Here is a 60,948-nt window from a genome sequence, read left to right as displayed (position 1 = left end):
AAATTACGTGATATTTTCAACAAAAATTCTGTTTTTTGCATCTTTTGTAGTAAAACCAGTCAAGTTTGTGGGAAAAAAATGTTAAAATTTCACCGAGGAATTTTGTTGACGCCGTGACGTCACGAGGCTTTATTGCATGGGTAGCCATACAATACAGCCTCAGTCGGCATGAGTATATTGCCCTAGACCAGCCAGTATTACACCTGTAGGTATGAAAGAAAATGTGTTTATATACCATGTTATCATTCTTACGATACTTTTTTGTGGAAAAATAACTTTTTCCCCCTTTAAAAAAAGCAAACAAACAAACTAAACAAAAAATGACAAAACCATAAAAGCTAACAACTATTCTCTCTTTAGTGAAAAGGTTCACACTAGCAAACTGTCCAAAAATAGCTGACATTAATGTATACGCCCTTATTTATTGGCGCCCATAAGAAACTTTTGTAATATATAATGATATTGGACTTACTCAACAAATATAAACGCTAACACCTGGAGCCTCTTAGTCTAATTATCATTATAACTTCATTACATACTGTTATTCACATTTAATTAGTTGTTATATTTATAATCAATGCAAAAGCCAGAATGAAATGTTATTCAGTAATTAATTAAATAAATTCGAGTGTGCAAGAAACATCCAAATACGCTTTAAGCACGTTGGTTAGGAAACGTACGTACGAGCAGACTTCTCATTACAAACATATCCATTTTACAGCAATAATTTTTGGGATGTGGCCGTTTAGATTCGGAAAATGAATGAAACTATATTTATTTCATTATTCGTACTGTATAATTTCGTGAGTTTTCTCTTTTACTAGTTTGTGAATTGTTCGTGCATTGTTGATTTCTTACAGTTCTACTTGGCCATACATTTCTTTTGGTCATTTCTTCCATACCTGATTTTGAAAATCCTTAATAATTCTAATAGAGATTGTCCTAACAATATTTTGTAAAAATCCTAAAATTTCCTAAGATTTTTTAACCAATCTGAAACATTGTCAGGATATGGTAACGGTTTCCCGGTATTACTCGTGTATAGCCTACGGTAAATATGTCAAGCTCTATACAAGTAACAATCTAGTAAGATGTGGGAGATTGGTGTTGTGCGAGTGTTAACCAACATGGCGGCCAGTAATGTCGGAAGTGGCGTCGATAATGGCTAAAAACATGACAAAATCACCCGGATGTCTGTCCTAATACCTGAGCGTCCATGTCTGCTAATCAAGAGAATATGGGAGAGGTCATGCTTAATAGGCCAATTACGAGACGCTTCTGTACAATTTGATTTGTACAAACAACGAGAGACGTTCCACTTAACAGTAGTCAAATCGCCGTAGTTATGGTAAAACGTGGAATTCCCGTGGCGCTAACAGGGATAGAGAAGACAAAAGAGTGGTAATTCATTTCGATTTAAACAATTAAAAAAACCACTCAACGTGACACACTTAAGGATAATAAAAAGACACATTATTGCAATTAATAAAATTAATTTTGCTCAAGGCAAATGCTAACTCATGCAAAAAAAACATTGAAATCGTGAACGGAAGTAGTCGTTGAAGTAATGTAATATTCATCACAAATTGAAGCTTAAAGAATGGAAAATGTCGGGCTACTCTCAAAGTAAATGAAACACAAAAGAAACTGGTGAAATTCAACAGAAAGTATCTAAATCAGTTGAAGTGTTATTTATAATGAAATTGTCGTTAATGTGTAATAGATGTAAAATCTAAATGATTATAAATATTATTAAGATTTTATCAGACGAACAGAATTTAAAATACCATCACATATACATTAAAGGACATTGTCGTTATTGTTGTGAGGTCAAACCTCGAGGCAATTTTAGCCTTTTGATGCGCGATCGATTCAAAACCTTTTACCTACTCTTTATATAATTTAAACTTATTTATTGTGGAATACTGTTACGGAATGTCCATACATGTTTAATGATGAGACCCTAGAATTACAAACTACTTTCATAACACAAACTAATATTATTCTCAGACCACAGCCAAGAACAGAAAGAACATTTCTTTAGGCAACCATTAAGCTATTTGTATAAGCATCAAATAACAATTTAGGGCTTAAAATACACATGGTAGGGTAAAAATAGTTATTTGAGACAATGGACGTCACGGATACCGACATAAAACATTGATGTAGGCGGATTTTATGGCACCGTAACCATTTATATATTACACCTACACATGTCTGGTGCTCACTCTGAGGTCCGAGCGTAATTGTCATCTCGTAATGTCATGTTGAGTTATGGGAGTGTGACAAAGTATAAATGATAGTATTTCAACGCCGTGCGTTATGACATATTAATGTAACAATATCTACTCTTTAATTTGGTGAATCTTGAGATATGAATACTCATCCATCTTGCAATTCGTGTTGGTCACCTATCTACAATTTTAAATTGTATTGTTTAGCCTTGATTGTACAATACTAATGGCCACTGTTTCTCCGATAATAGATATACATTGTTATTAATATTGTCACGACATTGTTTTCGGGTTTTTTTTATCGGTAAAGCTATCAAACTGTTCAAGCCTAAAACACTTGCTTTCACCTCCTTTCAGTAAAAGGTAATGGTTTTGGCGTGCTTGTTTCCATATAAGCTGAAGTGGACTTTGTAGTCAACCTTGCGATTGAAAAGAGCATTATATATCGTTTTGCCCCTCCACACTTATCAAGAATAACTAAACATTTATAAGAAAATGAAATGACTATCCACCCAAAAAGGTGATATGTATTACTAAAAATCCAATCCACAATGTGAATTTAAAAAAATGAAATCATGATCGCCAATGTACAATAATAACAATCATAATTGCGACCATACAGTATTAGCAACCACAAATCACAAAAAAATATATAATAAAAACTTCAATAAAATAAACTAGCCTAAGTGGAGTTTCAAATTTTTGAACTTCATTAGAAACGTATTGTTATTTTTGATATTGAAGTGTCTAAAACTACAGTAACCGTCCTGTCATCCGTCACGATAACCTGTGCATACCTTTCAGTCCACAAACGGTACTAAGGTCCTAACATATATAGCCCACTATTGATTATTTTAAAGCTGGTCTCAGAGAGCAGTCTTTTGAGGCCGGAAAACAAGTCATTTAACCGTTCCCAGAGGCGATCTGTCCCTCTCGCTAGTGCTGGGGGTCTCACACAAATGTCATAGTGTCATCATGTAAAAGTAAACTCACTCACCCCTTATAGTCTTTTCTCAAACTTGCATTACACCATTAATAAGAGGCTTATTTATACATTGGTAATTGTTTGAGCAATCTAAATTGTTGCACAGAAAATGTCCATGGTGATGTCACAAAGCCACACAAATCACAGAAAACAAAAATTCCTTAATTGCAGTTTGTACATTGCTTTAGTGTTATATAGAAACGAATAGTGATTTTACTCCTGATATATTGTCGTAATGGATTTGTAATTGTAGTAAAGACGTAAAGTTAATGTTTATCTCGTTGGTGATTTTTAAATGAATATGGACCACTGTCAGTCTGCGATAGATATCAGATAATCCCCGGTAAGTGAGGCGCTGGTGTATCCGAAGGATAAACAATATTTATTTTAGTTATACCATTTACGTAATTCTTTTCTCCGCGTCTAACTAACAGCAAATCTGATAATGTTGGCTTCATCGCCCCAGTAATCCTAGCCCACGTAAGGACCAAAATAAATAAACAAGTTCACAATGACATTAGCAGCATTGTTTCAAAGTATTTTGACATAACATATTCATTATGGTGAAGTAAGATGATAATGTCAACTGAACATTTATAAATACATTATTGAAGAAAAAATGAATGTGTTTGTCTCTCAATCCCACTCCCTCACTCACTCCCACTCCCTCACTAATTCCTATTCCCTCACTTATTCCTGTCCTCACTCCCTACCTAACTCTATCCCATCCCCTCGCTCACACACTTACTTCACTTCCTCACTCATAGTTTCGCTCATACCCTCGCTCTCACTCCCTCAATCACACTCACACTCACTCCCACCCTTACTCAAACTCTCACTCACTCCCACATCCTCATTCACTCACTCCCACTCCCTCATCCTCACTCACTCCCACTCACTCTCACTTCCACTCTCACTCACTCCCACTATCACTCACTCCCTACCTCTCACTCACTCACACTATCACTCACTCACTCACTCACTCACTCACTCACTCACTCACTCACTCACTCACTCACTCACTCACTCACTCACTCACTCACAAACTCACTCACTCACATCCCACTCACTCACTCACTCACTATCACTCACTCACTCACTCACTCACTCACTCACTCACTCACTCAATCACTCACTCACTCACTCACTCACTCACTCACTCACTCACTCACTCACTCACTCACTCACTCACTCACTCACTCACTCACTCACTCACTCACTCACTCACTCACTCACTCACTCACTCACACTCACTCACTCACTCACTCACTCCCATTCACTCACTCACTCCCTCACTCACTCACTCTCACACTCACTCACTCTATCACTCACTCCCCCCTCATTCATTCTCACTCTCCCTCACTCCAACCCTCACTCACTCTCACTCACTTCCACTCTCCCACTCTCAAGCACTCACTCCCACACTCACTCACTTCCACTCTTACTCACTCCTACTCTCACTCACTCCCACTCTCTCCAATACCCTAACACACACTCCCACTCCCTCACCCTCACTCACTCCCTCACCCTCACTCACTCCCACTCTCTCATTCACTCCCACATTCAATAATTCCCACTCACGCACTCCGTCTCTCTCACTTTTCACTCACTCCCACCCTCACTCACTCTCACTCTCACTCACTCTCAATCTCAATCACTCCCACCATCACTCACTCTCACTCTCACTCAGTCCCACTCTCACTCTCACACCCGAACTCACTCTCACTTTCACTCTCACTCACTCACTCCCACACTCACTCACTCACACTCACTACCACCCTCACTCACTCCCACCCTCACTTACTCTTACTCACTCCCACTCTCTCTCACTCACTCCCACAATCTCACTTCAAGCCTCACTCACTCCCACTCTTACTAACTCCTACTCCTACTCTTACTCACTCTCACCCAATCTCATACTTTCACTCACTCCCGCTCTCTCGTTCACTCCCACCATCACTCACTCTCACTCACACTCACTCACTCCCACTCTCACTCCCACACCCAACCTCATTTTCACTCTCACTCACTCACTCACTCACTCACTCACTCACTCACTCACTCACTCACTCACTCACTCACTCACTCACTCACTCACTCACTCACTCACTCACTCACTCACTCACTCACTCACTCACTCACTCACTCACTCACTCACTCACTCACATCCTCATTCACTCTCACTCACTCCCACTCTCACTCACTCACATTCACTACCACCCTCACTCACTCTCAGCCTCAACCACTCTCACTTACTCCCACTTTCACTCACTCCCACTTTCACTCACTCCCACTCTCACTCACTCCTACTCTCACTCACTCACTCACTCACTCCCACACTCTCACTCCCAGCCTCATTCACTCTCACTCACTCCCACTTTCACTCACTCACTCACTCCCACACTCTCACTCCCAGCCTCATTCACTCTCACTCACTCCCACTTTCACTCACTCCCACTTTCACTCACTCCCACTCTCACTCACTCCCACTCTCACTCACTCCCACTCTCACTCACTCACTCACTCCCACACTCTCACTCCCATCCTCATTCACTCTCACTCACTCCCACTCTCACTCACTCCCACTTTCACTCACTCACATTCACTACCACCTCACTCACTCTCATCCTCAACCACTCTCACTCACTCCCACTTTCACTCACTCCCACTCTCACTCACTCCCACTCTCACTCACTCACTCACTCCCACACTCTCACTCCCAGCCTCATTCACTCCCACTCTTATTCACTCCTACGTATACTCTCACTCACTCTGACTATCACTTCCACTCCTACTCTTCACCTACAATCATTGGGGGTATTTCCAAAGGAACAGCTACTACTGACAGACGCGTAACCTGCAACAGTAGAAATACATCTATCATAGTCGAAGTATCCAGAGGAAAGTTTGTAAAAAGTAGATTTAAGCATAGTATCAGTAAACCGTAACAATCTAAATGTGCACCGGGGTAATCCTACGGGAAGGCCAATCAGGGTTAGAGAGGAGCTTTAATTATGCGTTGGTACATCGTGCACCTGTGTTAGAAAAATGTGTACAACTTCGATTTTTTATATGATTATATGATAGAAACCATCAATTTTTCTGAAGTTTCCTATTTTCTATCGCTTTCCATCTGTTTCTGTTACACACTTAACGTTAACCATTTTGATAGTACGCATTTTCTGTAAAGTCTGTGAATTAAATAGACATTTTTTACCTCTGCCAAAAAATAAAAATGATTCACTTTTTTCTATTTGTTTCTCTGTAAATAAATGGTAGGTAACTCATACATTTGTACAATGTATACTAAGTAAGTATTCGGTTTGAGGAGACGAATGATCGGTAATCCCGTTATCGCAAAGTACTGCTCTGTGTTAATTATCTCTGTCGACAGCTGCAGTTGACTAACGGGTACATGTACGGGTACATTATCCGAACTGATACTAGTGTTCAAATGCTATATAAAGTATATCATTAGTTTATTGTTACTAGAATTAATTATTTATTCTTTCCTTCGTACGTTCATCGTTCTTTTTTCGGTCTTTCCTTCTTTCACCCGTTCTTTCGTTTGTTCAATTATCGAGTCAATCAATCAGTCGAACAATTCAACAGTCAGTACTTCAAAATATGTATTAATACTAAAATGTGACACAAATAACTATGTACAAGTATTTTTTAAGTCATTGATATAATATAAAGAGCAGAAAAGGATCAAACTTACATGTATGTACATGTATAGTGTCCAGTCAAAATGAGCTATTAAAGTAAATTACATGTACATTGCCACATTGTTCGATTCAGAACTTATACAAAAACATGTAACATGCAATACACGCATTGAAATCATCGTTTTCTGATATTACATGAAATATTAGGGCTGTGTGCTATTTTCTTGAATATTCACTTATTATACTCATAGATCACATATTACCAAATCCCTTTATAGATATACACCCTTCCCTACTAGATTATAACTACCTCAATAATTTACAGACAGACATACAGACAGACATACAGACAGACATGCAGACTGACAGACAGACAGACAGGTAGGCAGACAGATACACAATAACTGTAGATAGACAGACAGACAGACATACATTACAGCCATACCTTTTTGTGAAAAGTGGTCTATAAAGCAAAGTGATTTTATACACCGTAAGAAATTATGATGTAAAATAAATTACCATTTGGGACCACATGAAAGTGGTTTTGATATGCCGGTGGTCGTTATACAGAGGTGGTCGCAAAGATAGGTTTCATTGTAATGTGTTAATCAAATGGTGTCATATGTCATTGTAAAATTTTGCACATGCGAAGCTAACTCGCTTTTACTTTATGTATGAGTAACTGAAAAAACGATGATAACATTTTTTGAAGCCTTGATTTGTGTTTAATACTACTGAATTCAAAACATTTTACGTCTTTAAATTTCGATTATTCATAGAAAAGAACACTAAAATAGGTCCCAAATTAGGAGTATAGCCCAAAATCGATGAAAAATAGAAAGCATATACATTGCATTGTTTATATAGGCAACAGTAGTGTTTGGTTGTACATCGATTCAAGCTGAATTAGATAAAAATCCAGTTGAGTGCAGCTTTTATACCTGCTGCAGTTGTTTCATTATGTATAGAATGCGTTCCCCTGCACTTTTGGATATCGATTTCTCTGAATTGAAAATTTTTAATCCTATACCACGTACATCTGCATATGTTTTAATTTCTCATATGTATGTATCTTGATTCTACGGCGGCGTATTAGGGCCACTACAAACTTTTATTTATCTTGTACGTACAAGTTAGTATCTTGTACGTACAACTTAGTATCTTGTACGTACAAGTTACTATCTTGTACGTACAAGTTACTATCTTGAACGTACAAGTTACTATCTTGTACGTACAACTTAGTATCTTGTACGTACAAGATAGTATCTTGTACGTACAACTTAGTATCTTGTACGTACAAGTTAGTATCTTGTACGTACAACTTAGTATCTTGTACGTACAAGTTATTATCTTGTACGTACAAGTTAGTATCTTGAACGTACAACTTAGTATCTTGTATGTACAACTTAGTATCTTGTACGTACAACTTAGTATCTTGTACGTACAAGTTACCATCTTGTACTATAAGTTATTATCTTGTACGTACAAGTTACTATCTTATACGTACAACTTAGTATCTTGTACGTACAACTTAGTATCTAGTACGTACAAGATAGTATATTGTATGTACAACTTAGTATCTTGTACGTACAACTTAGTATCTTGTACGTACAAGTTAATATCTTGTACGTACAAGTTAATATCTTGTAAGTACAAGTTACTATCTTGTACGTACAAGTTACTATCTTGTACGTACAAGATAGTATAATGTTGAATCTCTAGGTATTAAAGGCTGTGACTGGTTTACTTTCACAATGGCATGGCATGAAGCTATACGTATATTACGTACCCTTTGTTTTAGCCAAATGGAAAAAAAAATACCTTGCTACATTTTGTGGAGTTGTGATGCTGTGATAAGTTTCCGAACATATACATGTAAATGTTTATAACGGAGTATTAACTATGATCATCATTTGGACAATAATTGATGTATGTATATATGTCTAATAAACACAAAAACACATATGAAATAATTTGTTTTGCTTTTGTTGTCAGTGCAATCAGTAACTCGTTCGAATTAGGGCATAATGCCTAGGATTTTTTTTCGGAGGCAGTTAATTATTTTCAATACTACTATTCTGAAGTAAAATAAATGCTTCAACATTTCCAATAATGGCACCAGTGTGAAGTATTTAACTTTAATTACTGAAGAAAATTACGAATTTGTTTTCTCCTCTTTTTAATAGATAAAACTTATCATTCATCGGAGATGTATCATATCCATTTTATCACTAAATATATCTTATCTATAAAACAAGCGACTATACAGTTTCCTCGAAAGGAACTATACAGTGTCAGTTTCAAAATAATGCAAGTGACTATACAGTTTCAACTCATAATCCGGCAATTTCAAATTACGATTGTGAAAAAGATATTGTCCTCATTAATATATATTTATATTTTTAATATTGTCAAATAAGTTAATAAACCTGTGATCGTGCTTGAAGCAATGCAAAGTAGACAGACTATCTTTAATTACGAAAAATATCAGGCGGGTGACTCAATTCTGCGGTGATGAACAGCAGTTCAACTCAACTTGTATGTACAAGATACTAAGTTGTACGTACAAGATACTAACTTGTACGTACAAGATAATAACTTGTTCGTACAAGATACTAACTTGTACGTATAAGATACTATCTTGTACGTACAAGATACTAAGTTGTACGTACAAGATACTATCTTGTACGTACAAGATAATATTTTGTACGTACAAGATAATAATTTGCACATACAAGATGCTAAGTTTTACGTACAAGATACTAACTTGTACGTACAAGATAAATTAAATTATATAGTGGCCCTAATACGCCGCCGTATGATTACATATCGGTGGGGTTCTTCTGAAATTCTCAGATGTGGTGCGTATACCCCCTCGCGAGGTCTAAAATAGCGCAAGGTCGAGAAAAAATAAATCAGTTAAAAGTCGAAACCGGTGTCAAATGTGAACCTCATATACCACTCAACGGATCCCATTGAAGAACGATACAGAGAATTCGAACCTTCGGCATTTGCCGTAAACGAGAAAATAGCAATTGCAACATTTCGGAATGTCCGAGGTGTTGCGATTGAGGATTTGTTTTTCTTTTTTTACAGAAGGTGCCGAATATTCTCGATCGATTGAAGAGATGTGCACTGATTCAATAGTAAGTTGGTAATTATAAACCTATGATGAATGTGAAACATCTGTGCAGTGTATATCGACAACATAAATACGCTATAAATTACAATTACCCGGAAAACTGACATAGATATGTACTGCATTGTTCTCCGCTGTTGATGGAATCAAATTAGTAAATTAACGATTCGCCATGGAATTTTCCAATCCATAACAGAAGATAATGGGAAAAAAAATGAAAAATGTATTACATGCGCATTTCTGTGGGTATATTTTATTTATTTTATTCAACTTTTTTTTTCTTCAGGTGTCCGCTTCTGCATACTAAATTCGACTGATGTTTGAATTTATCTGCGTTTTAGGTTTTTTGCTGCGACTTTAAGTACATGTAAATAGCTTTTTTCACTATGGTATTCACCACTGAATAATTAATTTCTAGTTGTTTTCATACTAAATCCAACTCTCTGATTGGCAGAATCTTTTTCTTCATAGACTATGAAGAAAAAATCCGAGAATGGCGCGAAAATCCAACGTAATCATGACGTCACAATAGAGATGTTGACGTTGCGTATTGATTTAGAAAAAGTAATCCATTGCAAAATCAAAAAATCGTACATTCAAATATACTTTACGTTATCAAGTAGTCTGAAAAATTAATTACATGTATAAGCATTAATGTAACTATTTTTTAACTTCATAGGGGTATGAAATAAATTCTGTTTGCAAACTGTGTGAATCCGCTTAGCATTCATTTATTGTAAAATATTTTAGTTTGGTTTTGAACTATCAATTACGGAACTTCGTTGAGGTCATCAGTATGGTGTTACGCCATCCTGGTAGAATAAATATTAACCGAAGGCGTAACCTAAGTTATTATTTTAGACATTGACAATATTACTATCTGATATGCATCTTAATTACAAGAAGAACGTTAGCCATAGAACGCCCCCCTGAATAACTCAATGTTTGTGTAATAAGCGTAGTTTCTAAAAATGGAAATATTTGGTACGTTATATATTTCAGTTTTAAGCAAAATTTCGTTCTGTATTAAAATAATGTACATATACTTGTATAACCATTGTTTCCTTATCCATAACGAATATTTAATGCGTTTAAATACATCTCTCTAGCTTTGTACCTGTTACACGGAATACGATACTTTTGTAGCGTATATCGATAGCATAAATAAGAAAAAATGGCACAAAATCAGATAAAAGATGAGATAAAAATAAAGGATTTTTTTATCAAGGAACAGCTGTTAATGAAATCAATAAGAGCAATTATTTCAAACAAACAAAATCGTTTCAATATCACAAATAGTACATGTACCATGGGTCATATTCCCTTATTGTCAAAAATATTTGATGACAAAGAAATATGGAGCATCAGTAACAATAGAAGTATATTTCAGGTATATGTCTTCCCGGATATGCTAAAAGAAGCACGTGTACAATATTGCACCACGTGTGGGCTATCAGGTGTTAGACCGAGCACTCTATACACGTGGTGCAGTATAAAGATTCTTATTTGTATATATATGCAACATTGAAGTAATTATACATAATTATAAAGTTTTCAAAGTTAATCAAAACGTTATCCTAATTATAGCTCTGATTGGTGCAGCGTCCTATTAACAGCCAGAATCATTTGATGAGTTAAGAAAATGACCTAAGAGGTTGAGAAAAGCCGGAGTTCCGAAAGAAAGACCACCGCCATACGTTCAGCACTCGGCAACTCCTCCCACATAGGATCTCAAAACTAGCGGATCCAGAGGTGGAAAAGCTTACGGTAAGATGTCGGGAGATCTTAATTGCCCTGCCTCTCCGGTCCCTTTATATTGATTTAATCATATTACAAATTGTTTGATCATAGTTAGAAGTATGGTATTGATTTCAAATGCACTATATCCACCGAAACATAAACAGCGGATTAAGTTTACCGCAGACGAATAACTCATGATATCAATAATGTTGTTTCTTCTTTTTTATCCAGTTTAAATCTCATTTCATGTCATTTTCATATTTTGATAAATTTCATTCAGACAATTTTATTTATTGATTGATAATGATGAGTCATGATTCCATATCATTTAACTAATTAAGTAAATATTGCATGCCAAATATAAAGTTTGCCGTTTTGTAACAGGTGATGTAACTATATAATTACAAATTCATTTTTTATATTTGTTTCCAGAGTTTCAAGAAATTCCATCAAACCCAGGTAGTGAAATTACATTTTCTGTGCTTTCGTTATTCAATAGCTGATTTTTTTTCTACGATAATTGGACAGTGTAATTAAGGAAACATTTTGAGATTCATCAAGGAAGGTTAAATGATGGATCAATAAACAGCTGCAATTGATATCTCCGACACCTCACACAATTTTTGGACTAGTTCCTATTTTTTTCAGAAAAGCTACCTTTGCTATCCAAAGCACTACATGATCAACGCAGTGGTTTAAACTTACACACAACTGTTTATTGTATATTGTTTATCACGATCATAAGTATTTCTCACATACTTGACATTGACCTGTGAAGTCGGACGGCATGTGATATAACTCTTTACCACGGACAGGGATATCCGCAATTTTACCGGAGTGAGATTAATAGGAATATCTCCTACCTTAAGGGTAGGACAGAAAAAAATCTCTCCTCCTAGGGTATATATTCTCTCCGTCATGCCCTCAAAGGATGATGCTTTTGTTTGCCCTTGTAATTTCCCCAAAAACTGTTAAAAGCTACACATACCGCGATTTCAAAAAAGACAATATTAACTAATTGTATCAACTGGGAAATTTTTCTTTGACTTTTTTTAAAAAACTTCATTAAACATATTGCACTGTGACAAACAAGAATCTAAATCGCTTTGAAATATTTGAAGCCAAAGTAATATCAACACATATTTTAGCAAAACCCTTTAAATAGTCTTTTTACTTGATAAACATCAACGAAATATATGGAAGCATGTGCACTTCCGATTGCGATGATCAATAGGTCAAAGTTTAGCACGCATGTGAAGCACGAGCTCGGTGTTAAAGGTTAGATGGATCGGCCAATAGGACTGCACAGGTTAATGTTTATTTGCATATGACGTTTTACAGCTTCCGGTTTATCACGCGAATATGTTCTACGCGTGCAGGCTGACTTGCCCTTGATAAGACAGAAATCGCACCCTCCTTGTCGTGAATATCATCTGAAGGTAGAGATTTCCCTGTCCTACTCTCTAGGTAGGGAATGATCCTTTTTCTGCCCCTGTAGTTTCCGAACAAAATATTAAAAACTTCAAAGAAGCGACTTCAAAGAAGCGAAAGCGGAGACAAATATTTATTAACGAACTGCATCAATCGGAGATTTTTATTTTTCTTTGTCAAATACTTTGTTAAACTCGTTACATCAACTAAAAGTATGAAGGCAAGTGGATTTCGCGATGATCATTAGCTAGGTCAAAGTTCAGCACGTGCGTGAAGCACGAGATCGATGTCAGGGGATATGGCTTGTCGAAATGAAATGCACAGGTTTATGTTTATTTGCATATGACGTTGTTCTACGCGAGCGAGCTAGGCTGTCGTGCCCTGGTTAAGGCAGATAAATCTTACCCTCACCAGAAGTGCAGATATATCTGCCCGTTGGGGTAGACTTTTCTATCTCAACCTAGGAAAAAGACAAGCTACACGAGATCTTTGCATGTACTCACAATAAAAGCTTAAGATCTTTTTGGGATGATACAGGAGATCTCAACCCTCAGGATAAGATTCTTAAGCTGTCAAACAATCGGCAAATCCTCTTGTATAATAACTTAATCTTACCCCTCGTGCTGCGATTCTCCTGTTTCACCTCAAAGGGGACGAAAGATTCAATTAGTCTTTTACCACGGTCAGAAAATGCGTTAGTCATTGACATGGATATGACGTCATCAATACATGCGGTCGTATGTGGTGTGTATTGATAACCTTCCTATGTAGAAGATGGAAGACGAGGTCTTGAAACGTCTTGTTAAAACAAACACAACATATGATATCACCAATACGTCAAGTGCAGAGCTATTTCCATGTTTCTTGATTCCATTGGCAGCCAGGAACTCGACTATTTGTTCTAATATGAATGAGCAATGTGAAGGTTTCCTCACTTCCGGGTTCTTGTAATTTTCTGTCACTATATGTCAGCACGTGGTTAATGTTGGCTTTTTGATATTTGGTTCATATCCAAATCCGTCATTTTGTATTTACATTGCAAGTCACGCAATATCCTACAAAATGTGGAAAAAATGATACGTCTGTTATAAGGTATGGCCAATCAGGACTTAATTTCCGGAACTGGAGAAACCAGGAAGCAATCCAGATGGATTTTAATAACATTTTCTCCTCTGATGTGATAGTCGATAATTTTTGAAGTTTTGACGTTTTTGTTGGGATCCTATTATTTGGACGAAAACTTTCAATTTTTATTCAAAATTGAAAACAGTTTGAATATGGTGTTATTGTCCCATCTTTTCAGTTTATAAGCAATTTTTGCCTTCCTTCAATTTTCTTTATCCTGTTTAATACATTAAAAACAATGTTCCGTTATCACTTTTGTCCTAGATTTGGTCTAAATAGATTTAAAACGAACCTGGATTTGACAATGGTACCATTTTATCAAATCTTTAAAATTCTCAGCATTCACGATATTACGGGACATGATCATCTAAAATTATAACATACCTTAACTGAAATAGTCAAATATTAGCGGCATATGTGACTTTTAAACTGAAACACGATTGACACTGGTTATTTATAAAACAATAAAGTCTTTACAATGCGCCAATATGGATACATCGTCCACTTTTTATACATCTGCGTTGTCATATTGTTCACAGATATTTTTTTTAAAATCAATACGGTTAGCATTTGGTTTTACACTGTAAACATTTTTACATTCCACAAGAAAATAGTCAATCATCTCCCTTTCATTATCTTCGATATTTCATGGGTTGCTATCACTGTCGTTATATCCACCACTGGACTATTTCATAGCAATCTTGAAGGCGTCGCTGTCTGTAATCTTCAAATGAAGTTTTTAGTGACATGTGATTGTTCAGTTTTTTCCTCCTAAACTGCTGTTTTACTATGAGATAATTCAGGGGTTGATATAATGACAGTGAAGGAAACCCCTGGAGTATCGAGAGTGCCCTTCAATAGACATGCATGGAAATAAAACATTACCTAATTTTCAATGTATTCTGGCATATATCACTAGTTCTCCTTCTCTAGGTTGTGAACTCGAAATTGACATGGCATAGTTTCCAGGCTACTCAGACTTTCCTCCGCCTTTTAAAACCTGGCACATCTTTGTAACTGTGGTGATTCTGATAAAAGATTAAACATGTTTGGTATTTGGACTTCACAAAGGATAGGAGAAAACGTTGGTTAGTATTTGAACGGTTTATCGTTTTGTCAAAAGGTGAATTCGGTACAACTAACCACCATAACATGTTTACACTTTGGATTTTGCATGACATGCAAACAACTGGAGGCCTAATCTATTTCAATGATTGACACTTTTAATTTCTTTGAAGTCGCTGTTACAACATGTTTACACTTTGGATTTTGCATGACATGCAAACAACTGGAGGCCTAATCTATTTCAATGATTGACACTTTTAATTTCTTTGAAGTCGCTGTTACAATATTGAAACATCAATCGATTTTCCGCCCTAAACAGATTAAATCTTTACATTGTTTTCGATTTTTCTAAATTTAGTCTCCCAGTACACCAAGCAGTATTTTGACAAACCAACACATATAACGTCGGATATCATCGGTGCAGTGGAATATCTGCGTCATCTTAAAAGTGTATTCATTGTTTGATCAAACGATTAGTTTTACAGGATTAGTTTTGTATTAATAAAGAATAAGATCAGAGTGATGTTTTATTGTTAAGGAAAAGAATTACGGACAGGAAATGGAGTACAATAAACCGAATGACATTTGACCTAACGGACATATATATCCCTTGGTGCTGATTGGCTGCTCGTCTATAAATGAAAGATCCTCATCGCCTACCAAACATTTTTGTCGATTCACGAAGCCATGAACGCTATGAACGCTGTAAACTAGCTGATTTTGTTTACCAAAGAAAATATTAATAACTCCATATGTTTACATTGTCTACAGACACATTTGATGAATATGCTAAGGAGGTCATAGTTCATTGATTAACAATATGATTCTGAGAGTGGAATGTACCTTCTGCAGTCACCAAAGTTGGTGACTTTATGTCCTGTAAACTTGTGCACTTGTTTTGACCCGACAATGTGAGTTCATATAGCGATTGGCTGAAATGGAACCGTCGCCGAATAATTATTAATACATGGTTATCTATAAAGAAGTGCAAGTTTTGGAACAATTTGGAACGAACTTGGAAGGATGGGTTCATTTAGATTTTTTTTTTACTAATACCACCATTAAATTATTTTTCATTTTTCATATTATTTTCTAAATAGTAGTGTGAATATCGAGTAATTGTAAAGCATACGGAATAATGCTTATTGATATTCTTTTCTGATTGCGAGTTATTACAGTTTGTCAATATAACATTTGACCCGATCAAATTGATATAATTTGTTTACTAAAACTTTTATCAAGAAATACATGTAAACTGTCATGTGGATTACAAATATCTTGATTGAAAAAAATTGTACATTTATTTATTTTAGAAATTCAAAATATATAAAACAATAGAGAGCGATCCTTTTCATCACTAGAATATCTTAAAATGTATTAAAGTCTAAGAATTCATCATTGTCCATGGTAGTTTGTTTTTTCATCCTTATTTTTGAATTTTAAAACAAACATGAACTATTGTGTGTTGTAGATTAATCCTTATTTTGTTCAATGACGTGACGAAGGTAATTATTTGTTTTTCATCGAGCAAAACAAAGCCGAAATTGCATCTGGAAAACGCTGCGCTTTTCTATTATCTTGAATCTGTAATCCAATTATTTCGACAAATATATGAATGCAAGACTATCTGTCTATTTGTCTTTCTTATTTGTGTTCTTAGTAAATGCACAACTTAACGAAAAATATATTAAGCATAAGGTACATTGTATCTATGGCACCGTTTTAATTAAGGAACGTTGGGAGGCACTATACATGGCATATATATCAATAAGAAATGAACTAAAAAAAGTTCATGCAAAAATGAAATATAAAGATCTTATTCGCGTTTCAACAAGTCAAGTATTGTATTATATGCGTGGTTTCAATAACGTTAAACCATCGATTCTTAACATGCATTGCTTGTATTCTCAGTGACGTTGTTGTTAATTTCCAAAAGTGGCAGCAAGGTCATTTCTATTTCCCCGCACACTGTACCACAGCACAATTTACATAGCAATCAAGTTGCGACTGTCCACAAATTGGGGTGCGACCGTTTTGCACTAAGATGCCGCTGTTGACAAGTCGAGGATATGAGCAAAATTCTTCCACAGTCTCGCAGTAAATGACAAACGGAATTACACTTAAGGGGTTTCTAGGCCTCTGAATTGATATGACGTGAATATAAACATAAAAACCACTTGATAATATTGATGTTATTGCTCTATTTCAACCTGTAAAGGAAATATTCAAGAAGTCGAAGACGAGCTATGACATTATGTATCAAAGGATGGGGTTTTAAAGATACTGCTCTGTGGTTTGAGACATAAACGATTATGGCGTTCACATCGATATGTTTTAAGATGTTTTGAATAAGTAGACGGTTTGAATAGAAATATAATGTCTTCAATGTTAAAAAAGCAAAACGCAATGTAATTCCCCTAGAATTACTCATATCTGCAATGAGACAACACATAGATGTCCACTTACATGTACCTATATATTCCTAGAACAGAATATTAAAAACATTGTAGCAACTTTAAATTATTTTTGGGTATTTCGTCTTTGCATCTTACAGAGTAAGCTCCTTGTAGGTAGGTATCCATTGTTACGCCATTATTTTGTGGGCGCAAATCACGTCGTTTTTCTCCGAAAAGTATGACGTTACGCTCGCAAGCACATGACGTCACAATCAATACCTACCCGCAAACGCAGATAACTGTATAGTATACTATATATAGCATTTTTATTTTTCCTTCAGTTAAAAACATTTTCAAAGACGTTTATTGGAAATCAAGGGTTGTTTAGTATAGTTGCGTTTCGTTATACATTTTGCGCTTAATAAATTTTATCTCTTTCTTGAAATAAAACGAACAATTGTATCTCTTACTCCGGACAGGGATATCCCCGATTCCATCAAAAAACAAAGAAAATCGACACATACTATAAAATACATGTATAATGAGATTTGCTCGTGAGACACACAAAGTGGTCACACAGTAAGAGAAAAAGAATAATTCATCCTCTTAGGGGTGAGATAGGAGATCTCAATAATAAGATTCTTAAGCTGTCAAATACTCGACAAAGCCTCGTTTTTGACAACTTCAAAATCTTACCCCTCGGGATGAGATTCTGTGTCTTACCTCTAAGAGGGTGAAATATTCTAGTAATCTTGCAAAAGTATAGTGATTTATTGTATAAGATGTCAAACTTCCTCACCACTACACCACTGTGGCACATGATGTCTGTAATAAATGATATACGTAAATACGTTTTCCTATACGAGCAGTAATATCAACTGTTGTATTTCAGTTACCACTGGATCCTTACATACATTATACTTCGACCTGTAGAATACCAATAAGTTTAAGATGTAAATATGAGACAAAAATATTTCTTAGCATTCCAATGGATTATTCACTACAATGTTTCATTAATTAATCTCATATATTCTTCTTTATCTTGTATTATCCACTGCACTGAAACCTGGAGTGTATTGAATTTTTAAACACCTCGATAGTTTCAAAGATTTCATTCATATCGTTCTTTGAATGTCAAATCTAAAAATCAATAGATTCTGCCTTCGGTTCTATTTACCAAAAGGTGTTATTGTGTTTGTCACATGTGTTTCTCTTGTTTTTTTTTGTTTTTTGTTTTTTTTTGTATTTTCTATTGTTAATTCTACATAATGCGTACGTATTTGTATTATATATTGCTTGCTAAAGCTGCGGGATGCCGTTAAAATTCGACAATATTTTTGTCCACTCTGTTGGACTTTTGGAATTCCTTCATTGGCCCATATATACATGATATAGGTTATATAGAAATACTACGTTCACCTCCAATAATCCAATTTGTATCAATTCCAATGCGACCACGGCGGTGTCCGTTAGTGAATGGGTTGGACAAATGGAATTATGGCCTGTTTAATTTGGATTGAATCAACGAAGCACACATATGAATGGTCAACAAATATGATTGATTGAATTGATAATGGACACGGTTTCATTGTTGCACTAATATTGCTGCGGATGCGATATGACCAATCGCTGCCACCATATATATGATGGATATCATTTTGCGGCGTAGGCATAACATTTGGTCGACGTTGTTTGCAATCAGCGTCAGGTTTCAATGAGAAGAAATATATATAATATTGCTATTGCGTCTGGGCGTATAGAAATTATCCTGCCGTTGACTATCAAAGACAGAATTTTGCTAACATTGCACTATGTCTATCATCAAGGCTATCTTTGTCATTCCTACCAGGAGAAAGGTTTAATCAGCGAAATGTCAACATCTTATTTGCAACATTGGGTGAGACATGTATTGCGTGGTAGTTATAAACTTAATCGAGTCAACAAGTGGAAATATAATTTCACATGACATTTTATTTCATTTTAAATTTGTTTTGTTTACGTTGGTTAGTAAATAGACCAACCTTATGTTATCGCGGTGCCATTCGTAAAAAAAAAACAATAAAAAAACATTACGTCCTTGCTCGTTTGTTAAAAAATCATCGATTCTGCTACCGTTGTGAGCTGTAACATTGAAGCTACAACAAAATTGGTTCAATCTCAGACAATCATCCTCCGGTGAAATTGAATTAAAATTAATTTACAGCCTATTACTTAATAACAAACACTTTCTTTTGTTCTAGGAAAAGTTGTTCTTAAAATATATAAAAAATGACAGAACAATGGGACGAATGTAGAAATTAAATTTCAGAATCATTTGGATAACAATACGTCTTCCTGTATCAAGAACAAGATAATGTCATTTTCATTTTAAAATTTTGCAGATTATTGGTTCAATTTTGTTTGTCACTGTGTCTGTTCGTTGAGAGGTAATTATTGTGTTTATTACGTTTGCCTTGTCTCCCTTTTTTAAGTATAAAATGCTGTTTTAATTGCTATTTCCGCATTGAGTTTATTACGTAATCTCATCGACAGATACATGTATCTTTAGCATTACTTTGTTTATTTATTTTATTGATTAGATTTTATTTTGTCGTAATTTTTATGTTGTTATTTCAAATTGATTTTTATGCTTATTTATTTTAGTATTTTATTGTTTATCAAAATATTCAGACAGCGGCTTAATTTAGTGTTTTGTCAGAAATAAAAGCATTACGCGGCGAGTCGTTTTTTGTCTCTTTTGTTGTATCGAGGGACTTGGATGATTCTGTGGAATTGTTAGGTGGAACTCTCCTGCTGTGGAGGTAATGATTTGTAATCTGAAGATGACAGGCACTTACTGAGGCTGTAGAGGAGGATGCTGTCGTCAAAGCAATTGTGTAAAAGGAAATTTTATTTCTAACAGCAGTATCATTGCATTCGCATTTTACTTAGATTTTGTAAAATATTCAATAATTACATTATGAATCCCATCGTACGCGACTTTAGAGACATTGGTCTTAGAGTACATAAAACAAAAATCATATTTAAATATTTCTTCTTCCTTTTTATGTAAAATATGCTCTGATATTTGCAAATATCTTCATCTAGGTTTAGAATGGCATATATAAAAACAAAAATATGAAGATGTAAACGAGAGTAATTCTCCTTATATATCCTTCACTAGGACACAGTTGAAATAACCAAACAAATTAGCTTTATCTACAATGCAATAAGCGATCTTTACAGATTTAAACATTTTTTTTCAAATCTGAAGTAAGACACGGTTATTACGAATTTACGGAGACCATGAACATCACTTCCTTATAAATAAAGTTCGTTATACGCATATTGCATATAAGATATAGGAACCTTGACAGGAAATGAAAATTATTAGTTATAAACATGAATTTGTTATGAACGTATTCGTTACAAACATATTTTAATGTATACCTCTCGTTAGAATTATCGATATACGATGTTTATGTTACTCTTCAGTGTATACAAACGCTTACAAAATATGACTTGTATGTCGTCTGCCCAGAGTCTTCTATAGCCTCGTTGACCTCGAGAAAAGTGGTATAACATGCTTACTCTGGTGATGTCTCTGTCGATGATGAATACGTTAATTCGGCTCTGATTGGCTAGAAAGACATTGACAGATATCCACGGGTAACTCGGTCCATCTCCCTACCTATTTGTTTCGTCTATCAGATATAACGCCACGCGATCAGGGAGCTAATTATCCCACTGGACCGTCGAGGACATTTGGCCTAAACATCTCCGCCATGTACATCATACAACGAACATTTACTTGTTTGGTGGTATGATGTGGTGGAAAGCGATTAGAAATATATTGCTTAGATCAAATTGGAGGTGTTAATTTGTTTCTCTTCTTTTTCTCCAAACTGTGTACTAAGTCAGCAAATTAACAGTTTTGTTTTGTTCCACGTCTATTAACAGTCATAATATTGTAAGGACGTGCCAGGTTTAATAGGTTCATTTAAGAGGAAAATCGGAGTGCCCGGAAAATAACCACCGACCAAAGATCGGTACATGGCAACTGTCCCAAATGGGATTCGAACTTGCGACCCAGAGGTGGAGGAAAAATTAGTCCAGCGGATAGATATGGTAGGTGGCTCTTTCCGATGTGTACATACCGACATCTGATAGTGAAATGGAAAAATAAGTATCCCCGTATTTCACTCGCCCGCCAATATATCGACATATAATCAAAGTACAAAGATGCACAGCCTGGAAATTGGTAACCACAAATGGTTTGAAAGCGAAAACTGATATCTCCTCGATACCTGCATTGTACCGTGAATCAACTTTCTTTCGCGTTTATTAAATTTCGCGTTTCTGATTTATCAATAGATATGACGTAATTCAAGTCGCGTTTCTGATTAATCAATAGATATGACGTAAATCATAATTCGCGAAGACAAACTTTTGCGAAAAATGCGACAGTAATTCGCACACAAAAGGAAGTGGTTTAACAGTATAACTTGATGTATAGGCAACACATCCTCTTCAGATTTTTTTCTTTCTGTATTGACTCGATAATCGACTCTACCACTATTTAATAATGTTCGATGCTTTTTCTCGGGATACTCATGTTTTTCCTGCCGTTCAACCAAAAACGCCCTGATAGGTATCTGTACAGCAAAAATACAATGTCAAAATCGACAAAATATAATTTCACGAATAATGTGTCAGTATGATTATGAACTTTGTTGAAATATACTGAGGTGGATACATTTATAATATCTGTGTCATTTCCTAATTTTGTTAATCCTAATGACAAATAATATCATTTCTTTTTTAAGATTAGACTTTGATTTAAATTTCTCTTGCCTTCTAGAACTTGTCAGAGCCAAGCGTGTTATATGAAATGTATATATATAAAGTACCCCGTTTACATAAACCGTTTACATCAAATTTAAAATATGTTGAGATAGGGATAAAAATTAAAAATCACTACTTTAGAATTGTTTAACAATCTCTTTCTTCTGTTTTTGCACTTTACAGATGAATCTTCTCTTGCGGTTATGTACTGAATGTTATGCCATGTTTAGCAGGGTTAATAAATGTAAAAGAGATCGGTATCTTATATGACCTTGCATGAGTCAACATGTGTTAGGCTCTTTAAATTACCATTAAATTAAGTTTAAAACAAAATTAAAAGGGTGTTCTTTGTTTAATGTTACATTCGTAAGTCTAGGGAGAAATTTAGAAATTTCCCAAATGTGTAGTGTGAGTATCGCCTTTTGACGAGCGTCTCTTGAGTAACCTAAATAGATTGCCCTCCTTTTGAAGCCCTCACTATGGAAGTATCTGTTACGTCCTTGCATACATGATAGTTACTACGTCCTGAAGGCTTCTGACACTAAATGTTACTTTGGTTGATGCTGAGACTTCAAATATGTTGTTTTACCTCGGAAACCTTGGTAAAAACACATTTTAAATACAAATACCAACATAATGTGGATATTTACTGAGGGCATGTATTGCGATTAGTCAACTTTGAATAAAATAAAAACAATGATACAGCGCTGTCAAGTGTGTTGTTTTTATTGTATGACAATAAAGTCCAAATCTGTATTTGTTTTGGATACTTTAGTTTTCATTGCCTAAATTACAAAGTTTCAACTATTTACAGTTTATTTTTCTTATCGAGCTTTCGATGTTTATTGTTTATTCAAAAACGTTAACCCTAAGTGGAGCAGTTGCAGCATCGAAAGCTTTGCCAAAAGTATTCAAACGGACTCAATCTACTCAATATGTAAATAACAATGCAAGTGAAATATTCCTACAAGAATCTTTTTTTTCAACTATACATGAATCAATTCATGTAATAATCGCAAATTTTATTTTATTGCTATCGTATTCGAAATTAAACATATGAATTCCATTGGCGTAATCTCTGATACAGTAGCAAGAACAATTTTAGAAACGAAAACGAGTACGACTGGAATAGACATATTGGTACTAAGTACACAGACATAGTATTATAAATAAGTATTAGCCTGCAACTTACCACGTGACGTCTGATCTACCATGTGACGGCTGATCACGTGCAGACTGCAACGCTTATACAATCGTCAAATCAAAATGAATCGCCTCTGTTTGATCCATTAGTCACTATAGAAATCCTTAAGGTATATTGTATATACTTAGCTTCGAACTACCACTTCTATCCTGCAACGTCGAGATGAGATATAAGTGAGGATATAGTCCCTCCAGTATCTTGCAGTTATGTATAGGCCTTCTTTATCTTCATAAGAGCTTCAAAATGTTTTCAAGACTGCTAGATATTGGTAACATTTATAAGTCAATGAAGTGTGGGTAACGTTAATAGAAAAAATCAACTACAGTTGCGAAATTTATTTGATTTTACCGAAAATGGGCATTGTTTAACATATCTTATAGATGTTACAGTGTACTATATGTATTTCGTAATATTTGTAACTTAAACAACGAAAAACCTGCTATTTGTGTGAGCGTAATAGTTGATGCTATTATTTCTTCAAAACATACTCAAAATTTGACAAGAGCTTAATGCTTACCAATGTCATAATTCAAAAAGTATTAGCAAAATGTTTCGTGGTTTTGTAAGTTTGGGATTCATAAAACACTCAGACATTGTTACGCCAACTCACTATGAACAGGTACGCACACTCATGTGGCATCAAAATATTTCGATGGTTTGAAAGGTTTTAAGTAAGCTTTTGTTGTGCGAGGTAAGACTTTCTTCATCAGACAAAGGGGAGTCGTTTGGTGTTGTATATATACCTTCAATGTTTTCTTAATACAACTGGTAATATGCAAACAAATATAAGCAAATTGATGTATATAAATGTAAGGTGGTTACTGTCATTACATCAGACGTCAACAGCACGTGAGAGCGTGCTTCACACGAGCCTCTGGGGTTTCTGATGGAAAACCTTGTTGCGACGGGAATCAAGATAAAGTAACAAATTCGCCGTACACACGAAACCAGAATTTCTGTATCATCCAGATCATGCTATTTTGAATAGTAATTGCGACACTGTTAACCGAATAGCCTTAACAATAGATCCACACAATACATGATAATAACCAAAAGAATATAATTTTGTATTAACATTCTCACACGACAAAATATCTACGGAGTCGTCATTATGTGTCGTGAACAGTATATCATGACCATTCTATTCCCAAATTATATTCATCTTGTATCTTTACACACTTACCTCTTTCCCCTGCAGACTCATTAAGATTTTTCTAGCTTAAAGCCTGGATTTTAATTTTGCGATTTCAGGGGTGAATGAGTTAAAAAAAAACTTACCTACAAGAGAAATTCTATGATTAGGTGTCTTAATATCAGATATAAGTTACTGATTTAGGCTGGTTTAAATATTTTGTAATTATAAGTTAAAACTTAAAGAAAATCATATTTTAGCACTTCTGGCACGATCTGGCTTCCTTGGTTCATAACATTCAGCCATTTTTTCAATATTTGGCGAATCAAATTTTCGCGACTATGTTCTGCGAAATGTATATTTTGCCCACGAAATTAACCGACAATACGGTACACCATGCCTGTATTTTCCTATCATTTCGGTTACATCATGAACAAATGAGTATCAGTACCAACACTTTTTTTGTCATAATGATCACTGATGGAAGCTCTTTCACGAGCAGTGGTAATTCAATTCGGTTGACGTGTAGAAGTCCCCTAGGTGGCGAAGTGTCGACCCTAGAGGGCGCTGGATTAAATAAGGTTGTTGTCTGTCATGAAAGCGAGTCACGTGATCGAATGACCTATAAGAAACCAAACCTTTTGGGAGAACAAGAACGTGGAATGTCAGCTTTTATCAAAGGCCACACGTTTTTATATGTCCAACGGTGCATTAAGGCTCCAACAGCTTAGCACGATATATACCAAGGCACATACAACGCCAGTATATATCCTGATATACTGTTAACTTCATCATTTTGCGAGATACTAATTTACGCGAAATTTTTCAGGAGAGCTTAAACTCGAATTCAAATGTTTTGCAAGTATGTCCTTAATAAACTGTTATATAACAATATACACTAAATGTACAAAAAAAATGTTATGTCTTAAAGCCCTTAATCGCGAATTGATATATCTATAAATCTTGTTAACATTATAGAAGACGTGAAATACAGTATTCGCGAAACAAAAGTGGTTTACTCTAGTAATTCGATATTTTAATGTTAATATGGTATACAAATATTGTTTTACAAATCAAATTTTAATTGAGATAAAGTTTATTATCAGATTCTGTTGTAATGTTATTTATGGAAAGCCAAATGCCAATGTACTCCCAAATGTTGCAAAAAAAAAAAAAATAGAAAGAAGGAAATTTTAAACGACATTTGAAATAATTTACGTAAGTAATCCCTACCTCAGATATAATTTTTAGCATTTTCACTCCATTGACCTTCTGTTATAAACGTACACACAACATCAATTTACTCCTTCCTGATTCTTTAAACGAGAATAAAAATAACAAGTAACATTGTACGTACTTTTTATCGACTATAGTGGATAGGCTTTACTCTCCCTCTTCGAAGTTTTCCACCATATTTAATACTAGATATTGATGTTGCAATACAGTGTCCTACTAGTTCTAATTTAAAATATAATAGTATGAAAAAAAGTATTTTAAGTTCAAAATAAACACCCTGAATGATAACTAAATATTTATTTCGACCATATTTACTCTTTGTCTTATCAAAGAAATATGATGATCAAGCAAACATTATCCTCATTTACACAATGGCGTTTTGTAGCACTTTCGATATAACTATAAACTTCACAAAAATATATTGTGTTTCTTTTCATAAATTACATCGATTTTTTTGATGATTTCACATAATTGCACGAACATTAGCATGTTGATAATAAATAAGTCAACACATCATTTGCACACATCTGAGGTCAAAACTGATAACTGCTTCCGGTACTGAAAAGGGATAGAATAGAAAATACAAAAAAGTCATTACGGTAGAATTTTCTACGACACAATTCTGAAATCAGATATGGCTTTTGAGTGCTTTCCCATTTGTTGCTGTATCAACTTCAGTGTGAATTGTCGTTATATGTAGTGGTTACATTCATGGGAGAAGATTTCCGTACACAGTTAAGCGATATTTGATTCAAAACATACCATAACACGCATGCCTACATTAAATACAATATTGACGTCCATTTGAGACAAATAACGAAGCATCAACGGCTTTTATTTTACTCCGGTTCTTGAACTATATTTCAAATAAAAATATCAATTTATTCATAATTTGATAAACTCATGGTAAACGTCATTGCTATGACATCCAACTTTAGGCATCGACGTCAATCCGCTATCATTAATGTTGTACCCTTCAAAATTGTTGACACAAACATAAGAACACTCAAACTTCCAGATAAATAAAACAATAAACCGTGTATTTTTAAATCAAAACATTTTTATAACACCTAAAGGTGTTAAAGTCTATCTGTCTTGTAAGTATGGTACCCTTCACGTTACTCCTCAACTATGTCCCCAATACTGAACACTCACCATTCGCTCTTGGACCTAGACTGGCCATTAGACCCTTAGTTGTTGATAATACTTTCTCAGTCTAACTTGGACCATGTGCTCAGAGTTTACAACTGTTGTTGCGGGTTCAAAACTACTCTGTCAGATCGTGAGAGAACAAAATATTTGTCTATTCGAGATCTTTTGTAGCGTGTTTACCTTGCATATACAGTGGGTCGTTAATATTTTACCTGCATATTGTCCTTAGTTGAAAGGCCCACTACCTTTCCAGAACAAAACATAAAGGTCTCCTAAAAAGATTAATAACATCAGAAAATATATACCGATGACCTAAGATGAGTTTACAACACCAGACATATGTAAGATTTCCTGCATAATATACGATAACAGTGGAGAGCCATTTCGCTCTTTTGCTGTCTGGCGCAGTGGTAGCCAACTACCGTGCGGTATTTAGGACGACGGCGGGAAATATTAGACGACCCCCGTTATGAAAATTTACATTTTGTTTATTTTAATCAAATTGTTCAGAAGGTGATGATACGTGTATTATTAACGATAAGTTTATTTTTTCGACTCTACAAAGTTATCGATCTCATTTTACATTTACATTTTAAAAATTAAAAGCTGTTTCGGAAAGGTAGTAAGGCTTTAATGATATCTGCAGGCGTATGAATGGGTTGCACTATGATATAGTGTAGGATGGAAAAGAAAAATATTGAGTATAAGTTGTCCGTGACACTAAGTTACCCGCAAACATATAATGTTGATATAAAGGGTTTAAAATAGTGAGTATTAATTTAAGCGTAGTCGCCCGAAAATATATTTTAAAGTTGTTTACACTTACTTTTTACAATTCATCAATGAAAAGATAACTCTGTCTTTTACCGGGGTAGAGAAAAGAAAGCTCACACGGGCTTGACAATGACGTCATCAATACATGAACAATTTTTATGTATCGAACACTGACTAGCGAATTTATTTCAAAATGTCGGAAATTAATGGTAGTAAAATATTGCAATAAAACGTCAAGGAATGAGAGAAACATACTTTCATGCGTGAATATGAAGGATAGGAATATTCTACCCGAGTGTCACAAAATGTTGTAGCAACCGAGGCTTTTGAAAGCGTCTTATATATACGTTTTATACAAAAAAATCGCGAAATATTTGAATTCGCCTTATTGGTCTTTCATTAAATTACGCGAAATTTTGTGAAAATCGCGAACTATTTGCGAAATTTTGTGATAATACAATGATTTACAGTATACTGGCAACGGTGAAATCTGAAATTAATGTTCTACGCACAAATCGTTCACAATAATCCGTACAACCCTCTCCGTTGCATATGAAATTGTCTTATACGATCAATTTGAAAAAGTTTCAAAAATAAAAAATAAAATTAAAAAAAAATATGATTTGTAGATTATGTCGCAGAAGAACAATCATGTTTCCATTTTTGACTCAAGGTCCGATACAAGAGCATTAAGATTGAAGACATCTATGAAAGCCATTTGTTACAAAGGGAAAACGAAAGTAAATCACATCTTTAGATGTATTATATATTGTTCAAATATTGGAAATACAAAAAAGAATCTTTCTAAACTGAGTTGTCTTTTTCCAGCATTTACGCATGACGAATCCTCAAAAGATATGAATATTTAATATTCTATAGCCCTGGAGTTTGTGTGCCTTCTGCAAAAATGATAAAGAGAAAGACATTTATCATGTATAGTCTTTATGGTATGATATACCAAACTGATCATACGACATAAAAAAAACCAATACAACCCCATCAAAGAAGCTGCATAGCCTACAGAGCATAACCGATACTCATCATTTTATCAATAACTGGTGTTTGTTTACTTATATAAATATATGTCTACAGCAAATAAAATATAATATAACTTAATTAGCTTCTGGTCGATGCGTAATAAGTATCTGATTCCATATGGGGCATAGTGCCATGGACTGTTTCGGGAAGCAATAACCTATTTTTGATACTTTTATCTTGCGGGTAATAAGAAGCTCAAACATTTTTATTCCAAACGTTATGCTGGTAATGGTGATGGTGTAAAGAAGGTAACTTTTGAAACTGAAGAACAATATTAATTCTTCAGCTCCTGTTTTTGATAGAGGAAAAATATCATTTGTCAGCGGCATCTTTAAGCAAACAGTTGAACATAATTATTAGATCGCTATATTATGCTTAAATTGTTACCAAAGCATGTTGGTCTACATTGTAACATGTTTTTAATTATATTTTGTCTGCAAAACATTAACATTTCATTTTCGATCATATTGAATTTGTTTTCAAGTTAGTCTTTCTTATAAATCTATATATTGCCAATGTGTGCCCTTCATTTGAAAATGAACGAGCACGGCAGCTTTGTAATAAAGTCGCCATGGTTATTTTAAAGCGTTTCCTATAAGCCTATTTAAATCGGACGAATCTGCCGCCATTACAACCAATAAACGTGTGTTTGCAATAATGTTTGTATATCATTGAAAACATGACAGCTAAATCTCTCGATCCACTATACCAGACATGGTTACATAAGCCTCTTATATCCTCGAGATGATTTTGTTTTATTTGTCAAACTTAAGACGCAGTTGTTGCTCATTGGCTTTGGCGTGAGCCCTTTTGCTTTCCCGGTAACATTTGTTGTTTTATTTTATTTGAAAGACATATTGCCCATCTGTTACATTATTCCTAGACAGTTCAGGTTGTCAGACGGACAAAAATTATGTTGTTATGACTCTCCCACATGCAATTCCAACATTGCTACAACATGCTGTTTTGAGAAAGGAAAACAGTCATTTTTATTACTACTGAAGAAATATAATGATATATCTATCTGACAAGGTACTTGCGTCTGTGATAACTGGCCTGCGTACATGATGTTTTGGTCACGGCATTACCCTGTTGTAAGCACACCCTAGGGGGTTAATGTCGGCAGGGCCGTTGCCGGCATGCATTTGTGTCATTGCTACAGCACTAATCACAAACAATACACACCTCAGTAATGTCCGGATATTAAGTCCGGCTTCGGTTTTCTGTTTAACGCTGGCTATGTCTGAGCGGAGCTTGGATACTGTATTCGACTTGATTCACATTTATTTAGCAAGACTAATTGAATATACATCCCCTTTTACTTAACGCGCAGCGGGCACGAACAATGGTCCACATGTCTGAATATTGGCATTTAACAAGGAGAGCCGTTTTATAGTATCATATTTCACATTTTATTTTTTTTCCACAGTTATGCTCGAATTATTATTTTCCATCTGGGAGAATCGTTAGTGTTTCATTTTACACATAAATATTTACACAGCATTGATTACTAATGCTTTCAGTAAATCACGGTTCGAATAATATGTCAGTTATGCAATTAAACAGCGTTCATAATGGACAAGCCTCGGATATGATATTTTTTCTGTTTTTAAAATAATGAACGACCTACATCTGAAATAGCAAATGGTTAAAACATTTCAAAGTGATCTGTGCGAATTTACAAATTAACATTAAAATAGAGAATTTAAACTGTATAATGAAGGAAGCATTACATCTCTATGCATGTATCGCTTTGTTTTCTCAAATTATCATGCAAAAATAAGTATATATATATATATGTAACAGGGAGCATAATTCATAATGAATTTAATACTGACAACGGTCAAAAACCACAAGTCCCACTTTTTTGTGTCAAGCTTGCTAATATAGCAGGAGAGGAATCTACCAATTTGCCCTAGCAAGTGGACAGAAACAAGCTGTCATCATGGGCGAGCATTCAGTCCAATATCACAAGCGATGAAATGTAATAAGGAGACATCGGGAAGAAATAAGAAGGCTAGAAAAAAATTAAATCTCACATTGAGTCGCTTATGGATTTGACTTTTTTTTCCAGTACGGATTTCGTTTCTTAATTTTCTTTTCCCAAACTTTACTTATTCTGCTATTTTCATAATGTGATTGTGAGTATGATAGACAATATTGTGTTTTTGCTATTTTTAGTTATTTGATTATTTTGTTTAATTATTTTCTTATCTTATTTTTTATATTGTTTTTATATGCATTTAAAGTTGAAAGAAGCTGATCGTTTGAACTTAGCGTACTGCCACAATCTTAGTCAGGAATGAATTGTTATTGGACATCGGTATTGTAGACCCGGGAATAGGTTTATTTAGTGTATTAACTGCTAAGTCTCGGAAAATAGGTCAGCTATATTGCCAGCAAAACTGTCTGAAATACCCTATTACAGAAAATCAGGCCAAAGGGGCGACTTCAGGATGCCTCCAAGTTATGGATAATACGACCTTAGAGCTTTTAGAAAAAAAATGGCCTCGCTCAAAGCAATTTGGTTTGGACAGTCAAGTCAACAACTCTTTGTATTCGATTAGACCATGTCCACGGTAGTATATTCGAGTGTTATAGGATAATAGATCTAGGTGACACGATATGAATGGCACTTTCCGATGGCCTGGATGTGGGTGGAATACGACAGTAGCTCTTCACAAGCTATGTGTCGACCGTTAACCGATATCCCAAGGGCACCAGTTAAAATCGACAGTTTGGAAACTTTCCAAAATGTATTATCTCAACAGTAAATGATAAAGTTGTATGATGTCGATGTAAAACATGGATGGATATTTTAGCAAAATATTATCAGTAATCGTCTGGTTGATTCAAGCAATATTCCGATTTTCATAAAATTAGTTAATCAAATAAATATGAATATCTCTTCTTTTGAAAATTATCGCCTTCTTGGTCATCCTCAGGCACACAGAATCAAAACCCAACTAAGTAAAACTAATCTTGAATTTGCTCTGATGTCATAGTAATATTACATTTCTCAGTATTGATTATCTTAGTCTTCAAGTTCTCAGAATCTACTAGTCTTTCGACGTATTTGATTGCATGAACTACCTGTCAGTTGAAGCGCACAAAAGGTTTTAAAAGTACTGTAAGTATAAGGGCGAATGCTGGTACCCGCAGTGGAAGTATCTTAACAATAACTAGAACAGGAAGTGCAACTTACAATTTAAGTGTCCACCAGGATGAGCTATATCCATGAATTATGATACGAAATTAGTAACGCCAGATTCCTGTTTAGTGGGAAACATAATGATGTTAATGTATATAATAATGCTGAGTAGAACTACTGAAAAGGAAGGTAGTTATATTAAAACAAGAGTACATAATATCATGCCTTGGTATTTTGTGTCTCAATAAATACACCAACTTCTTTATAAAACCATAAAGATACGAACACCGGCTTGGGGACAATACGTGTTTGAGATTATTTTAAATCTAGGTCAACGTCTAGAAGGTCATACATCGACAAAATCGCTTAAAATAAAATAAAATATCTGTTTGAACTTCACCAGGGCAAACTCACAGAAATCTCGGAAGCCAAACTCTCGAGGACAAGTGCCAAAATTATCTTGTTATCTTAGAAGCTTTTAGACTGTAACCAACTAATGCCATTAGGAAAATTTCTGTTGTAGGGGAGGTAACTCGTTCACGTCGCATTTTCATATTTTGATAAAATAACATTTACGTTTAGGCTTGACAATCATAAAATAAAACATTTTCGACAAGTCAATTACTCTATCAAATTACTGCATAAGGGATTCTTAAGATTCAATGAGACAAGAGACTCTTACTTAACTAATAGGTGTATAATGCTTAAAACAGCCGTTATAACTTAACAATTTGTAAGCTGATATATTATCCTTATATGAAATCAATCATATCAAAGAGCTGTTCACTGAGATAGGACATCCATACAAGTAAATAGTTATGTACAATGTGCTTGCAAGATTACTACTGTGAAATGCATAAAAAGAGTATAGAATGACTCTTAAATGTCGAACGCTAGCCTATAGGCCTACCCATTCAACAATACACTTAAAGCTGACAATGCAAGTTAAAAAAAACATTAGAGATAAAAAAAAAATTCAATATTTGTTTTTTTTTTTAAAATTCGAATTGTGAATAAAAAAAACCCACATGATTATTTTTTTAATCTCAAATGTATATTTTTAACTTGCATTGTCAGCTTGAAGCGTGTCTCTCTCAATCTCTATTACATGATCGAAATCATCTTCCCTCTTTCCATCTGACTTTATTCTCCATTTACATCGCATACATTTTGTCTCGAATTTGCCGCTGTGATGAAAGCTTTGTTTCTATCCCCTAGCCAAGACACGTAATAGTCTTTTTTTCATTTCAAAAATGTTATTGAAGAGATGTTATGTCTAAAGGATTGAATAACAGGCGAAGCCTATATACATTTTCTACCTTAGTGGATAAAGTGATAATATTTACACGTACTTTAAATGCATAATCTTATAACAACAAACACAGTGCAGCTAACTAATTATACTTAGGTCACATATGCATATTATATACTTGCATACACACACACACACACACACACACACACACACACATATACACATCATTACAAATATACAAACTAAATATATATGTAGCGATTATAATCTAAGATATCATATTAGATATAAAACATGAGGAATACGTATAACTTTTTGTGAAAATTAATAAACGGTTTGGTCAATTGACCATATGTCCATGTGCATCACAGATACACGAGTCGTAACCATCCTAATTGTTAATGTCTGAACTTAACTTTGTATAAATATTAACTAGTTGCATGTCAATTATATATAATTAATATGATTAATAGGTTGTTGATACAGTAGAAATGCTTGAAACAAAACACAAACTAATCAAATTGATATTGGTTAAAACGCTCTGACGTTCCAATGTAGAGATGAATATCATGAAGCACTTGTCTATTTATATTAACATCGCAGTTGTACCATCCATATAGAAAATGTATCAATACTAATATAAGTATGTGTATTATTGTACCTGTTGCTGTTTTGGAATATTTCACTGCAGAGAGGAATGTAGAGGGAACATTCAAGAAAAAATAACGAGAAACTGTTTCTAATGAAACAGAGTACCTACATGATGGGATATAAGTTAGGTAATCATGGTGTAAATCAGATTTTAAATCACTATAACTATTTGTCAGCTGACCAAGTATGATATCTGGCCTCCGTTTCCCTTCACATTTAAAGGTATCTACAGATATCATATCAGTAAAAGGTATCTACAGATATACAAATGTTTGAAACTTCCAAGATCCCAGGCATTAACTGTGCGGCACATGAAAGGAAAGAATATATATTATTATATAAAAAATAAAAGTCAACGACTTTCCTCTTGTACATTCACCATTTCATGATTTCGTTGACTTTATTTTTTATAACAAGAGGAAAGTCGTTGACTTTTATTTTTATATATTCAACTCCACATGGACACCTACTTTTTTCTTGGTATTATATAAGAATATAGAAATTATTAGTATTACATATTGGGGAAACACTTTCTAGTATAATAAAGAGAGTGGTGATTATCATCAGTATTAGTAGCAAAAGGAATTAGTAAATCTTGTGCGTACTGTGAGGATTTATTGTGCATTAATTTCACATCATGCTTTCTGTTTTATTTATATGCATGTGCCCATTTACTTATGTAAGTAAGGTCGGGTGTTAATTCTTATGCCGTTTGTGCAGGGTCATTGCCTATATTCACATAGAGGGAGGTGTCATCTGCAAAGAGCTTAATATTAGTAAAGATATTTTTAGTGATATCATTTATGAAAAGAAGAAAAACCAGTGGACCAAGCCAAACCTTTGAGATACCCCTGCATTACAATACTAATAGATTGGGAATAATAACCTTCTGTAATTACTCCTTTGCATTATATCCGAAAGATAATTTTGAAACCAATTAATCATATTTTCATTGATATCATATTGTTTTGATTGATATAGAAGACCTTGATGCCATGCTCTGTCAAATACTTTGCTAATATCACAAAAAAGTAAAACTCAACTTTTTACCTTGATTCATATTACTAACAAATGCATTATAAAATATGTAATTGTCTATGAATGTGGTAGTAGAAGGACTGATTTGCTTTTATTAGCCATTTTTTAAATGTGCTTCATCACGATAGTGCTATAAAATGAAAAATATATAGCTCTTGCCTTTTTATAGTGCTGACTCACTGAAGCAAGCTACCAAAGACACCGGATCGAACGCCCACACCGGTCATATTATACTGACAACGGGCACACCAGTTGTACCAAACCTTTCATAGACTAAGCTATGTCTCTACTATGTGACATAAACCAGACTATCTTAACAGGGGCTCAATTCATGGTTAAAAAATATGGCGATGTCAATGGAGGCATAAGAAAAAAGAAAGTTTGATAGGACTGAAGGAAAAGATTTCAAATGAACTTCCCTTTCACGATCATTCATTGGAGACAGCAGGGTTGGAATTCTACGTGAATGTCAATATCGACACATTTTATTTCATAGAAGAGGCAAGGAATTTGATAAGGTAATTTCAATAATTAAGATAGATTTCTTATTCATAATGTTAATTATTGGTTATGTTACGATAAAGCTTATTGTACCTAGCAGTATCAAACATAATTTTTTTTTAAATCGTACGAAAAAATTTTTTTTTCACATCTATATGTTTTGAATTCATAATTCTAATATACATACAGCTTCAGTTGCTTCATATTTTCATGAGAATTCATAATTGTTTTTGTTTTGTGAGAAAGTAATGATTATCCGTGTAAAAAATCAACATTTCATGTTATTTGTTTTTCAAATACATGTAGCCCTGATAGCATAGGGATACCGAGATAGGTTGTCATCTAAGAGTTGTTTCCCCTTATCAGTAACTCGCAATGATAGTAACAATTATTCCATTTATTTGCCTGTGTGACTGCAACGTTTTATTAGTTATTGTCCATTCGCTAAATTATATTATCGATTAAATATATTCTCAGGAAGATAATGGGATCGTCATTTGAAGCGAATCATCAGAATTATTGAGATATATTCACATTATACAGTACTGAAACTGGTATTTTGTCTCTATCAAAAACGGGAGCAGACGATTAAGCATTTTTCTTCAGTTACAAAAGTTACTTACTTTACACTATTACCACCATTGAAAAGTTTGAGCATCTAATTTTACTTCCAATTAAAAATATCAAAAATAATTTATAGCATCCGCAAAAAAACAGTGGCACTGTATCCTATACACGAGTAAACACCAATTATTGTTTAAATGATGAGTATCATTTATGAGCTGTCGGCGGTGGAGTATCTTTGAATTCATTGATTTAACGTTTTTGATGCTTAAAATAGTCGATATATAAATAAAACAAGCACTTTCAGAAAAATATCGCTCGGAACAACTGACATCAATGTCGTATATTTGTCATCGATGTAATAATTTTTCTCAATTTATTTTTGAGTAGAAAATAAAATATCGCTGTTTAGAGCTGTAATCAATGGACATGCACATGAACTTAGTCAAAACATAATAATAGGCACAAGATATAACAACGTGTGAAGCCATCTTATGATTAAGGTTTTTTATTTGACTATCAAAGCACTTTAATTCTATTCAGACAGAAATCTGATTAAAATAGAAGATTAATACCAAGATTACACTCAACAATATGAAAATAATGGGGCAGAGGTATACAATTAATGTGAATGCCATTACATATATCATACAGGATTGTTTCTCTTTTCGAAGCTTTGGTACTTGATTTGTTTGACATATTTTAATTATTTATTTGTACTCTTTAATTTTTATTGTGTGTGTTTGTAAAAATTTAATATGTGAAATCTGACGAAATTTATTATGATGTGGGAAGGTTAACTTTTGAAAATGTTGTATTGATAAGTAAGACAATTATTTCCTAGTGTACTTTAATAATAGTATTATTAACTTTAATAATAGTATTATTATGTTTAATATTCACTAACTTTTATCGGAATGGTCACTAGTTTTACACAAATTATCTTAAGTTTATATAAATACAACTTTAAGCTATAATAAAAGCTGTTCATTTTGTTTTCTCTGTAATGAGGTCCTTTATATTTTTACTCTTTAATGTAGCGAGACTATCGTGTTACATCACTTTGACAAGATCTCCTTGTGCAGTATCTAATGACATCATTAAATCATAACTTTTTGATTGACAGGGCGTGTTTTTTATCTTTATGTGGAGTTAATTAGGTAATATATACCCAATTAAACATAGAACATTGATTGACAGGTACCCACAACACATTTTTATTAAATAATGAAATGATACTCACATTGACAGTTAGTGTCAAAATCTTACAAAATATAATTACAACAAGCACAGTTCGCTGAAAAACCTCATCAGCAATAGCTATGGGCCAGTCACGTGAATGAATTTACCTGTCAGAAAAGCGAGTTCTACCTGTACAACTGTACTTTAAAATCATCTTTGGGGGTCATTTAGATAAAGTGTGTACGTGCAGCTTGCCAAATATATTTATATTATAGGGAATCTAATTATCATTTCATTTCATCTCACACGGGTATGATGATACTCCGGAACTCACTTTACGGATAGTTAACGTCAGGTGTTTGTTTGAAGGGGAGATGTAATTAAAATATATCATTTCTTTGTTGGGTTATATTTAAAAGCTGTTTCATTTAATTCCAAACTACTGGGGTAGATTTAACAAATTTGAGTGAGCGTGACACTTTAATTTGGCTTAAGAGGTGTGAAATTCAAAATAATATGTCTTGAAATTTAAAACTGAAAACACTCCCGAGCATACTTTGACGTGATATCAACTATCCGAAATTGTCACAATCGTTTCATGACGTGTGGTGTGGGGCATGGCCTTCAATTGTTAGACTAGCCAGTTATCTCTGAATGACGCGCATCACTCAGAATAATTTATATTCGCCAGTTGTGGTTTGTAAAAAAAGTATTAGATTATATTGCTCAGAAACTTTGTGACCAAACGGTGACCAAAATTGGAAACAAAATACGGAATGTTCGAGATAACATCTACATTAGTAGCATCTGCTGCCATTGAATCCACATCGACGATCTGCTGGGGGCTCTACAATATGTCAGCTTATCCAAGCATCATCGAACAAGCCGTGTAATACTGTCGGCCTACAGGGAGGGGTTAATGCTTAAGAGAGCGACATTACACAGGACCATTTTGTCGTGAATTAATTTCCTGCATTAGTGTGTCAATAATCTGTCTCATCTTCTCATCCCCGTGGTGTCAGGGTGGTGGGGTCAGATGCTCTGTTTTCACGATACAAATTGCCGGACATGTATCTTTAAAGAGCAGGTCCGGAATTTTGTTTGTTACTGGTCTCGACCCCTCCGGGCTAGGCCACCTTGAAGTCGTATGTACGAGCATGGGGACCACTGGTCAGTATTGTCCATAGGATGAATTGACCACTATCATATCACGTGTCCGATCTACGGCCACAGATGACCCGCGACACAAGTCTTTAACCGGCTTCATATTTAATAGGATAATTTGCAAATCCTATCTAGATGTTTCTATGGGGGTATTTTCTGGTAAAAGCTGCCATAACATACTTTTTTGTTTTCAAAATATAGAATGACCATTATTGCTCCGTGTCTGGAACACTTTGTAAAGAGATGTCCATGTCGTTGATGGGATGTCCAGCTTAAAAATGAACACTTAACTTGAATACTGTAATTTTAACACTATCTTCAGGGCATTTTGTCATTACAAATATGTGTAGTTGTTTTTAAGATATCTCTTTGTTTTCTGTCGACTTTTGGTAGCAATATTATAACCTTTTTACCCATTCTACCGCATTCATCTTATAAGTTGGTGTATTTGATTTTATAAGCACATATATCATAGAAAAATATTAACCATTATCATTTATTTGAAAACAATTCTCATTACAATTTCGATATTGAAAGATGATGTATTTTTCAAAGTAATTCATCAATAATGTCCATGTGACATTCATAAACAATGATGGATATTAAACATCACAATGCTAGTTTCATACAACGTAGATTTGTATCAGTTTTGATATTAATTATAATTTTTAATAGTATGCAACCAATATTCTTGGAAAAAAAGTTATATACAGAAAACATGTTCAAAATTATATTTCACCATGCATTAGAACAATAATGAGAGCACATAGGCGTATCTTCAAATTCATTTCAAAAAACAAATCATTTTACATTTTATAATTTGGTATTGATATCCTATTCTTTACAAAAGCGCATATTTACGTACATACAGTGGAATCTGGTAACATTGAAGTTATTGTGGAATGGGATATTTCTTTAAATTATCTATATTTCAATATAAAAAAATTATAAAGACTATAGATTAGTGTGATTAATAAATTAAATATAATTAATTACAAAAAGATGTAGATTAATCCTCATCTTTCCTACGCTAATTGATCTTCCATCATTTTTATATTGTAGAGTTACTTTCTAAATAAGTGAATTTGATATTTGTTCTTGCGATTTGAAATGTATTTGTATTGATAAATTAATCCCAATAGTGTTGTTTTTAATACTTAAAGTACATGAAGGTGAATAACCTCTCCGGAAGTCCACCAAGACTTCGTCTGCGGTGTATGCACAGCGGACAGCCGACATGGGACCTAATTGGTCATACCTGTGTTTCATCTTCCAGCATGTCTCTGCAGCATACACACGCACGTTTTACACGAATTCATTTAATTTTTAAAATTAAAATCGACCCGTCTAGTCATTTGACATCTACAATCACATCAGTGTGTCTGCATGTGCCATAGGCTATCGGCGGAGGAATAAAAAAAAATCACTGAATTTTATTTAATCAAAAATAATTCACATTAAAGTTAAGAGTTCCTTTTGGATGAGGTTTCACGCACGTGTAGGCATATGTGTATCATAGCGGGTGCGTCTCGATTAGAACTTAAATCAAGCTTTTCGTTTAAGTTATCAGGCATGCTTAAACGCAATTCGTCAATTAATGTCAAGAATCTGAAAGAAGATGACAACAACAAAATGAAAAGTACAGGTTACGATATTCTTCTTTAATTTTGAAACACATGTACAAATCGAGATGGCATAATTTTCATATTAAAGATAAAACATGAGATTTGCCGATAATTAGCCGCAGTTTGTGTTTGCGGTTACACTCTTTGAGACAGTGGATCTGATGCATCTTGTCTTCATAGACGCGGACGAGTCTGACGGGTTTGAAATTTGATCAGTATAAAATTGCTAGAGATAAGAATATAAAAGTGCTGATTTTGATTAAATAATTAACTTATTTTCTGTGTAATTACGTCATTCTCTAAGCATAGGTGAGTGACACTGTCTAACGAACATCATATAACTCAAATAAGGTACCAGGAATTACTCGGGTAATTAGCAGTGTGTTAAACTTGACTTTTGATATTCGAAATATCATTTCAATACCTGTAAAACTATACTATTCTAACACCTTCATAATATAAGCAGAATTTTACCTTAATAGCCATTTTCTTATTTCAAAAAAAAAATTGTTTGCTTCATTTTATACACAAAGATATGAGATCATACAGACACCTTACTTAAAGGGGTAACACAGTCAAAAGCCATGAAACTGATACATATTTTATTTGTGCTCTCATTGTTAAATCAAAGTCCACTGTCTAATTAGAAAGTCCTGTGAAATGTAAATATTTCTATGACATTCAGTTTATGACATTCAGGGCCCTGGCCAACCTCACACAAACATATTTTCACTTTATGATAATGATTATATAAAACGTACACTGTATACCAATCGAATAATGAGACGCTAAATTATAGTCTTTATAAACTAAATAATATGTTACACAATATGCTTTGCACGTCTCTTACATTAAACAATTGTACATGTAATAAGTTATTTATTTTTACAGTATGATAATCGATTTGTTTTTACAAATGAACTCAAAACGTTTGGAACAGATTTGCTATATTAACATCATATCATCAAATAATTAATTTATACTCATTTTTGTAACAGTTCAGAAGAAAATGTGGCGGCCAGACCTAGTCAACCCCGAAGCTGGGACCTCCGAACACTAGACGGATGAATCTGTCGATGGAGCTACATGATCGCCGATGATCGACCTTGTCCAATTCCACTAAATTGTAATATCAAACAATAAAAAAAAGTATTGTTTTATTATTTTACACAGAATTAACCATACGTTAAATATATGTGTCATTTTACTACTAGCCTTCTAATTCTGAAATTTGGCCTATGTCTGGAGGTGACCGGATACTGGTCAAGAGTCGATTTTTTTATAGTACTCCGGTTTTCCTCCACTTTTCATGTAGTATCCTCTTTGGTAATGGTGACTGTATAACTGATGTCGTAAACATTATCCAAACATAAACAAGCATTGAAATTTGATGTATTCCCTAATATAATACGTTACGATACTCAAAATATGCTCATAAAAACAACGTCTTTGTCATGTGTACTTTTGTATGATTATATCGATAATAAAACCTATAAACCTTAGATAAAAGTGTCTTGATCTATTGCTTTAAAGTTAGTTTTCATAACGTATAACTCGAAATATATGTTTATTAGATGAAGAATATTTTCATATCCTCGATCGATAATCCGTTAAATATATTATAAGATCTCATTGTTGATAAAGTGCTTTGCAAAATAAGAAATAAAAAACCTCTAGGTTACAATTTCTGAGCATTAGAATTTGTAGAGAATAAAACGTACAAGAATAGCATCTGACAAACAAAAGCTGTGGGCTTTAAATTCACGTCTATTGAAATTCCTGTGATTTAAGGATGCAATTTATTATGTAAATTAGCGCTACATCAATCACCCCGCAATCTGGTCCGGTGTTACGGGAACCCAGTGCATTACAAGGTGTACCACAAAAAAATACCGTTCACAAAATAGAACATACCACAATAACAGACTAAAGTCACTCACACATGAAAAGCTCGCGTAAAAAATGCAGATAATTTATCATGGAAACCACTAATTGTGATCTAATTGCACATGTAATTAGATCTACACAACAAATACAGAACAGAAATCAAAGGTGAACTGTGTTGCATTCAATCTGTTCAGCATACTTCATTTCTCGATTCATTAAAACAGTAGTCTTTTCCGTAAATCGTTTTGGTGTTTTTTTTTATTTGCATAGCATGAGAGTATATCATCGGATAATTGAAACACATTGACTGCACTTATTAGAATCTAAATAAGATAATTATGTCATTCTAATCGTCACTGAATAGTTTTTTTATTGTTCGGGCGCTTAGACGATAAGCGAAAAGGATAATATCAAGTATGAAATGTTAAAGGCCCACTACCTTTCCGAAACGACTTTTAAGGTTCAAATGGGAATGTAAAACGAGATCGATAATTTTGTAGAGTCACAAAAGTTGGTAACTTACCGTTAATACTACATGCCTCATCACCTTCTGAACGATTTCATTAAAATAAATAAAATGTTAATTTTCATAACGCGGGTCGTCTTATGTTTCCCGCCGTCGTCCTAAATACCGCGCTGTAGTTGACTATCACAGCGCCAGACGGCAAATCGACTCTCCATTGTTATCATATATTACGCAGGAATCATATGTTTGGTGCTGTAACCTCAACATAGGTCATCGATGTATAGTTTCTGATGTTGTTGATGGTGGTATTTTTAAGAACTTTTATGTTTTGCTTCGGAAAGGTAGTGGGCCTTCAATACATACATTTGGAGACACATTTGATTTGCTATAATAACATCAAATTCAAATCCACAAACGTGTCGAAATTATTTAAGATACAGCGATACAAAAGGCTAAAGACAAAACACAACAATTTAACATCATTTTAATTTGCACAAAACTACTTGTGTTTTTTATGATATGATAACTGATGCGGTAACCAGAATAAATCGTAGATATCCAGATCTAATTAAGAAAATGTAAGGGCAAGATAAAGGTATGAGGTCGTCGAACAAAATTGGAAAATATGTTGGTTTTTTTGTTGTTGTTTTTTTTTGTAAATAGTGTATCTGAAATCTATTTTTAAAAATCAATGTAACTTTATTCGATAAATCAGTGACGTGGCTAATATCAAGTGTGTTTTGATTCGGAAGCTCTTAGCAGTTTAAGCGTCAATCAAATATATTTCAGATCAATATAGAAACAACTTTTAAAACTGTTGAATTTGTTCATAATAAAATAAACAATGGACATATTGATTTATTGATTTTACAAACATGTTACAAAACATTAATACATTATGATCATGGGTATGACAAAAACGATAAAATACGCTGTAATCATCATAAATATATGAAAATATGTAAACCATTATTGTAATATAATCTGTTGCAAATTTATGAAAATGCAATATTATCATGAAATGTGTTACGAAGATATATAATAATAAACGTTATATGAAAACATATCATACCATTTTATTTGAAAATATAAATATTATTATCATGAATATGTTAAAAAAAATTCATAATACAATAAATATATAACAAAAATACATAGTAAAAAGAGCATCATTCAACATCATGTAAGCAGTAAAGCACAAACGAAGCTCAGAAAACATTCTTAAGGAAAGAGTATCATCGTCCTGTCTCAACATAACAATTAATAGAGAAAGTATGTGTCAGTGACGGGCCGTTAACTGCTAGGGGATGTATTATATAACAAAAGCGAGATTATGTCGAAGCCCTACGCTTTAGAGAGCACAGTCATTACAAGGACATGAAATCCCACTCTTAACAGACAAAACAACGCTTCTTTAATGTTACAGGAGGTCGGCGGAACCCATTAAAACCCATCTTGGTGAATACAATCGTGAGGAGATTCTCACAAAGTTCTAATGACAAACATACATCAAGATCCGACTTTCAACATTATTACGACTTCATGAATGACGACAGCATCGTGAGTTCATTTGAACGACTTTTGTTCATCGCAGTATGTCACAGGTTCCTCAAGGTATTCTTACGGCTTCGTAAGTCTGTTTATACTGTCCACTACAGGTCTTTTGCGTAAATTTTATATTAATTCTACACGATGTTTGAAATGAACACGAGTCGCGACGTTCAGAAATCATTTGTGACACACGTTTTGTATCTCTTGTTTCTGCTAATATCCATGAAGATGTACAAGTCAGATACTTAAAACCTGGCATAACGATCACTTAACGAGCGGGTTTTATGAAATCCTCGATGTGACACATTCTGGCTTAGAAATCATTTCAGCGAAATCTATCAAAATGTCATTAAAATTGGTTTGACCTATGGTCAAGTAATGTCAATTGATATGAACTGGACTAATGGTCCCAGACACAATGGTCAGTTTTGTGTTACTGGTAGGTGACAACAGTTCAGGTCCGCCCTATCAGTGCTGTGGACTGTTCTAGCATATTTATTGCAATCTTATAGCCCCGAAATGACCCGAGACGTCATTATTTACATTAAAATAATAATTTACGGTGTACACTACTTGAGATTGGATTGTTAAGAAAACGTCATGAATAAAACCTAAGTTTGTTGAATTTAATAGATATAACATATTTTTCAAACTTTTTTATGCCTCTTTTATTAAGCATTACTATACAAATTATGAAATATCAAAATTCGTTTTTCCATTTCAACATATTTTATGGACATGATGTTGTAGTCAAAAGGATCGGATAACAGACAAAGTCCATATAAATTCTCTCCTTTGGTGGATAATAAGTTAAATATTTGACATGAATATAATTATATAACAACAAATCATCACAATTCATTTCCTATGCTAGCAAAAGGTAGAAATTTTATTTAAGAACATATGTTAGTTATAAACATATCTATAAATAAAGAGATATCTTAAACGATCGCTTAAAATCATTTTAAAGAAATTTGAGTAAAAATAGTAACCATTTTTATACATCCTTAAAACTACCGCAAACTACTCCTTCATCCGTATATAATTGATAGTGAAACATTTTCCGTAAACAGGGGTTAATGTAGATTTGTCGTGTGCCATCTCCGGTGACAAGTAATTGACTGTGTTTTTTAGAATCCACCGGTTCATGCAATGTTATTCACGTATATTTAAATCACCTTATTTTGTCCTAAAGCTTGCCTCTTCCCTCAATTAACTCCGGCTACTTGACACCCAAAAGTGATCGTTATACTAGCTTTAGGCAGACTGTTCAGCAGTATATAACACCTCACACACGATAGTTTATTTCTGTTTTGAAAACAACAATAGTGGAAAACGATTTCATTCCGTTAAGTCAAAAGTCTTGGGTTCAAGTGAGGCTTCAATACGTAATTGGAGAAACACTAGATCCATTTATTAGTGGATGACAAGCTGATATTATTGAATTAATTATTTAAGATTTATCATACAATTTGTCATAAAAATAATACTTCTGATTATTATTGCACGTTTTGCTATTCAGAACCGGTTTCATGATTGACTAAACTTGTCAAACGAAACAAATTGTTTCGTCAATGGCTAGTACTTGTCCAGCCTCGTCAATCTTACAGGGGTTGCTTTAACGTCCTAAATTGTCGCGACCTGTTCTTTAAAAAATATCTTAGACACACGACTGGCACGTGAGACGCTGTCCTTGGAAGTCCAGCCGTTATTATACACAACAGACCTGCTAGTGACAGTTCCTGCTGGCCCTCGTGACCAAAGAAACGAAACTCAACCGTATATAAAAAGTCATCAACCCTAAACGTTATGAATACTGATTAACAAGCTATCGAGATCATGTCTAGCGTAAAATGAATATTTAACAAGAATTAGAGAAGTATTTTGCGTATGAAAAGAGTTGTATGGAGTCAAGTCGCTGATTGATCGGGGCGGGCACAAACGCTGAAGCAGTGACCACGTGGGAGAACAATAGTGAGCTTAGACTAGGGTATAAATGTCTTCCAGCCAATGAAGGGATGCTTACTTCAGAGACCCTTGCTAGGAAGTACGGTACACGTCTCACATCAGTCACATGCTCCGTTGAGTACTTAAATGGGTGTGCGTTAAATTGATGGGACAGATCATAGAGTAGAAAAATGTCTCGTTCATTTTACGTTGACTCTTTAATTGTGAAAAAGCCGGCCGTAACTTCACCCTTGTCTGTCAGTGAATCTATTGTGACGTCACATGCTTCGAACTTACATATGTCTAGTGGACTTCACGCTGTCCATCGTCATCATCATCCGCATCATCCATTGCATCACCAAGCTGATCACGCGTTATCCTGTTATCCACGCCATCCTGCGGACATTCTAAGTTACTGCTGTCCACTCTGTGTCCACACACCAACGTCACTCATACCCGAGGGTAGTGCTGTCCCTCACACAAAGCATGACACCAGTCCCGGGGGACACTCCCTTCATCCCGGGGGCTACAGTCTTCCACGGTATCACCACCAACATTTCCAGAGCAAACATCAGCCGACCTCACCCCTGAAGAGCCCGGGGCAACCTAAGACAGAGAATATTAAATTGAATAGATTATCAAGTATCGGTAAGATTGTGTTTTATAATTATTTTAATTGCTCTATATTCGTTTAAATTATTAAGACATTATTCAATTTTATTTTCATCCTTTTTTTTCCTTTTATTTTTTATCGAAAATTAGTCTTAAATCATTAATGTAGAAAAACAATGATACAATTATGTCATTGATAAAATATATTTCATTAGAATAGATTTTACTTAATGTACATTAGCACATCATTTAAAATCTTGATAATATTTCCATTGGCTAATCCTGGTCATCGCAATTTATAACTACAGTTCTGATAAAAAAAACATTTCTGTAACAAATATAAAAAAATAATTGTCACAAATAGTCAGAATATCATCAATATAACTTTTGTTATGTGCTTCGCTTGAGTTTCAATTTATATGCTTATCGAAGTAAATTAGGCAATATTGAAAAGAAAGTGATTAATTGTATTGGTTATAAAACAGTTTTTCATACAAAAGATAACTTGAACGAATATATATATTTTTTACAGTTAAGGTAAAAGCTATGCCCCAGTAATCGCGTTTTTGTACTCTGAATAAAATGATACTAGGAGTTTGTCAGTAGGGTAGCACGTTTGCATTATGAATTAAAGTTCACATATTTCTATCTCATTTATATTCATGACAGGTACTGTTAAGTCCATAAAAGAAGAAACATTTAATGCTATCATCATCGTATTTTAAATGACATTAAATTTGAATGAAGCTAATCTGCGTTTAAAAGGTTACCGTAAATGCATTATATCACGTTTAATGTGAAGTAATATACTTGCCATCCTATTTTCCTTTGAATGTTTTTGTCCCTTCTGATTTACAATAATGTGTTTATGAGCAAAAATTTTCCCACTATTATGTAAGGTTATCCAAAGGTTTTTGTAGATTTATTCAATTGAACATTAGAACATTATTGCATTTATACAAAATAAAGAGCTTCCAATTGTTTTGAAAGACAATGGAATATCGTGAAAATATTGTGATGCAAATATAATTTTAACTTAAATTATATTTACATTACTAATATTTACTATTTTGTATTATGTTCAATTTAAGTCAACGCATATTGTTATAAACATACAAAATATGACAGTAGGCTAAAAATCATTAGCACGAAAATAATTAACTTAACTTTTTTTAAAATCAGATATGTTTCACAATTTGAAATAATTATGCATATCATTTACAATTTCCCTTTGTCCGGTGTAGGTGTAACCAGCTCGACAGAGGACCTCAGCAGTAGCAGCAAACGAATCCGGACAGCATTCACCAGTACCCAACTATTAGAACTTGAAAGAGAATTCTCCTCCAGCATGTATTTGTCGCGGCTGAGAAGAATAGAAATTGCCACATACCTAAATTTGTCTGAGAAACAGGTGAAAATATGGTTTCAAAACCGCCGTGTAAAATACAAAAAAGAGGGAGTTTCTGACACTCGCGACTCATGTCGATGTTTGCGCACATGTACACAAAGAAGCGATAGACGCCGCTCTACGTCCGACAAATACGATTGTACCCTTGAGTCGGAATTCATTGATAGCGCAGAAGATTGTAAGAAATTACACACGCCACTGATGAAAGACCAAAGTGATAATGAGTTTGATATGGAATCGTCTCACATTCCAGTAGACTAGACTGTGTTTCAAGGGAGGATGCCAATCGACAAAAGTGCAATCCCTTTACTCGTGCAATATTATCTTTATGATTGACTTTGGAAGTGCCTTTGACTGATATCAAATTGACTTTTTTATTATATTTATTTATTGATTTATTTTGAATGAAATGTTTGATGTACACTTATTTTGATAGAGCTTTTTAAATTGAATAAAATACAATCTATTAAATAGACTTCATTTCTTTATTTCTTTTGTGAATTGATGAACGGGTTGAATAAACATACTGAATGAATCTAGCACTCGTTCGACCTGCGGCGATGTTCTTCAGTCTGAATCTAGTGCAAGAAAAAAAGTAAAAAGTTAAAACGGTGAATAGATATTAATTCTATACTACCAATGCAACACCATCGTATTTATATAGATTTCACATTGTTCAATATCACATTTTACTGATATTTAAGAATTTACACCAGCTATTGTGCATACATTGCAGATAATGAAATACATTCCATCCGAAGTAATACTTGTTATTTAAGCAGTGTATAAAGACAATAACATCGTATACGATTAATTTGCATTCATAATACTTTACATTTAATAACAATTGAAGTAATTTACACAAAAGTAGCGTACACCATCCTCATTTGATTAGTATATTAACACATTCATTCATATGGTAAAATTAAAATCGATATTTGAAGTTGATAACTTTTTCCAAAATTAAACATGAAATAAATATGAGAAATGGTGTATTAGAAAACAAAGGAAAAAATGTTTCTATGTCAAAATGTTGGATTCGCTACAAAAAAATGATAGTAATTAGTATTGAAGAAACACACGCTTTCTACTTTATGTCTCATCCTTTTACATTTTAAGAAAGATGGTTGATCACAGAAGGAAATAGACGCAACAAAGAAAATGGAGGGGGAAAAATGAAGAGAGGAAAGTAGAAAAAATAAAGCTACACCGGATTTAATACTTAAATTGTTAAATTGTTCGCCGTTTCCGAATTAATTATGATGATGACCTTGTTTTAAATTAACACTTAGCTGACAAATAATGAGAATGGGAAATCGAAAATCTCTGAAGAGCATTTAATGCGTAGCAGACAGAATGATTCTGATTGGCTGTTTCTGAAAAGTAATTATCGTTTGAAGAAAAGGATGATTAGTTAGTGTTCATCGCGGTTCAAGAGATGAATCACAAGGGAAGTGATTTTATTAGCATTACAAATTAATATTCTCTAAGAACAAATTGATAGTGTTGCATATTCATGAGATGCGGGCTGCTAATCGCTTTCACGTGACTAAATGATCCAATCACATTTTAAGAATGTGATGACGAAATTTAGATTAAATTGTCACAAGCAATCGATGGTTCAATTGGTGTTCAGTTTGTATTACGGAAACTGAAGCATCATGTCTCTTAATGTTATGGGACTCGTTCCATGAAGCCCGAAGCAGAAGCCTTATAAGGATATGAAATGATACATGGTATCAAAGTTATATCCTTTGTATATTTAAATGCCAAAATGCTAATTGATATGATTGTTTCAATGATTCTCTGTGTAAGTGAATATGTCTTATAACCAAAGCGTCGACATCGACTGTGAGCTCGTATCAAAGAGATGAACAATATCCATACGGACGAACAGGCGTACTTTATTATTCAAAATTAAAATTTAAGAAAGAACAAAATTAGTACGTGTGCTAGATTATTTAACATACGTCTTCAATATCGCCATTATCACTTGGCTAGCTAATCTCCGTTTGATATGTCTCCTACCAAAATACTATCCATTTTGATTTAAAACAATGATGTTTTATTCGCGCATAATTACATTATTAGTTCATATTCTGGTGCTCCGTATTTTGGTGAAATTCTCCTTTCAATATCTTCTTGCACTTTGCTAGATTATGAGTCTATATTTATTTTCGTTGTCGTGCGTCTAACCGTTCATATATTACACGATAAAACAGGTTATCATTTAATGGATGCCTTAAACATCTTAAAGGAGGCGATAAAACACTAACCTCAATTAGTTATAGCACACTTTTATACTTTTTAAGGGCGTTCTGAATGTCAATCTTAATATATATACACGTTTTTTATGTACTAAGAAACAGATTATATGCACAATACACAATGCACGACTTTTTGCGTTTGAATACTTGGCTATTCAGAATTACACAATCATAAATTCAAAACAATGATATCTATTGAAAGTATTTTCCAAATATATTAGGAATGTGTTTTGCAGCTTCTCTTTCTAGTTTCTTTTTTGTAATGAGTTTAATTGATTAATTATGAAGTATTCTCTGGCGAGTATTGAATGGATGAAGTAGCGTTTGGCTAAGGAAATATTAAAGTTCTAAATAAATATATATTGTCATTTACACAATCGATGGAAAAATAATTAAAGGGATATAAAATTATTAAACAGGTGATATTTATACGTTAATTGGAAAATTCAAGTTTCAAGAAAAATATTGTATTCTTTTTTAGATCAATTACTGTAAATCAATTATGATTTTGTTTGCGGTCGATAAAAATATTGCGAAAATATTTTTAAAAATAAATACTGGTAAAAAAAGAACTATATAAGTCTAGATTGTTACATGTAAAATAACATTGAAAAAGCGAAATAAAGTTACATTCGCTATGGCGTTAGTGAATGGTCTTAACTATACTATACGAGTCCATTGCAAAGTTTGTAACATTGTTGTATTAGATCTATTTGACCTCCTGATTTAGTTGGCGCTCATAGTGTCCACAACTGACCACTAGCTACACAGAAATAGAAAAGATGCAATCTGTTAAAACCTCTTTATTTTTACGAATTACATATTTTTACATATTTTTACAGATACGCATTTTCACGTAATTTTATCGATACTAATTTTCGCCTAATTTCACGTAAGATCTTAAGTACGACTTGCAATGTTTCGCGGATACTTCTGTAAATCGTTCTTACAAAAAAAAAAAAAAAACATTAATTTTTTTTAACATGTACATGAACTGATATATTCGGGAATAAATCAATGCATATGCGAATATGCTGAAATGAACGAAGAAACGAAATGCAGTATACGTGGAAATAAAGTTGTTTACATCATGATCGTGACATCCTAATGATTTGGAATGGGGATGCAGCCGCCAAAACCCCAAAGATTTGAATGAAATCAATTAAAAAATATAAACTTATAAAATCTACATTAGCATTTAGTCAATCTAATATGTAATTCATGAGCAGACAGTAATACGGCACACTTGGCGCTAAATGGACAATATTTATGTCAGAACGTCTCTCCCTCCATACATCATTCTATCAAATGTAACGATATCTGTCACAGCGTAACGGTTGTAGTGTTGGGAAATAGAGTTCTTGGTATTTAACCTTCCATCAAAACAACAATAAGAGTTAAGATTTCAACAAAAAGCTAAACAAACTTGACTGACATTGGTCTCGCTATATCATTACATTCGATCGTACATCATCATTCATCCTTATACAACTCGCTGTGTAATACAAACAGTCTTTGTTGGAATCACCTGAGATACCAACCGGGATTCCGGGGGGACGTATTCTTCCCACATAGCTAGCCATGTAAGATAGAGTTGCCCCATGAAAGACAGCTATGTAAGATAAATGTATCTTACATAGCTGTGACGTCACAATTGCCGAACAATCAGATGACGTCATATCAGCCAAAGTTGACGTCATTTTTCTTCTATTTCGATTGATTTGCCGGATTTATTTACCATTTCATTTGTTTAATTTGCATTTCAAACCGTTTTACCTAAGATTTCTTGTTTATATTTATTAATATAAACCAAACTTTGATGAGCTCTTTCGAATGGCGTTCTTATTTTTAAAATCGATCAATTATTTAAGAAGTTAAGATTTTGTCACAAAATGGCTGATTCACCTTTCGTGCAAGTAACTCGACAAGCAATGTGAGAAAATAACTCTTTCATATGTAAATTATGTAGGATAGAACTATTCCACCCTCGGGTACAGAATTTTGGGTCAGAAACCTCGGCAAGCCTCGGTTCTGACCCAAAATTCTGTACCCTCGGGTGGAATAGTTCTATCCTACATATGTACATATGAAAGAGTATTATTCCCTTTATGGTTCATTCGTCTGTGTTGTTAACACATAAAAAAGAAAAAATTTCTCCAAGAAAAAAGAACTGAATAAATACGTGAAATATTACTCTTATTTAAATTGAACATTTAAATGCAAGAAAGCAGGAGTAACAGCAATATCGTGACATTTGGCAGATAATCAGTCAGTTTTTTGCGACCCCGGGTTATGTGATTAAATTAAACAGTTGGCATTATCTCGTGCGCGTCGCGAGACACCCACACGATAGTCGAGGCCGGGTCGACCTCTCGCGGACCCTTTCAAAAACGCTGAGTGAAATAAGATTCGCTACATGACCTAACCGATACCATTCATAATGTGGTCACCGTGATCGATCAAGTACACGTAATTAGTATTAATCTTATATAGTTATTACAACATGTTTTCCTCTAATTGGAACAACTGCACATAATTTATCAGGAGTATCATTTTTTCTCTCTTTTTTTTCTGCGAATGTTGACGGCTTTGCTAAATATTTCTTACAATTTTTGGTTCTTTTGATATCTTTTTTATCTTATACACTTGCTTGCTTGCTTCTAAGCAATTATTTTCTGGGAATGAATCTTTATCCGAACGCCGTATGGCGTTCTGTAACATGACTGTAAGGCTTCGGTCAATGACAATAAGCTAAAGTCAAACGTCATGTGGCGTTACTTTGGCTTCGAGGCTAAGGTCACCTACAGACGTCTAGTTATAAAGGTCAGTGCTTTTGATGTCATGTGGGGCCCCAACTTTGATGTAATTCGTCTGGAAAATTTGGTAACTTTGTATCAACGGATACAAATACATCTTACGAGAATAAATAATGATCTATTATTTTGAATATTCTGTTACAAAGATTATGTTCTTGATTATGTCTTACAAGGGCCATCTGACCACAAATGTCATGGAACATTTGATATATTTTCGTAAGCCCATAACTGAAGAAACGTTCAAGATATGTCTATACTATTATATCGGGTATCATGCATTGTTATTACTAAAAGGGAAAGTAAGCGAAATGGTCTATCATGTATGCAAGACGTCCTCATTTACATCGAGAGATCGGTGTCAATAATTGTAGTTACAATGTACCATTCACTAGCTTGAGGCAAATTTTAATACGTAACAACAACAACAAAAAACAGATTTTATTTAATTTGCCCATGTTCTACAGACTAGGTGCAAAAACATTTACAGAATGGATATTTTTACAATATGATGGTGTGCACCGAGGAAGATTTGATTCTTAAATTGGAATTAATCAACCATATCTAAACAAAAAAGAAATCTTTAGTTAGAGAATGTTTACAATAATAACGATACTGAAAGCGTAGACATTTTACCGAGAATTTAAATTCGCGTGGTTATATGTTGGGATTTTTTCGCGACAAAAACACCTATCGACTTCTTGCATTACAGTTTTATATTTACTTTTATTTGTTTTCATACTAAATCCGACTCTCTGATTGGCAGACTCTTTCCTTCATATACTATGAAGAAAAAATCCGAGAATGGAGCGAAACCCCGACGTTATCATGACGTCACAATAGAGACGTCGTCGTTGCATAACTAAACGTAATTTGTGTTACCAAGTAGCCTGAAAAATTAATTAAGCAAGTAGCCTGAAAAATTAATTGTAAGCAATGATGTCACTATTATTTTAACTTCATCGGGTTATGAAATAAATTTTGTTTGCAAACTTTTGTGGGAATCCGCTACGCGCATTAACACAGTTTGCAATCAAAATTTCGTTCATACCCCGATGAAGTTAAAACATAGTGACATCAATTCTTAAATATTATTATTATATAGTCACGCGGAAGAGAAAATATTGCTCTAAAATGTCCTTCGCGTAACGTCCCATTTTCACACTACATTAATGTAAATCTAACATATGAATTCAATTCTGTATTACGATATGTTTAGTGAAAAATGGCTTGATGATTTTATCTTGAATATTTTGATGAAAGAAACGTTTATTTATTATAAGCAAAGAGTGTTATTATTCATTGATATCAAAAAGTTTATATTTACGAAATTTCTTGAAAACTTTATTTGACAAAATGTTTGTTTTCCTTCCATTTTACAATAACGGTAATGGATATAATACTAAATTGTGATTGGAATTAAAGCAGGTAAATTCAGAGAAAGGCAACGAACTGTAGTACATATCTGATAACAGCATTTGTATTGGAGACTAAAAGTTACTGATAAGAACATTTATTTGATACAAGAGTGCGTATAACGTCTCTTTTGTGTTAATGTATATGGCTGGGGTACTGAAGCTATCTACGTCCAAGTTCATCATCTACATCTTATGATTGTCATTTTTGTCAAAATAAGGCGTGATATTAATAACAATACCCGCAAGGTTTTCATGATATAGGATATTATTTTAGCTTTTTGTATTGTTTCCTGAGTGTAATAAAGTACTGCTTCGGTCCACCTCTCCTTTGACCTCACACCACCTTGCGGCACTCCAACAGTCACCTGTTCAGTGTTTGAAAAAATAATATCAAACCCATCGCACACTTCATTTCTTCTGCATAAAGGCTGGTGCTCATCAGTGTCTAAATTAGCCCCTTAATGCGCTTGTTAGTGTTTTTATCCTCCTGCCCGCCGGCTCTATTTTGCTCTAGGATCCTATCCTTATCTATCAAATCGAAACTCTATCATTGGACAATTATATTAAAGCCCGTCGTTAAAATCTCCGGACAAAGTTGCGGTCTGGAGTTTTTTATTCTTCTATTTTATTCCGCAAACAATAGCACTAAAACACCTTCGTGGAAACGAAATACAAATTTGTGGATTGCCAATCAATTTAGTCCCGATGAAGAACATAAAATAGACATGCTGTGCACCAATTAGCAGAATTTGCTTTTTCTGACTTTTGTTTTCATTAGGCATTTGTACGAATGAAAGTCGACATGTGACAAGAAATGCTATGAAGAGAGGTATGTGTCTAGTTAGATCGACCGACATCTGTTTACTTAATTTAATCGACTCAAACTGTGAAATAAAAATGAAATTTTCTCCGAAAGGTTAAATGGACAACTGACCATTAGAAAACAACAATTTATGAGGTTTCTTCCGTATAAATAATCATAAAGCATCTCGGATTATAGCTGTACCGTTCTTCATTAAATCATATTATAACTACAAAATAGAATGTTGTGCGGTTTGCAATTTGTCCGAAATCAGCGGGTCCAGTATAGGGCCAGAATATATACAATACAACGCTGACCAGCCCTTGTAATTGGCCAAATTGTCCAAAATTGAAATCTGTCATCGTAACTTACAATCTTTTAAAATTCAAACTATCGTCTTGGTCAACGTGGACTATTGTTGCCTACCTCCTGCAGTGTATCTTGACCAAGTGGCCGTAGAAGCTTTGTCCTGTCCAGTTAACATATCATGACCTTATGTCCATGGAGTTGTGGACACTTCATTGAATCCAGTTTCGCTGCTGTCATCGAGATTAACAGCAAGAAAAAAGAGGGTAATTTAGCGTAAAATGCTAGCAAAACAAAATATAGGGGTTTGACAGAGTATCGTTGGCAGATCATTTGTGTACCGTGTTATTAATTTTATCAGTTTTCAATCGTTTTGTCCACTATTAGAAACGACTAAAATGCAAAAGGAAATATCCTGGCTTTTGGGTTGAACATCTTGATAAAATATGCTTGCTATTTACGAACACTTAACTTTTTTAATATTCTAGCATTTTCCATTTTTAGACGTCTAATGCAGGAAAAATTCCATCGACTATTCTTCAAGAAATTAATGAACTGGAAAATCACTCAAATGAAATCTTTAGATTTTTCTGATTTTACACATAGTTGTGTTAAGTGATATCAAAAGGATGAGATCAAAAAGATAATAACGCTCCGCCATAAAATGTTATAATTCATAAACCAGGTGTTTCGATCTTCTGTGTTTTGCAGAGGTTTATAGTCAAGTTAGTGTAAGGATTATATTGGTAGTATGATGTCCCTTGCATTCTTTCGATGATATCACTATTTTGCATTTCAAAAAATATCATTTTATTAAATGCAAGTGATCATATTTATACAAACCTTTTTGAATGATAGTTAGTTTCAAAATAGCCCAAAAATGTACATTTATTTTCGCATAACTCTATCTCAAACCATCTGAAGCTTTACAGCTAAAAATGCCTCAAGTTAAAGATAAGCTTGGGATTACAAATGCAGTATTATGAAGTTTCAAGTGTTTCTTACTTTTAATTAAATACTTTTCTTCTGCTTGAACACTGCAATTTACAACGTGCCTTTCAAATTTAAATATAAAAGCATGAAAGTTGTTGGTTGAATGGATCCCCTCCTGTGTGAGGACAACTTATGTATCATTTCCCTCTTAAAAAATAATAAAAAAATTTTTTTTAAATGAAGGTGAATTGTTAAATGAACGGTTTTTATGATACAACCTAATTTCAACAGATGAATTGATATTTATCATAATAGAGCCGGTTACAATTGATGAGATTTCCATTTATAACTCCAAAAAAAATTCGATTTCTAGATCAACCTATTTTAGTATATCCTTATTCACAAATATTTTTATTTCGTCCATCGAAATGTCACAACCATGGACTTGAGATATCGGAACAAAATATTTGATTTAACTTGTATAAAAAGATGGATGCTTTAGTATTTTAATCAATTGATGTTGCACTTGATTTGATAAAAAGCTTGGTAGAACAATGGTCAATTCTGAATTTGAAGTGAAATAATAAATTTTGGAACAATTTCATGGCACTATGAAACTATTGAGAATGGACCAGATTGACCTTTTTGGTAATCTGTTCAAAATCAATAACGTAAATTAGTCAGAAAACGCATTCATTGTTTGATTTTCCTCGATTTGTTTGCTATTGTTTGCGACAAAGGTATTCAATGGTGTCACAAACAATATTCATTGTAATGACGACCATGAATACCCCAAACGTCCTAGTAGTATTTTTCTGTCAGCATACGGAAGCCTCCCAAATTGAACTGACACTCACAAACGCAACACATTACGGGAGGCCGTCCTTACATGATCATAGCTGTTAATAACACTTAATATCTTATCAACCAACCCACATTTGTTTCAGCATATTTCTAAGATCCCATGCTCAAATTTGATAAAACTACATAATATTTGTATGTTAGCAGTTAAGAAACTCTTTTGTTGCCAATGAAAAAGAAATTAAAGGCTTAATGACGGATTGTGTTAATCATCCTATCACAGCTAAGGTTGATTAAGGACGGCTTCCTATGTGTGCGGTGTCTTGCGTGTGTGGATTGCGAGGAACATTTTCCGAGAGACTGCGGTGTATTCCTGTTGTGTCTTGTATAGTAGAACTGTTGCCCTTTTTATCAAGTTTTATCACTGAAGCATGCCGCTGAAAACATCAAGCAACGCATCCCACCCGGTCCCATTATACTGATAACGGGCGAAACAGTCGTCACACTTCCTTAATGCTGAGCGTTAAGCAGGAGCAGAAACTACCACGTTTACAGACTTTGATGTGTTTCGGCCAGGGACAAAACCCTTAGCCTTCCTTCCTCACTAGAGCAAGCGCTCAACAGAAGGCCAAACGTGAGGTTATGTCAAGGGAGACATTAGAAAGAAAAAAGTAAGTTAGGAAGAAGGAACATATTCTCAAGATATTTCTGTTCGAAGTAGTATGGTCCAAGGAGAGAACCTTGTGATACGCCCTTAGAAAGTAGCACATGACATGGGGTCCCACGAATCACGGACCAATGGGTAGAATATATTATCTTCACGTAATAATCTATGTTGGATTAAAATACCGTGTATGTGGGGGTTTGGACAATTTAAGGCTGCCTCTTTAAATGATCTTAAAAAGTGACTTAATTTTGAATATTTATTTTTTCCTTCATACTGAGTTTTTCCTTTCTTAAAGTCCCTAAAACTCCTTTTTTATTCTGGTTCTTGTAACGAAACCTCTGGACTAACAAAGTGGTACCTGTAGTTTATGTACCTATCGAGCATTGAGCATATATAAATGTACGACTGGTTTGTATAATAGGACAGAGAGAAACATTTTGTTTGGTGTTTTGGTTGAATCCTTCAGGGATGTTGCATTATAATATGTTCCCTTTTCATAAAACAAACTAACAACTAAACTCAAACAACATACATTTCGATAAGTTAAGCATCAATAAGCCAATGAAATACAACCAGTTGGGAAGAGTCAAGGGTCGACATCACGATACCTCATTTAGTTGTTCTCTCATATTGATTAAAAGTCTATTCTCACGGTTTTTGTCTGAGACATTTGCTTACCCAGACTGAATAACGGGGCATTCATGACGCAATGAGCGGTTGCACTTCCGAGGCACCTAGATTTCTTCGCACCTTTTTGAAGTATTCTTAAACTCATAAAGTTGTTAATAGTCGCTTTTCAGTTCTGATGAGTATAATTATAGATACAATTCATGTAATTATTTGTTATATCTGATGTTTTTTTGTTTTTTTTTCTTTGTACAGTAATTCATAAAAAACTTTGTACAAATACAAATAAAATGCATCAAGACATAAAGAGATGTTACTTTAATTTGAACAGACATATCTACCCAAATATCATTCGGAAGTATGTAGTACGATCAGATTTGGCTATTAAAAAGTCGATGAAAAACCTTCATATAACTTGTCGTTATGTCTGAAGTCCATCCGTCAATAATTCACAACATAAACTTCTTCTTTGACCTCTTTACCAAAATTCGCTGGCAGCACCAGTCAAAAGCTTGTAAATAGTTGGACTGACACCATACGGAGCTGACTGCATTGGGTTGGGTCGTTTTGTACATATTGCTTTAAGTGACTTCCTCTCTGAAAGTATTTAATTAATATTGTTCACATTTGGTATGAAATATTTTATGTCATATTTGCTTTATTAACCAGATGACCGAGACAAGCCCTCAGGGCTATTTGTTTGTATTGGACAGTTTACTTAAGAATAGGTTCTCGTGTACTTAAACTCAATTAACCTGTTATCTTTTTTGTGTATATTCCTGCATAATTATTAGCTTTCCATTATATAAGATAAAAGGTCTTCCATGAAGTCATACAATAATAATTCATAACTTATACAATCGAAAAAAATGAAAGTTATTTAGGGAAAATTACATATAGGCGCAAATTACGCATGAAGAATACTTTTTCAAACATTTCAATATCATCATTTGATTTTTATTTTATTACAAAAGCAACGATGTCTTAAGGACACTACATTGCGGAACGTTATGGCAATATGATACAATATCAGTCTACGATTCCATTGGAACCCGTAACAATAGCATACCATTCAAAAATTGTAATGAGGTAAAAACGGTATAAAGCTAGTATATTAATAATCCAAAATAAAAGGCCAAAATAAATTCAAAGTAAAATCAAAATCAGTTCTATGGAATATATATTCAGACACTATAAGACCTTCTTCAGTCCAAAATAATACTAACACAACGTGTTTGTCCACAATATTCTAAATTAGTACATAACATGACTTTTTCTCGCGTTTTCATTAGCTCAGCCACCGGGCACTATTTAGCCATAGTCCCATGACTATGGTTTCCCTAGTGACTACGGTTTGGCGCACTATTTGTTACGAAAGTCACATTGACGAAAATGACGTCAATGTCACTATCTGCGCTGTTCACTGGCAAACAAGCTGCGTGAGGACGACGTTTTGCAAAACATAAATGTCACGGTTTAGAAATTTGAATGCTGACGAATTTACAAAAGAACAAAATAGCTAATTGAACTGAGCAGGCAACGAAATATGCAGTGAGTATTTTCAAAGATTTCTGCCTGGAAAAATGTATTTAGACGCCTCCGACCAAGATATTTCTAAACATCAGACATGACTGCACTCGTTTAGATAAATTGTTATTGGTGATCGTACATAATTGTTTGTCCTATCATTTTTCCAATTTCTTTATGTACTAAAAACAGTATTGCCTTCTTTTGAGGGCAATATGGTCTCATAGTGTTGTCCTGTGATGTCATAGTACCCGAGTAAGAGACTATTGAAGATATTTATAAGTGGGATTTGGATGATTTGTTGTTTAAATTCACCTCCTTCTATTATCCAGAAACATTTAAGGACACCATCCTGTAATTGCAGTGTGTTGCGTGTGTGAACTGCGTGCGTGTTTTGGGAGACTGCAGTATGTTTATGTTGTGACTCTTTATAACAGTGGTACTCTTGTCATTTTTATAGTGCTATATCACTGAAGCAAAACGCCATTGACACGTAACAATTACAACCCACACTGACAAACAAGTCGTCCCATTCCTTTTATGCAATGCGCGAAGCAGGAGCTGAAGTGGGAATCAACCAGCAAACATTACCTTACGATACCACGATAAAAGGTTAAGGAAAACAAAACAGATATTCTCCGT

The 60,948-nt window shown here is 34.1% G+C and overlaps 2 protein-coding genes across 2 annotated transcripts; both read left to right on the top strand.

The window, feature by feature from the left end:
- Nucleotides 1-1,607: 1,607 nt before the first annotated feature.
- On the top strand, nucleotides 1,608-41,342 carry LOC138327120 (mucin-3A-like). The gene is made up of 4 exons (XM_069273103.1): nucleotides 1,608-1,626; nucleotides 4,630-6,135; nucleotides 7,166-7,268; nucleotides 41,273-41,342. The coding sequence occupies exons 1-4, from the start codon at nucleotides 1,608-1,610 to the stop codon at nucleotides 41,340-41,342; spliced, it is 1,698 nt and encodes a 565-aa protein (XP_069129204.1).
- A 4,974-nt stretch (nucleotides 41,343-46,316) lies between these two features.
- Nucleotides 46,317-48,406, top strand: LOC138327119 (GS homeobox 1-like). Its single transcript, XM_069273102.1, has 2 exons — nucleotides 46,317-46,773; nucleotides 47,982-48,406. The coding sequence occupies exons 1-2, from the start codon at nucleotides 46,317-46,319 to the stop codon at nucleotides 48,404-48,406; spliced, it is 882 nt and encodes a 293-aa protein (XP_069129203.1).
- Nucleotides 48,407-60,948: the final 12,542 nt, after the last annotated feature.

Source organism: Argopecten irradians, chromosome 7 (assembly GCF_041381155.1).
Source record: "Argopecten irradians isolate NY chromosome 7, Ai_NY, whole genome shotgun sequence".
NCBI lineage: Eukaryota > Metazoa > Mollusca > Bivalvia > Pectinida > Pectinidae > Argopecten > Argopecten irradians.
The sequence above is the reverse complement of the archived record's forward strand: the minus strand, read 5'-3'. Positions and strand labels throughout refer to the sequence as shown.

Coding starts and splice junctions, on each gene's coding strand:
- LOC138327120 (XM_069273103.1), top strand. Junction 6,136..7,165: donor CAGAGGAAAGTTTGTAAAAA/GTAGATTTAAGC, acceptor ATCCCTTTATAG/ATATACACCCTTCCCTACTA. Junction 7,269..41,272: donor ACTGACAGACAGACAGACAG/GTAGGCAGACAG, acceptor TTTTTGTAACAG/TTCAGAAGAAAATGTGGCGG.
- LOC138327119 (XM_069273102.1), top strand. CDS start 46,317: ATGTCTCGTTCATTTTACGTTGACTCTTTAATTGTGAAAAAGCCGGCC. Junction 46,774..47,981: donor GAATAGATTATCAAGTATCG/GTAAGATTGTGT, acceptor TGTCCGGTGTAG/GTGTAACCAGCTCGACAGAG.